General features: G+C 44.1%; 3 protein-coding genes across 4 annotated transcripts; 1 reads left to right on the top strand and 2 right to left on the bottom strand.

The window, feature by feature from the left end:
- Nucleotides 1-26877: 26877 nt before the first annotated feature.
- On the bottom strand, nucleotides 26878-28863 carry LOC112883197. Its single transcript, XM_025948459.1, has 4 exons — nucleotides 28530-28863; nucleotides 28347-28434; nucleotides 27044-27673; nucleotides 26878-26945 (listed from the first exon to the last, which is right to left on the bottom strand). Exons 1-3 carry the CDS (start codon nucleotides 28838-28840, stop codon nucleotides 27296-27298), a joined length of 777 nt encoding a protein of 258 aa, XP_025804244.1. The 5' UTR covers nucleotides 28841-28863; the 3' UTR covers nucleotides 26878-26945; nucleotides 27044-27295.
- A 358-nt stretch (nucleotides 28864-29221) lies between these two features.
- On the bottom strand, nucleotides 29222-38204 carry LOC112879949. 2 transcript variants are annotated; one of them, XM_025944392.1, is made up of 13 exons: nucleotides 37663-38204; nucleotides 36425-36491; nucleotides 35784-36325; nucleotides 35524-35589; nucleotides 35282-35367; nucleotides 34509-34987; nucleotides 34008-34373; nucleotides 33085-33820; nucleotides 32552-32782; nucleotides 32323-32447; nucleotides 31856-32229; nucleotides 30338-30446; nucleotides 29222-30250 (listed from the first exon to the last, which is right to left on the bottom strand). In XM_025944392.1, the coding sequence occupies exons 2-13, from the start codon at nucleotides 36429-36431 to the stop codon at nucleotides 29679-29681; spliced, it is 3693 nt and encodes a 1230-aa protein (XP_025800177.1). In that variant the 5' UTR covers nucleotides 36432-36491; nucleotides 37663-38204; the 3' UTR covers nucleotides 29222-29678. The 2 variants fall into 2 exon arrangements, with proteins under 2 accessions (XP_025800177.1, XP_025800178.1); XM_025944393.1 differs by having other exon boundaries at nucleotides 35524-35586.
- A 27694-nt stretch (nucleotides 38205-65898) lies between these two features.
- Nucleotides 65899-66617, top strand: LOC112880930. Its single transcript, XM_025945655.1, has 2 exons — nucleotides 65899-66031; nucleotides 66325-66617. Exons 1-2 carry the CDS (start codon nucleotides 65899-65901, stop codon nucleotides 66615-66617), a joined length of 426 nt encoding a protein of 141 aa, XP_025801440.1.
- Nucleotides 66618-72089: the final 5472 nt, after the last annotated feature.

Below are 72089 nucleotides of genomic sequence, written 5' to 3'. Positions count from 1 at the left end.
AGCCCCCGACGTGCGGTGGCTTCGGGCTTTCCAAGTTGGAGCAGAGAACCCAAGTCCTTCTCCAATGTGGAGAGGGACTCGGAGATGTCGGCATCCTGGAGATCAGTGGCCAAATTGCGTAGACCGAGTCGTGATCAACTACGCGAATCCTTAGATTGGAACAAGTCCAACCCAAGGAAAGTAGTTGCAGCGTCGAATGAAGTCGCGCCAGAAGCAGACTCCACCTCGGTCCTTGTAGCGGATGCATGGATTGACAAGTCATCGAGATCATCAATGAACTTGTCAAGGTCGCTACGAGGACCCGCCGCGGGAGTTTTCGGCTTCGTGTCGATGAGGAATCGACGGAAACTGCCCGCACCATCTGTGATGCAGACCCACGAGCCAAAAACAAATGTCGTGCCCTGAGAGGGAACTGGCCTGGTGAACTGGAAAGATGCCATCGAGTTTGCTAGTGGATCTTCGATGCGCTCCCCTACCTGGCGCGCCAGCTATCGGTGTTTTACCGGCTGCCCACCAAGGAATATACCCGTGGTGGTAAGTTTAGGTGAGGAGACGCCAAGATCAGGAACTCAAAGGTGCAAGGAATACAAGACTTTAGACAGGTTCGGGCCGCGAGGCGCGTAATACCCTACTTCCTGTATGGTGGTTTGTATTCCCTTGGGTGTAGAAGTTGTGTTTTGAAAGGGTCCCTGCCCCCCCTTATATATCCGGGAGGTCAGGGTTACACGGATCTAGTCAATACTAGCCAAGGAATCGTACCCGGGTATAACTCGAGTAGTTTCCTTCTGTACCGACTAGCTTTATCTCCTACCCAAACGAGTAGAAAACAACATAAATAAGAGATAAGACGGGCTTTATCTCCTAACCCTGTTTAAACTACGTTATGTACACAACCCCGTAGCCCCATGTCTGACAGTGGGGTTAGAATGCAGCATCGTTAGAACTGAACTCATGGGTGCACGCCTCAAATAGCTATCATACACATCATTAGGAATCGGTCCGTGAGGAATGCCCGATCCTTGTGGAGGGAAAGGTGGCACATTGTACACTACTATAGCGTAAGGCGGCATGAAATTAGGCACCTCATTTGTTTGGCTAGCGGCCGCCGAACAAGGTACAGAACAGAGAGGTTCGATTGCTGCTAGGCTGACCACCAGCGCACCGGTCTGACCGGTCCAGCCGTAGTAAGCTGCAACACTTGTGGTGGTGGCGTTTGTCCTGCAAAATAACCCGTTGGCATGCCGTATAATGGTTCCTGAGGAGCAGCTAGCGTAGCTGATGGACTAGGTTTAACAGTTTTGACTCTTTTTTAAGATATCTAACTCATCCATTCTGTTAATAAGCAAATCACTTGTGGACTTATGTGAATCAGCAACCTTTTGGTCCATGATAGATGATAATTGACTAAGCAAATCGGAGGATGAAGTGATTACATTGTCGAATACCTCAACTAGCTTGTTCTTGGGTGTAAAGGAGGACATCACGAAGGCTTGAACCCTCATGACTTTGCCTTGCCGATTCTTCTTAAATGCCTTCAAGAATTGTGCCTTAAAATGCTCCTCGGCCACCAAGTAGTCCTGGCGCTCCTCCTTGCTAAGCTCCTCAAGAGATGTGGATATGATATTGTCTTTGTTGAGCTTGCTAGTGGCGCCCATCTAGCTTGAGTAGATTAGATCGTTTTTTCCTGAACCAAGATCTTCCTCCCCAGCGGAGTCGCCGAAAAGTATTTTGACGCAAATCCGGTCAACACACCAAGTGCGCTAGAACGCGCGGATCGCAAATGATAATCACCTGATGTGCTCCTGTGCAGGCCGGTCAGACCGGTTCTGCTGACCGGTCAAACCGGTTCGTCCAGAGGCGCGACAAAGACGTGATCCACAAGCCCGTGAGGGACCCCGTCTGGGCTAATGGAGCTAGGGTTATTCTGAGGTTGGCAGGCCACTCAGAATACCCTCAAACGTTGTAGACATGCAAGAAGAATAGAATTAGGGTTTGGGGCGTAAAAAGTAGGTGCAATATTGATTGAATCAATGGGATTACCCTCAATCGGTCTTAACCTTCATATATATAGGGAGGGGAAGTCATACCCCTTGACGAGTAGGTTTACAAAAGATCCCGAACTACCAAATCTAAACCTACTCGGATGACACAGGCTAGATCGGTCTGATCAGTTGGGTAGACCGTTCGGACCGGCCAGCCTTGGTCTTTGCCAAATTTGGCTATCAACATATGCCCCGCTAACTTTTTGGTGAGCTTTGCATGCCAAAAAGCAATAACCAGAACTAGAACTATTCTAAAGATGATGCCTAACCCAAAATACATCAGCCAAAAATAATTCTAAGCCGATACTCATATGTCGGCCATCTCCTTCTTCAAGGGTCTTGCCACACGCTAGGATGGTATTTCTTCAAGTAACCTCCATTAAGAGCCTTGGGTAAACGCTCTTCTTGCAGCGTCTCTACCATATATGAACTCCCGAAGATTACCTTGATGATCTTGTACAGTCATTCCCAACTTGGCAACCACTTGCTGAACTTGTTGTTCTTCATCCCAAGAGGCAAAATTGTCTTCCAAACCAGCTCACCCACCTGAAAAGATTTATTCTTTACCTTTTTATTGTAAGCTCTAGCCACCCTAAGCTTGTCCTTCCCAATCTCCTTCAAAGCCTTTAAACACTTGTCAGTTACCTCACCAATATTATCCATCATTAAATCATGGTAATCAACAGCGGAGAGTTCATTTTGTTTAGCCAACCTATAAGCGTCCAGATTCACCTCAACAGGAAAAACGGCCTCTTGACCATACACAAGCTCAAAAGGAGTAACTAGTAGCACCATATCTAGAAATACGATGAGCCCACAAAGCTTCAAATAATACCTCATGCCACCTCCTAGGATTCTCTTCTATGTTCTTCTTGATAAGCTTGATTAAAATCTTGTTACTAGACTCAGCCTGACCATTGGCCTAAGCATAATATGGAGAAGAATTGAGCATTTTAATCTTATATGATTCGGTAAACTCACGTACTTCCTTTGACACAAATGAAGTACCCTAAACGGTCATTAAAGTCTGTGGGATACCGAATCTATGAATAATTATTGGCATTCCTTAACGTTGCCACTAGGATTGTTAGTCCTTAGCGACACGCCAAGGAACACTGTGTGGTATGTCTTACTGATTATAGAGTGAATCCGCAAATGCACGGATATACTGTTGTTGCATTTCATTAGGAAGTATTCATTGTATCGTTATTTATATTTTCGAAAAGGATGGCATGGTGTAAAAGAGTTTACTAGGTGCATAATTAGGACAATATGAATAAGCCATAGACTACATTTCATACAGGGGTAAGTCATGATAAATCGTAATAAGGGTAATGTGCACACACACTCGAGCCAATCTCATGAATAAAGAATAAATGAATAAACCTAAGGTTAGCGGGAGCCTAGGCATACAAACAAGGTCCCAAAGCATCTATTCATACCAGCGAGGGTCACACAAGATGCATGATTAAGGCTTAGAGCTAAGGCTCGGGATATCAGGGAGAATGTCCCGCGCTGGTGTACAACCAGTCCTATTACATATTTCAGAATTCCTACACCATACCCGAACGTGGGGGAGTGCACAAATCACGACAAAACTATGGCAGACAGACAGGGTTGTCACCTTCTGCGGCCTACCCCTACAACACCGTGGAGCATGGTCAGGATTTTTGTAAAAAAAGAAAAAAGGCTAGAAAAATTCCAGCATGCAAGAGAGGTTTGGAAAAATTTATATGCAATGAGAAAATTCAAATGTTGAGGAAAGCAGATATTTGGAAAAAATCAAATATGAGATAAGTGCCGATTTACCTTCAGCAAGGGCTCATCGTTTTGAGTCTGATGAGTGAGACCTTTCTCCTGCATGATTTACCATTTGGCGTCCCGTCCTGGAGAAGTGGATGAAGATGCACTTTCCACCTTCCGCCATACCTTCTTCGTCCTCCTTCTTTTTGTTGGTATGGTTGGAGGTTCTTCAGGTTGGGGCTCTTGTTCGCCCTAGATTCCGCTCCCATCGTGATCTTGATGGATCACGAAGCTTTGCTCATCCCTATTTTGAAATTTGAAGCGCATGTTGTCTACTCCGACGAGGAAACGGATTTCTCCGGTTCCGATGTCTATCCTCGCCTTGACATCCCTCAGGAATGGCCACCCAAGAATGAGCTGCACTCCCAAGTCACTCTCAATATCAAGGACTACAAAGTCGGCGAGGACAAAGGAGCTCGTGACTCGCACTAGTAGGTTTTCGACTATCCCCTCGGGATATTGAATCGTCGAGTTGGCGAGCTGCAGAGACATTCTTGTTGGGGATAGAGCAGGATTACATTCAAAATTACTTTGGGCACGATGTTCACGCATAGAGGGCCTAATCATAGTAACAGTCGTAAATTGATCAGCTGATCATGGGCACCCCTGAATCTCCTTTCAGGGCTGCTGTCAGTCCTCCCCACATGTTCATCCTTTGGTGCATGGGTCTACCTGCATGGTTAGTGCATGATGTTCTCCGAGATGAGTTGCCCCATCTGGTGGGCACCATACTTACATTTTCAACGGGAGCTTTGGGTTGCCCCGGAATCTTCTTGGACTCAGTGGTAGAAACAGCAGCAACAATATGCGCAAGTTGTGTTTCAATCATTTTATTAAAGCCTAACTGATTTTTGAGTGCAGAAGAAGATTTTCAATTTATATATTAATACTTTCCAAAGTTTTATTATTGGCCAAAAGCTTTTTGCTCAAAGATTCATTAATTTTTTCTTGGCCAAGAACAAGATCTTTCAAGGAGGGTTGATTTGAATTGTAATTCAAGTTATGGTTGTTAGCTCCTCCTTGGTACTGGGGGCGCGACTGATTCCACCCCTGGCCTCCTTGTGGACGGTACCCGTTTTTGTTGTTCATGTACGCCACATCTTCACGGGTCTCGGGACAGTCGTTCCCCGAATGTCAAACATTAGCACAGACCTCGCATGCTGGGTGTGAGTCAATGGTTATTGCTCCCTTCGTCTAGCTTCTTCAGTAGGAGGTCCATCATGGCGGCGATCATATTCATCTCCTTGACAGTATGCATGCCCTTGGTTTGGGGTTGGAGACGTTATTCTCTCCACCCTTGGTTGGAGACCATTTTCTCGATCAAGGCCGTGGCCTTGGTGATCGTGAGGTCGAGAAAAGCTCCACCCCCAGCAGCATCTATGTGGGCTCTGGATTTTGGTGTCAGCCCATTGTAGAAGTTTTGTAGGACAAGCCAGTTGTCCATTCCATGATGGGGACAGGCCAAGATGTATTCCATCCCCGTCTGCTAGAAACTTGAAATTTTCCCATGTAGGGCATTTGTTTTGCCTAGCGGGAAGAATTTTGTCATGCCGATGGCTTCCTTGTCCTTGTAGAACCACTCTTTTGCCTTTCTTAGGAGGGATAAAGGAAATAGACGGAGCCTGATAGCATCAGTTGTGACGCCCCATATTACTACGGTTTTGCACCGCTCATTGAAGTTCTGTAGATGAGCGTTGGAGTCCTCGATCGGCTTGCCACAGAAAGGGCTAGCCTGCATCATGTTGATAAGATTCGACTTGAGTTTGAAGTTCACATCCCCAACATTGACGTTGGGTCTGATTGCCACATTGGCAGTGGAGGGGATGGAGAAATCATGGAGAGTCTTCTCAGCCATAACGGTTGATGGTGCTTGGATGATTGGTTCTTCTGCCAAGAGAATGATTTGAGAAGGGATGATGATGTGAACTAGGGTTCCGGATCTTCTGAAAGGTTCTGTTAACTCTCAATTTGGTGGAGTCGTGACACAATTTGATCCGGCTTCTGAACAACAAATCCCGAGCCCCGCAATCGCAGCACCACGTCTCCTCAGGTTATCGACCGGTGTTGCACGGCCGACCTCACCACGAAGGCTAATCCTTGCCTGCGAATCGAAGAACACAAGCAAGATCAATGAAGAATGCAACCAAAATTGCAGATGTATGATTAACTCACCAAGTTGGGATCTCACAAACCGACGAACGGCGAAACTGTTTTTAACAGAATAATCTAAGCAAAACCTCAATCCTAACTTGGGAGACTCTACTGAATAGAAAGTGTTTAGGGGCGTGCAAGACCTCTGGACGCACCCCTAATGGGCTCCAATATGATATACGGGCCAACGGCCCAAAAGACAACGGCGCAACACCAAGACAGATTCTGGGCGTCCACTTGATTCGACGATTCCTGTTGACTCAAGCATCATTTGGTCGTGGGCTTTGTGCCATTGAAAGCTCTATGAAAATATCTTTCCAACCATATGTGAAACATCGAAATCGGACTCCGTATGTGGCCTGGGCGTCCAAACTAAAGCAGACTGCTCCTGGACTCCGAGGTGGACTCAAAGCTAAGTTGTATTGGGCCTCCAAGTGTCTTGGACGTCCCTTGCTGGCCTTGTCCGACTCCAAGCTCTTCTCCACGCATCCGCTGGTCCTCTCCTTCATTCCTAATCCTAATATAATCATTAGATAGTAATCTATTCTTAAAATCATAAAAGGAAGTGCTTAGGAACGAGCTCTCCTCTAAATTCAATTATCGCGCGCGAACTCTAGTGATTGGACCTTGAATGTCTAGCGAAGTTTTGCGTGCATCCGAAGAAGTGATGTCCTCATCAGACGATGCAAGGTTGGACCCTTCTCACGAGCTTCTTTGGATTTTCAACAAAGTTTATCGGTAAGGAGAAACCGGTCATACACTACCCCTATCTTCATCCAATCAGGAGAAAACAAAAGCAACATTAGCCTATATAAGCAGTAACTATTTCTTAAACACATAGCCAAGATTATGTATTAATAAAACTTTTATCCAATATCATCCCCATCAACAGCGCCAGAAATGCTTGTTGGCATTCCTTAATGTCGCCACTAGGATTGTTAGTCCTTAGAGACAGCGCCAAGGAACGCCGTGTGGTATGTCTTAACGATTACATAATGAATCCGCAGGCGCACGGATATACCATTGTAGCATTTCATCCGGAAGTATTTAGGGTATCGTTATTTGTATTTTCCAAAAGGATGGCATGGTGTAAGAGAGTTTACTAGGTACATAATCAGGACAATATGAATAAGCCATAGACTACATTTCATACACGGGTAAGTCATGATAAATGATAATAAGGGTAATGTGACACACACACTTGAGCCAATCTCATGAATAAAGAATAAACGAATAAACCTACGGTTAGCGGGAGCATAGGCATACAAACAAGATCCTAAAGCATCTATTCATACCTGCGAGGGTTACACAAGATACATGATTAGGGCTTAGAGCTAAGACTCCAGATATCAGGGAGAATGTCCCGCACCAGTGTACAACCAGTCCCATTACATCTTTCGGACCTCCAACACCATATCCGAACGTGGGGGAGTGCATAAACCATGGCATAACTGTGGCAGACGGACAGGACTGCCACCACCTATCGCCTACCCCTACAACACCATGGAGCATGGTCATATCCGAAGGACCCCGCATACCCGGGCACCATGCCCGTGTATGAGGTCACTACCCTAGCGCCCCCGGGTCTCCCACCCTTCGCTGGACAAGTAAAGTGCTAAGGCAAGGCCAAAGGCACAACACACCGATATCCTTACTTAGAACATCTAGCCTAATCACGTACATTGGATAACTCATGATAAAGCAAGGCATGGTATGATAAACTATCAAGATAGCATAACAACCATGGATAAACTCTTTATGAATAGAGTACAGACAAGTAGAATACAAAGCCATACCAGAGGTTGATGATTGCTCAACGACTCACAGGACGACTTGGATTTACTAAAGGGAAGAACTAGCCTAGCTCCACTAGCCTAAGGATTACAAGTCACAAAGTGAGAGAGGGAGAGAGGCTTCAGTTGTGGTGTGTGTATGGGGGGGAGGCCTCCTTTTATAGCTTGAGAGGTCGATTCTCGATATCTTTATGTATGGAAACATTAGCCACTGCCTCCAAGGTTATAAGGGTGATCTTCCCACTGAAGATTGGGCAGCTAGAAAGGCGTCCAGGTTCGGCCGAACCTAGGGTTCGACGACCCCAGGTGGAGCCTCCCTGGCTCCACCTTCCTCTAGCTGACTGACATGTGCGTCGTTGATCCCTGGTGATTTGTGCCTTGACGCGCCCATTTGGTCTGCCAGGTGGGATCTCTTTGTAAGTGTGACGCAGGATAGAATCTTCTGCGTATTTCTGTTGCATCTCCTGCGTGTTTTCTTCTTATTTCGGACTTGTATCCTTCCAATCAAATATCTTCCAATACATGTGGAACTAGGTTATTGTAAATGAAATATGTGAGTAAGGTGCACAGTTTCCTTTTATTTATGAGTAAGGTTGATGGTCGGATTTCACATTCAAGGACCGTCAACAATAATATGCTCTATAATAAACTCAATTACCTCCCTATGTGTCATATTCTTAAGGGGAACTGCTTCGGTCCACTTAGTAAAATAATCCGTAGCAACCAACACGAAGCGATGTCCCTTTGATGAAGGAGGATTAATCTGCCCAATGAAATCCAATCCCCAACCTCGAAAAGGCCATGGCTTTATAATAGGATGCATCAATGCAGCATGCACCAACTGCAAATTACCAAACTGTTGACATTCTTCTCACCCTTTATAATATCAAAAACAATCGGCAAGCATGCTAGGCCAATAGAAACCAACCCTCCTAAGCAACCACTTCATCTTAGGAGCTGATTGATGCGTTCCACAGATGCCCTCATGAAATTCTCCCATAGAAACTTTGGCCTGATTCGAATCTAAACATTTGAGAAGCAAATCTTCGGCAGTTCGACGATAAAGCTCATCATTAATCAAAACATACTGAAAGGCCAAACACTGAATATTTCTATCTGCACCATGACCAGGATCCTTTAGATATGTTACAATAGGCATCCTCCAGTCTCCAACTTCGGCCTTGACAATTTTATCAACTTTCGTGGCCGAATCGCTGATTTCAGCAGACGAGGCGGTCAAACCGGTCTCTTGACCGGTCAGACCAGTTGCGCCAACTAGTCGGACCGGTTCATCTAGAAGCTACAGCTTAGGATTTACATGCATCGGTTTTCTAACATGAAAATACTTCTTCACAACCTTGTAAACAGTTGCTAGTTGTGCCAAAGTATTAGCCCTTCCATTCTCTTCTCGTGGTATGTGACGTATCATAAATTCATCAAAGCAAGAGATGATACACTTTCGCCGCCTTGCACGATAAGGATTCGGACCCCTAATCCTCACGGGATCTCTTCCCTCCCCATGGCATATTCAAGTGAAATGTGACGAGATGTTTCTCGCGCATGCCCTCGGGGCTCACGGTGGGAGCGAATTTGGCAAGTTGACTACCGATCTGGAGCACGCAGTAAGCTAGCGGCGGGCCTTAGGGTTCTCGCAGGAGTGGATCTCTGGTGGCAAAGACAAAGAGCGAAAGTAGTAGGGAGTGCTGCGAGTAAACCAACCCTAGGATTACCCTAGGATTAAATAGCCAGCAGGTGCTACAGTGGAGGCCCAATAGTCCCGGAAGCATAACCATTTTCATGGGATATGATTTGTTTTGAGCGGTAATTAAGGACTCTGTTTTGGGGAGTTATTTGTTTAACCACTTTTTCAGGGAAATAAACCTGAAAAAGAAGGGTTTTCAAATCTTGAACCAAATATCCTTTTACCATCAATTCAAGTTTTTACAATTAAATTCCTGATACCATGATTTTTTGGATCCTTTTTCCAAAACTTGGGATTTGGATTCAAGGCTCGGGGGCTGCGGGACATGTGTCAGCATCGACTTGTTTTTCAAATCAATTTGGAAGACAAAAGAAAGAAGGTTCAAGACAAATTTGACCCTCAGCCTGATTCTTCGATGCAACCTGAGGCTTGGCGGCTACTCCATATGGAGTGCGATTTTCATCACACCCTATATAAAAGATTACTTTTAAAAACTTATTCAGAACATGAGCACCTCATAGCCTTGATATAGCGAAGGAAGTACTCGGAAGACACCTTCAAGATGGAGTTTTCAGAAGAACTCAAAGACGCCTTTAGAAGTACTCAGAAGCCTACAGTACTCGACTACGAAGAGCTCGGGGGCTTGTCAGACCCAGAGCAGCAGGACTGCACATAAGGCATAGAATATCTAGAATAAGGGATGGGGCATATCCCATACCTTACACCTGTTGTAATGTACTCGGGCATGAGTATAACTAGTCGGTACAGAAGAAAACTACCCAAAACCTACTCGGGTAGGACTCCTAAGCTAGTATCAATCTAGGATTCCATGTAACCCAACCTCCCCAGACTATATAAGGGCGGGCAGGGACCCCCTCTAAAGTAGAAGCATCTAATGCAATACAAACCACCACACATGATGTAGGGTATTACGCTCTCCGTGGCATGAACCTATCTAAGTCTTTGTGTTCCTTGCACCTTCGAGTTCGAGATCTCGGCGACACCCTACCTACAACCTACCACATCGGGGGTATCTCTCGGTGGGCTTGGCAGTAAAACACCGACAGTGTCGGCACTGTCCTCCCAGCTTGTACCTCTACGGATGCTGCTACATTCTTTGGAGTTAAGTAAGCATTCGTGATTCATTCTTATAGTGTTATACTTGTTTCTTATATGCCTTAGTTGTCTATGACCCTTGGCAAATAGTATAGGCTTGTATGCTCTCATGTATGCCAATAAACCTTGATACAGTATACACTAGCAGTACTTATATCTAAGTGAGATTAGGTCTCTTTACTTGCAAGTTAGTCATGTCAGACCTGGGCCCACGGGACTGCGCACATGGCCTACATCTTACGGGATAAGGGGTGCGACATGGCCAACGTCCTACACCAGTCGTAACTACTCGTAGCCTAGTAGAACTACTCATATAGTAGTGAAACTAGTCAGATACAGTAGAAAACAACCCGGAAAGTACTCGGGTAGGACTCTAGGGCTCGTATCCGACTAGGACATCCATGTAACCCTATCCCCCAGACTATATAAGGGCAGACAGGGACCCCCTCCAAGCAGGAGATCACCTGATTACCACCTAAGGCAATACAAATCACACAGGACATAGGGTATTACGCTCTCGGTGGCCCGAACCAGTCTAAACTTTGTGTTCCTTGCACCTTCGAGTTCCTGATCTCGGCGACACCCCACTTACAAACTCACCACCTCAGGGGTATCCCTCGGTGGGCGTGGCAGTAAAACACCGACAGCTGGCGTGCCAGGTAGGAGTGTTCATCGAACATCCACCAGAGAACACAATGGCATCTTTCAACTTCACCAGTGCTGTGCTCGATGAGGGCATGGTGTTGACCTTCGGCTCCTGGTTCTGCATCGCCAACGATCGTGGGGGCTTCAACAGCTACTTGCTGAAACCAGGGAGCCGACGGCATCTGCTCCAGCATTCTACCACGACATTGACGACTTCGCCGATGATCTCGGCGGATTTTGATTTTCCGATCTAATCGGAAACCGTGAGGACGAGTCTGGATCCAACCCGGCTCCTACTCGTGATCAACTCGAATTCAGCCCGTGCCACAACAACAACGCACCATCGTTGCCGACCCTGATGATGCGGCTCGACTACAGCTAGCGCCGCAGTGCCGACGCGCTGCTTCCACCGGCTATGACTACTTCAACAAATCTACATCGCCAACGATTACTTCAACTACTCGTCTCGACTAGAAACTAGTCGGGGATGAGCCTTAAACTACTTGGTGACTAACTCTGCACGGTCAACAACTAGTCGGGATCAACTCCGACTAGTTGGCTTCATCAACAAACCGTCACGGCACTATCGATGACTGCTGCGGTTTCATCGACAATCGTCCACGAGTGGGCTTGTTTCGACTACTCTGACTACTTGTTTCGAGAAGAAAACTAGTTGGGAGTGGGCTTCAACAACTATTCGGAATCGACTCCGACTAGTCAGCTTCATCAACAAACCATCACGGCTCCATCGACGGTCGCTGCGGCTCGTTGACAATCGTCCACGAATCAAGCTAAATCATTTATACCTTTTCCGACTTGTTCTTCACAGGATCGGATATTTTTTGTGCAACGCACATTCTTTTCACAAGCCATGACATGCCTGTTCCTGATGGCCAGCACGGTCCGCCCTGCAACAAAGGTGATCAGGTTACTCCCTATAAGTACGCTCCACGAGCATTCTCTTTTTTTCCGCAGCGCCGACTGCTCTAGTTTCCTCTCAACTGCTGCTACAATACTCGGGTAGCGTACGCTTTAATTCATGAAACATCGACTCTTCTGTATGCCTATACAACTACGCATGCATGCGGCCACGCTGTAGGATCAAGAACACCGACTAGAGGGGGGGTGAATAGGCGGTTTAAAAACTAAAACCAACAACACTAGAGAAATTTAATTAGTAACAAAAGAAAGCCCTATGTCATGCTACTACTATGTCTAGAAAGGTTTGCAACCTAGGGTGACAAAATACAATTCAAGCTCTAGTAAAGTAAATTTCTCAAAATAACAACAATTAAAGAGAGCTAGAGAAATAACCAAGCTTGACACACAAATTTATCCCGTGGTGTCGATGACTTGCCGGTCACCCCTAATCCACGTTGAGGTGGATTCCAAGAATCAACCGCTCCTCTATCAAGAACCTCTTGATCTTGAGCCGGCTAGAAACAAGGAACCACTCCACACCTCGATTTCACTAGAGTTGCTCTTCACCACTCCGGTGAGGTGAGCACAAAACCTCTCACAACCGAAATCGGGGCTTCTCAACAATCTCCTTCAAGAAGCTCCACGAAATCACCTTCTCCAAGCCGTCTAGGGAGCGGCAACTCCCAAGAGTAACAAGCCAATAAACCTTGCTTGAAGATTCCCTAGTGCCACAAAGCTCAACCTCTTGATGCAATGCACTAGGAAGCACTCTCACTCTCAAAAATGCAAATCCTTAGCAAGTGTGTGAGAGAGAGGGATGTCTTAGCTCTAGAGGATCAAGAATGCAGTCCAAATGGCCAAGAGAGTGACCCAAGGGCCGGGCAATGGGTATATATAGACATCCCATCAAAAACTAGCCGTTACAGTCTTTTCTGCGAGATGCGGACCGTCCGGTTTCAAAAACCGGACCGTCCGCCGTTATAAACCAGAGAGTCAGAGAGCATTTAATGCGTGTCAGAACTAGCCGTTACAGCCCTGGCGGACCGTCCGCACCCAACCAGCGGACCGTCCGCAGTTAAGTGTTCCACAACTCCAGAGACATGAGGGTCTCTGGAACAATCCTGGAATTAGCCAGTGGACCGTCCGCCACCAAGGGGCGGACCGTCCGCCGTTCAACCTAGAGGAACAAGCAGAGACAACAATGTTTCTGGATCAATTTATCAGAGTGCCTGCGGACCGTCCGCTCCACAGAAGCGGACCGTCCGCTCCACAGAATTTAGACAGACCAGAGAACATCCTTTCTGGAACGAAAAAGAGTTACAGTGGCGGACCGTCCGCCCAAGAGAGCCGGACCGTCCGCCAGCCACCAGATAAACCCTCTAAGCCTTTCTGGAACGGTAGCGGACCGTCCTCACCCAAGGGGCGGACCGTCCGCGCTAGAGCAGTCAGTAGTCAAACATGTTCTTTTTCAAAACCCGGCAAAGCGTAGTTAGCCCTCATGCATGCATTTAGATATTTTGAGCAAAATGGCACTAGAGACCTGTCAAGCACGAGTACATGACCCCTCTTGATAGAACGGCTATCTATCCAACAAATCCGGTCACTTATCATCCACTAAGCACCTTGTGACCGGTAAAATTCAAAAGACCCTATTTTATACCTTTGCCTTGAGCCTAAACTTTTCTCATCGTCTCCAAAAATCCACACGTTCGCAAATAACTCTCATTCATCCGTGGATCAACCTATACTCATTTTCTCAAAAAGAATTGTTAATCCACAAACCGTTGTCATTAATTACCAAAACACGAATTAGGGGCCTAGATGCTTTCAATCTCCCCCTTTTTGGTAATTGATGACAACACTAAGTTTTGGAGTGATAAAAGTGTTCAAGTCAACTTCATACGCTAGGCATAACGAGAACTTGAAATTGAACTTTGCAAAAACTTACTCATTTTCCTTGAAAATTTCAGAATATGTATGAATAAGTTCACCAAGTTCAATGAGTAGAGAGAACTCCCCCTTGATGTGTGCATATAAATTTGAATGAATATCCAGAGCACACATATTTATATATGAGCATTTTGACGGAGTTTTCCCTACAAATGGAAATCGAGGCATACAAGATACACAATATATATGACATGAATTTTAGCTTGATTACCATAGCCTCACAACCACAAGATGAACATAAGTAAATAGAAGTAGTGTACATCAACATAGTTCATCACAAATAACAAGCCAAATCCATGCAAGATATAAAACATAAGTCCATCCAATAAAGTTCAACACAAAATAAAATATCAGTGGCTAGCGGAAGCAAAAAGCGAATGAGTTCCATGAGAAATCCATGAGCTCCCCCTAGATCAAGGCACTCCAAAGTTCCTTCTCCCCCTTTGGCATCAATTTCCAAAAGGATCAATCCATCGGCGGTGGAGGAGGAGGCGGTGGATAGAACGGCTGATGCGGGTAGAACTCCGGAGGCGGCACTGGAGCCGGGAACACTGAGTAGAAGTGGTCAGAAAACCCGGTGAAGGCAGTGCTGAAGGTGTCAAAGCGCTGCTCTAAATGCTGCTGCCTATGCTCGAGCTGCTCAACCTGCTCAGACGAAGGCAAATCCTCAAAACGGGAGTCAAGAGCTGCAATATCTGAGTGTAAACTCTCCTGAACACCCTGCATCTGAGCCATCATGGGCTGGAACATCTGCTGCTGCATGTTCTGGAAGTTGAGATCCATCTGACTCTGCATCTGACTAGTCAACCCGGCAATCTGAGAAGAGAGATCTGCCTGCATGGATGTAAAATACTGATCAAAATAGCCAGCTGGAGGAGCCCACTGCTGCTGTGCGGGAGGAGGTGGTGGTGGCACGCCATGCTGAGCTGCAGCCGCTCCTATGTGAGCATCATCATCACTATCGTCATCACCATCATGCCCCTGTGCTTCAGCATCTCCAGGGAACGGAGTCAACGGCCTCATAAGAAAAGCATGATCGTTCTTGTAGGGCCTGAAAGGAGTATGCTTGCACTCACAAATGCCTCGGAAAGAGATCGTTTCCTTGATGATGGACATAATGTATGGAGCAAAATATAAGTTCATCTCCATATTGAGCTTTAAATCTGCAAGCTGATCCATGATGAGGGCAATGACATCAATTCTATTCCCATTCATGACATGAGAGATCACATTCCAATAGAGCCCTCTAACCTTGTCCTTGTTGCCACTCTTAGGCATGAATGTGACTCTTGCAATTTTATTGATCACTGCAGGATGATGCCTCATACCCTGAGTTCCCCCAAAGCTTCTGGCAATACCAAGATGTGCAGGCTCATAGTACATGGGGTAGTCATTCTCATCTAGAGGATTTTCCAAGACTACATTCATGCTTTGCTCACTGGTGATAAAATCATAGTCCAACTGATTAGCTGCAGCAAACTGGGCAAAAGTGGCAAAATATGTTCTTTTCCCAGTGGTCCACCAAAACTTGCCAGCTACCATATCAATTTCTACGGTGGCATAGAACTGGCGTATGACTGTTTCATTCCAATCACATCTATGTTGCAGAAAATTTGCTAACCCCATTTCCTCAAATCTGTCTACTAGATCAGTCATGACAGGATGTGATCTCATATACCCTAGGTCAATGGTTTGATGTTTGAACATAGTCTTTTTAACCAAATGACCGAAGTAAGCATCTTGTTGTACCTTGGTTCTGAAAAAGAGGATGTTGGTGTCACAAGGCATTTCGAACTGATTCACTGCTCTAGCATTAGCATAGCTCTCAGCAGTCCACTGTCGGCTAGGAAGATCTAGCCCCATCACGACAGTAACATCATCTTCAAAATCCTCAAGATCCTCCTCTGAAGAATCATCACCAACACCACCCACGGAGGATGCAGCAGCCATGTCACTAGGGTTAGGAGCATAGTCCGAATCATCGGAATTATCACCATCCCTTTGCCTCTTTGATGTTCCAACCTTCTTGATTTTTGAAACGAAAGCTTTGAAGATTTTCCGAGGTGGCCTGAGATCAAGAATTGACCATCAGAATAATTACAAAATAAGATATCCAATCCATAAGCATACAAGTCAGTTCTGATTCTTGCTAAAAAAATTTGCCACCGGCGGACCGTCCGCGTGACACCAGCGGACCGTCCGCCTACTGACAGCGGACCGTCCGCCTACTGACAGCGGACCGTCCGCCTACTGACAGCGGACCGTTCGCGACGCATCTGTTCAGCGCATGAACACAGCAGTCGCCCCAACCTTTGATCCATCCATAATTTGAGTTTAGATTCAAATCCACCAACCAAATTAATACTACACCATCTCCTCATCACTAGAAACAAAATGCCCCAACTATTTGCAAGAATCCATGGCCCAAAAATAGATCGGAGCCACTAACCCTAACTCTTTCCAATGAGTAAATCCAAGAACAAGAGTTAGGGATTAATTGAAATACCGAGAGGACATGATGAAGAATGTTGATAAGAGTCCGGGGATGTGCTCGGACTGTCCGCGAATCACGCCAAAAATCCTTGATCTTGAAGTCTTCCCCACGTGCTTGAGAGAGAAAGAGAGAGGGCTTTTGGAGAGTATGTCTCGGGTTGGTGAGAGGAGAGAAAGAGACAGCCCAATATAAGGCAACCCTGGTCGGCCCCATCTTTCTGTCAAGTGGCGGACCGTCCGCGGTTTCCAGGCGGACCGTCCGCTTCCAAATTTTGCTGCTGTCATCAGTTCTGCAGAGCGTCTGGTGACCAATCCAGATGGCTCGCGGACCGTCCGCATATTACACGCGGACCGTCCGCTTAGTAACACTGCGCCCCAAAATTAACACTGCAGTCCCTCTGGTGATCAGTTCACATGACCGGCGGACCGTCCGCATCTGACAAGCGGACCGTCCGCTTCATAACTTCTGCGGCCCAAAACAAGTTGCAGTGTCTCTGTTGAACAAACCTCATACACGGCGGACCGTCCGCCTCTTACCCGCGGATCGTCCGCTGAACCAAATTTCAATCTGTTCAGAATACAGCCAATTTTCACAATTCCAACTTCAATATGGGATCATTGCTCATATAAAAATCAAAAAATCTCAAATTTTGCATGAAAACCTTCCAAACTCTCATATGAGCAAGTTATAACAAGAATTCAAAAATAAATTGAGTAAAATCATGAAAAGTCATAAACGGCTCAAAAAATCCCTCAAAAATTCAGAAAATTGAAACAAGGAAAACATGGAAGAACCATATGTCACATGTGCTAGCTTTCAAGCCACATTTGAGAAGTCAATGATGTTTAACTCATTTCTTAACTTGCAAAACCGAGATTCATCCAAGGGCTTAGTAAATATATCGGCTAATTGATCATCCGTGCCAATACCATCAATCTTGATATCACCCTTGTTTACATGATCTCTAAGAAAATGATGACGGATATCAATATGCTTGGTTCTTGAATGTTGAACCGGGTTAGTAGCAATCTTCACGGCACTTTCGTTATCACACAACAAGAGAATTTCATCAAAATTCACACCATAGTCAAGAAGAGTTTGCTTCATCCATAACAATTGTGCACAACAACTTCCGGCCGAAATATATTCCGCTTCCGCGGTTGAAAGAGCCACGGAATTTTGTTTCTTTGAAGACCAAGAGACAAGAGACCTTCCAAGAAATTGACAACCACCAGAAGTGCTCTTCCTATCAACCTTGCACCCCGCATAGTCCGAATCCGAGAATCCAACCAAATCAAAGTGAGCACCCTTGGGATACCATAAACCAATATTAGGAGTATATTTCAAGTATCTCAAAATCCTTTTGACGGCGGTCAAATGACATTCTCTAGGTGCGGCTTGAAATCGTGCACACATGCAAACACTAAACATGATGTCGGGCCTAGATGCGGTCAAATAAAGTAAACTACCAATCATAGAACGGTAAAGCTTTTGATCAACCGGATTACCTCCCTCATCTAGGTCAAGATGCCCATTTGTGGCCATAGGGGTCTTGATTGGTTTTGCATCTTTCATACCAAATTTCTTCAAGATATCTTTCACATATTTTGATTGACACACAAAGGTGCCTTCCTTGAGTTGCTTGATTTGAAGTCCAAGAAAGAAACTCAATTCACCGATCATGGACATCTCAAATTCCCTAGACATCATTTCACCAAATTCTTCACAAAAACTTGGGTTAGTTGAACCAAAGATAATGTCATCAACATAAATTTGACAAACAAACAAATCCTTACGAATGGTTTTAGTGAACAAGGTAGTGTCAACCTTACCAATTTTGAATCCCTTGGAAATAAGAAAGTCTCTCAATCTTTCATACCAAGCTCGTGGAGCTTGCTTCAAACCATAAAGAGCTTTAGAGAGCTTATATACATTATTTGGCTTCTTGGAATCTTCAAAACCGGGAGGTTGCTCAACAAAAACAAGTTCACTAATTTTGCCATTTAAGAAAGCACTTTTCACATCCATTTGAAAAAGTTTTATGTTGTGAGAGCAAACATAAGCTAACAAGATTCTTATAGCTTCTAGTCTAGCAACGGGAGCAAAAGTTTCACCAAAATCCAAACCTTCGACTTGAGTGAAGCCTTGAGCCACCAATCTTGCTTTGTTTCTCACAACCACTCCATCTTCATTTTGCTTGTTTCTAAAAACCCATTTAGTGCCAATGACATTATAATTTCTAGGCCTCTCAACTAGGTCCCAAACTTGATTCCGGGTGAAGTTATTCAATTCTTCATGCATAGCATTCACTCAATCCGGATCTCTCAATGCATCATCTACACGGTTAGGTTCAAGAAAAGATACAAAAGAATAATGTTCACAAAATGAAGCAATGCGAGATCGAGTTTGGACACCCTTACTAATATCACCCATAATTTGATCCACGGGGTGATCCTTTGCAAGAATATGATGAGTTCTTTGAAGAGCGAAGGGTTCTTGAGTTGATGAAGAAGGTACACTTGATGAACCAACTTGATCTTGTACTTGAGAATTATCGTTACTAGAATCTTGAACTATTTGTTGTGCTTGATCATTTGAGATAGACATAGAAGGATTAACTCTAATAGAGATAGAATGACCATCATCACTTTCATCTTCTTCTCTTGGTCTAACGTCACCAATTGACATATTTTTCATTGCATTTCTTAAACCATCACTTCTCACATCATCAAGATTTTCTTGTTCATTATGAGACCCATTTGTTTCATCAAATTCAACATCATATGCTTCTTCAACAATACCATGTGTTTTGTTGTAGACCCGATAAGCCTTGCTACAAGATGAATACCCGAGAAGAAAACCCTCATCACATTTGCTTTGGAACTTTGATAACCGAGTTCCCTTCTTGAGAATGTAGCATTTGCAACCAAATACTCTAAAATATGAAATATTTGGTTTCCTTCCAATGAGCAACTCATATGGGGTCTTGTTATGGAATCTATGGCAATACAATCTATTGGACGCATGACAAGCCGTGTTGATTGCTTCGGCCCAAAAACTATCAGAAACATTGTACTCGGAAAGCATTGATCTTGCCATGTCAATCAAGGTTCTATTTTTCCGCTCAACAAGACCATTTTGTTCCGAAGTGTACTTGGTTGAAAATTCATGCTTGATTCCTTTCTCATCACACCATTCTTCAACTCTTGTGTTTTTAAATTCACTTCCATTGTCACTCCTCACTCTCTTCACCTTGAGTTCAAATTCATTTTCGGCCCTTGTCAAGAATTTTTTGAATATGTCATAAGTATCGGCTTTGTCATGAAGAAAGAAAACCCAAGTATACCTTGAGTAATCATCCACTACCACAAGACAATAACAATTTCCACCAATACTTCTATAAGTAGTAGGACCAAATAAATCAATATGCAATAATTCCAATGGTCTCTCGGTTGACATGACACTTTTAGTTGGATGAGCATTTGCAACTTGCTTCCCGGCTTGACATGCACTACATAACTTATCTTTTTCAAACTTCACATTCTTCAAGCCAACTACTAAATCATGCTTTATGAGACGGTTGAGTTGTTTCATGCCAACATGACGAAGTCTTCTATGCCATAACCAACCCAAAGATGATTGAGTGAACAAACATGTAGACAAGTTGGCCTCTTTAGTAGCAAAATCCACAAGATATACATCCTCATATCTAAATCCCGTAAAGATGTGATTTTTTCCATCCAAGCTAGTCACTACTACATCATCTTTAGTGAAACTACATTTATATCCAAAATCACAAAGTTGAGTGACCGCTAAGAGATTGAACTTGAGAGAATCAACCAACAATACTTTTGAAAGAGAATGATCACTTGAGATTGAAATTGTACCAACTCCTTTGACTTTGCCTCGGCTATTGTCACCAAAGATAATATCACTATAGCCATCCACATTTTCATCTAGAGAGGAAAACATCATCGGATCTCCGGTCATGTGTTGAGTGCATCCACTATCAAGTACCCAATGTCTTCCTCCGGACTTGTAGTTTACCTACAATAAAGAAATAACTCTTTTAGGTACCCAAACTTTCTTGGGTCCTTCAACGTTAGCAACCAAGACTTTTGGTACCCAAATGGCATTCTTTTTAGCACCATCTATAGGTATTCCAACAAATTTTGCACTAACATTGCCATTTGAATTTCTCATAAGAATGTAACTTGAATCAAAGGATATGACTTTCATGTTGGTGCAATTCTTCTCAACATGACCAACCTTCTTGCATTTTTCACAATATGACTTACCACTACTCTTCACAAAGGTAGTTTTGGTTTGCACAAAAGCCTTCTTCCCTTTCTTAGGAATATATCCAAACCCTTGCTTGTTCAAGGTGAACTTTTGACTTGCCCAACAATGATTAAACATGGATCTACTATCATAGCACTTTCTCAAATCATTAGTCAAGCAAGTAACCTCCTTTTTTAACAAATCATTTTCCATAATGAGAGATTCATTGCAAGATGAGTCATTAATTTTGGTGCAAAAAGAGCTAGTAGGACTAGAACCACAAGGTTTATCATCAATTAAATCACAACTCACACCAATGCTCAATGTTGCTTTTCTTTCATGATTAAGTAGGGCATTGTGAGCTTCCTCAAGCTTCTCATGAGTTTCTTTGAGATTCTCATGTGAAGTCTTTAGCTTCTCATAGGAATCTTGAAGAGAAGAAAACTTCAACCTCAATTCCTTTAACTTGGCCTTTTCTTTAGTCATGAATTCATCGGCATCATTGAGCATTTCAACAAGATCATCATATGAAAGTTCATCAAGTTCATCATCTTGTTGTACCTTTGCACCACTCTTTGCCATAAGACAATGTAGTGTGGAGAAGAGAGATGGCGCCTCCTTGATGGCGATCCCGGCAACTCCCTTGGATGGCTTGTCATCATCATCATCATCATCATCATCGGAGCTTGCATCGGAATCCCACTCAACAAAATAAGCTTGACCATTCTTCTTCTTCTTGATGAACTTCTTCTTCTTCTTCTCATCATTTTTCTTGTCTTTCTTGTTCTTGTCATCTTTCTTGTTTGGACAATTGACACTAATATGACCCATTTCACCGCATTGGAAACAAGTCTTGTCCATAAAAGGATTTTTTCTTGATGATTGACCTTTCTTGCCAAAATTCTTCTTGCTCATCATTCTATTGAATCTCTTGACAAAGAGAGCCATCTCTTCATCCGATTCTTCATCTTGGCACTCACTTTCTTCTTCCTTTTTGCTATCTTGAGCTTTGAATGCCACACTTCTCTTTTTCATATCAATTTCTCCCCCATGAGCTTCATCTTGAGATTTCTTGAACATGTCATGAGTGAGAACTTCTCCCAATATTTGTGTGTGAGTTGCGGTCTTCACATTTGACCTTACAAGCAAGGTCACAATTGTATCATATCTTTCCGGAAGGCATCTAAGAAATTTGTGGTTGAAATCCGCATCCGGTACCTCAAATCCAAGTCCCTTGAGGTCATTCACAATGTCATTTAGCCGGTTGAACATCTCGGCTATACTCTCATCCTTTTTCATGGTAAATTCACTAAAATTTCCCTTAAGCAAATATAACTTGGCCTCTTTCACACTTGATGTGCCCTCATGAATTTCCATGAGCTTTTCCCATATGTCATGTGCATTTGTGAGACTCTTGACTCTATTAAATTCGGTCACACCAAGGGCACTAAAGAGCACATTGACCCCTTGATCATTTAGTATCTCATTTTCCTCTTCTAGGGGTGTCAAATTTTTTGAGTCCAAAATGATATATCCATCATTTACCACTCTCCATAGCTTTCTACTCATGGCTTTGATATGAGCCGACATCCTAGTCTTCCAATAATCATAATTGTTCCCATCAAAGAACGGTGGCTTCCCAACATGAATTCCATTATCACTAGTCATTGTTCTACTCCAAGATGGTTAAATCCGCAATTAATGGAGTACTTAGCTCTGATACCACTTGTAGGATCAAGAACACCGACTAGAGGGGGGGTGAATAGAGGGGGGGTGAATAGGCGGTTTAAAAACTAAAACCAACAACACTAGAGAAATTTAATTAGTAACAAAAGAAAGCCCTATGTCATGCTACTACTATGTCTAGAAAGGTTTGCAACCTAGGGTGACAAAATACAATTCAAGCTCTAGTAAAGTAAATTTCTCAAAATAACAACAATTAAAGAGAGCTAGAGAAATAACCAAGCTTGACACACAAATTTATCCCGTGGTGTCGATGACTTGCCGGTCACCCCTAATCCACGTTGAGGTGGATTCCAAGAATCAACCGCTCCTCTATCAAGAACCTCTTGATCTTGAGCCGGCTAGAAACAAGGAACCACTCCACACCTCGATTTCACTAGAGTTGCTCTTCACCACTCCGGTGAGGTGAGCACAAAACCTCTCACAACCGAAATCGGGGCTTCTCAACAATCTCCTTCAAGAAGCTCCACGAAATCACCTTCTCCAAGCCGTCTAGGGAGCGGCAACTCCCAAAAGTAACAAGCCAATAAACCTTGCTTGAAGATTCCCTAGTGCCACAAAGCTCAACCTCTTGATGCAATGCACTAGGAAGCACTCTCACTCTCAAAAATGCAAATCCTTAGCAAGTGTGTGAGAGAGAGGGATGTCTTAGCTCTAGAGGGTCAAGAATGCAGTCCAAATGGCCAAGAGAGTGACCCAAGGGCCGGGCAATGGGTATATATAGACATCCCATCAAAAACTAGCCGTTACAGTCTTTTCTGCGAGATCGCGGACCGTCCGGTTTCAAAAACCGGACCGTCCGCCATTATAAACCAGAGAGTCAGAGAGCATTTAATGCGTGTCAGAACTAGCCGTTACAGCCCTGGCGGACCGTCCGCACCCAACCAGCGGACCGTCCGCAGTTAAGTGTTCCACAACTCCAGAGACATGAGGGTCTCTGGAACAATCCTGGAATTAGCCAGCGGACCGTCCGCCACCAAGGGGCGGACCGTCCGCCGTTCAACCTAGAGGAACAAGCAGAGACAACAATGTTTCTGGATCAATTTATCAGAGTGCCTGCGGACCGTCCGCTCCACAGAAGCGGACCGTCCGCTCCACAGAATTTAGACAGACCAGAGAACATCCTTTCTGGAACGAAAAAGAGTTACAGTGGCGGACCGTCCGCCCAGGAGAGCCGGACCGTCCGCCAGCCACCAGATAAACCCTCTAAGCCTTTCTGGAACGGTAGCGGACCGTCCTCACCCAAGGGGCGGACCGTCCGCGCTAGAGCAGTCAGCAGTCAAACATGTTCTTTTTCAAAACCCGGCAAAGCGTAGTTAGCCCTCATGCATGCATTTAGATATTTTGAGCAAAATGGCACTAGAGACCTGTCAAGCACGAGTACATGACCCCTCTTGATAGAACGGCTATCTATCCAACAAATCCGGTCACTTATCATCCACTAAGCACCTTGTGACCGGTAAAATTCAAAAGACCCTATTTTATACCTTTGCCTTGAGCCTAAACTTTTCTCATCGTCTCCAAAAATCCACACGTTCGCAAATAACTCTCATTCATCCGTGGATCAACCTATACTCATTTTCTCAAAAAGAATTGTTAATCCACAAACTGTTGTCATTAATTACCAAAACACGAATTAGGGGCCTAGATGCTTTCACACGCTCCCTGTGCCATGGTTTATGGCAATCAGGGATTATGTGCCTAGCGTAATAGGCTACCTACTCGGGAAATTATGTGACCCAGCAAGAGTACAACGCGAAAAATTTTACATGCATTTTACAAATACTGGGATTTGCTCCCAACATGATATCATGTATATCAATTACAACATACTTTTATGTTTATCTTGTAGGGGACCTGACCTGGACCATGCTGCTTGGCGAGTTGGATTCAACTCCGACTAGTTGGCTTCATCAACAATCGCCCACAACTACTTCGACTTCGCGAGAACGCTCGACTACACATCGCAGACTACGACGACTACTTATCGGTGTTTTACTAGCTGCCCACCGAGGGATATGCCCAAAGTGGTAAGTTTTAGATGAGGAGACGCCGAGACCAGGAACTCGAAGGTGCAAGGAACACAAAACTTAGACAGGTTCGGGCCGCGAGGTGCGTAATACCCTACGTCCTGTATGGTGGTTTGTATTGCCTTGGGTGTAGAGGTCCTATTTTGAATGGGTCCCTGCCCCCCTTATATATCCGGGAGGTCAGGATTATAAAGATCCTAACCGATACTAGCCAAGGAATCGTACCAGAACAAATCTCAAGTAGATTCCCTCTGTATCGACTAGCTTTATCTCTTATTCATACGAAATAAATAAGAGATAAAGCAGATAAATAAGAGATAAAACGGACTTAATCTCTTAAGCCTGTTTAAACTACGTTACGTACCCAGTTCCGTGGCCCCGGGTCTGACACTACTCACCGGATTCGGCTCCAACTAGTTGGGCTCATCGACAACCGTCGGCAACTACTTGACTAGGAGCCTAGGAGCTAGATGAGTCGCATAGTATATGCCTAGTAGTCAGTGCAACTAGCCCCCGAGCCTAGGTATTGGCCAAGTTGCCGCTGAAATTTGAACTGTCGATGAAGCCGACTAGTCAGAGTCAATTCTAACTAGTTTTGTAGGTGAGACGAGTAGTCAAAGTAGTCGCCAGCGCATCACCGAGAAGAGTCGATTCCAACTAGCATGTAGGCGAAACGAGTAGTCTAAGTAGTCGCCAACGTGTCGCCGTGCATTCTTTATGAAGTCCAGTAGTTGCTGACGGTTGTTGATGAACCCAACTAGTCGAAGTCAAGTCCGACGAATAGTCGTTGTAGTCAGCGACATGTAGTCGATCGTTCTCGCGAAATCGGAGTAGTCGTTGGCAATTGTTCATGAAACCAACTAATCGGAGTTGAATCCGACTCGCCTAACAGTACGGTCCAGATCAGGTCCCCTGCAAGGTAAACATAAAAGTATGTTGTAACAGATAGATATGAAACTGTGTTGGGAGCAATACTCTTGCAGTAAACTCCATGTATAACTAGTTAAAAACTTAGTAAACGGAGAAATACTGAAAGTATGGGAGCGAAACCCCTTCAGTAACATAGAGTACTAGTCGGAGACTAGTAGTCTGAACATTACTGGAAGTATGGGATTAAAAACTCTTCAGTAACATAAAATACTAGTCGGTAACTAGTAATCTTAGCGTTACTGGAACTATAAGTGAGGTCCCTTCAGTAAACTTGCACGGACAACTACTCGGGGCATGAGCACCTCACAGCCTCGATGCAGCCAAGGAAGTACTCCGAAGATATCTTCAAGATGGAGTTAGGGAGAACTTGAAGATTCCTTTAGAAGTATTTGGAAGCCTGGAGTACTCAACTGCGAAGAGCTCGGGGGCTTGTCAGACCCGGGCCCACGGGACTGCGCACATGGCCTACATCTTACGGGATAAGGGGTGGGATATGGCCCACGCCCTACACTAGTCGTAACTACTCGTAGCCTAGTAGAACTACTCATATAGTAGTAAAACTAGTCGGATACAGTAGAAAACTATCCGGAAAGTACTCGGGTAGGACTCCAAGGCTCGTATCCGACTAGGACTTCCATATAAATTTTGTGATCAACCCTTCTGTGATCAGAGCTTGAACACTATACTTATCTTTGCTTCATACACATCTGCAATTTCAGATTACATGCTTATACTTTCTTGCTTGTGTTCTTCGATTGGCGAACAGGGAAAAGCTTTTTTGGCAAGGTCAATCGAGTTGTGCTTGGTTGATAACCAACGGAGCAGCGGTGTAATGGTTGCAGGGGTTCGAATCATGTCTGATTAGAAACCCAGATCGCCAACGTCAAGTTCTCCACCAATCGAATCTATCGTACCTATCAGAAGATCAGGCCAGTGCTACATCATCTGTGGTTGCTGTATTAAGGAGATCTTTGATAGATCTGAAGTTCAAATTTGATGCACTGTCATCCAGTTCTGAACAACATTGATGTTCCTTCTAGGCAAAAATCCATGGCCATGATACTCAAGAAATAAAGACTGCTCTTGCTTTCATCTTAGTGAAGGTGACTTGGTCGCAATTGCCTGATGGAAAACACATGCGGTGTAAATAAAACAAGGAAAGACTAGAACACTCACTGGAAGAGCACCGGAGCATAAATACCTACTCCTATTAATATCAACATCAACATCAGTAATAAAATTGAAATCTTCGGTGCTGACATGACAGAATCTAGGAACACCATAAACCAAATGGTATCCAGATTCATAATTCTGATGTAAATCTAGGAAATCCATGTACATAACCTGTATAAAAATAAATGACACATACAAGTCAACTAATATAAATGATAAAAATAATAGTAAGGAAAACAAATGAAACAGATGGAATTCCCAACACTTACAGCAAACATTGGAAGATAGGATGAATAAAAGTATAAACCGTGGCGCTTGCTAACATCAGAAGAACTGATAACATAAAGGAATCTCCTAACTTTAGATAGAGAATACTGAAGCACATGAGAAGCCCAATCATAGTTCTTTATCTCCTCAGATCTCATCAAGAATTGCAAGTACTTCAAATCAACAGAGTTCTGCATCCCGGGAGAAAGAACTGTAGCAAGAGCCACTAACATGAAGGAACGCATGAAAGCATCCTAGTTATGCTCAGCTAAACAAATACCAATGGCACAAGAAATAGCCGGCTTGTCCTTCCCATTCAAATAATCATCATAAACTGAGCTAACTTCTTCATCAACTTCAGAAGCAAACTCAATAGTGTCATTCCCAGATGGAATTCCTAACACCTTAGAAACCATTGATGGTATGAATCTTATAGACCTACCTTCAAACCGAAATTCAGACACACCAACAATAATTATAGACATAACCCATTCCAACAAAGGGACAGGAACCTTAAAATCCGATATATGAAGCAAGTGTCCAAAACCACTTTCTTCAACAAAACCTTTCTGATCATCAACAAATTCACCAACAAATTTCTTGAAACGACCAGGAGAAAACAGCATCTTAACCTGACATGAACAACCTGATGACTAACTCATTGCTAAAGAAAATTGTAGTTAAAAAAGTTTAAACCAGTACAAAACATTATCAATATAAGCACAATAAACTATAACTATACTAGGACAAAATATATATATAGAGAAGAACAAATTGTAAACACAACCGAACAAAATATATGTACAGGTAATTTAAAATACAGTCATCAGTCAATTGTAAACCAAAAATTCAGTCATGCTCACTAAAACACAAAATAATTAAAGCAACAATTATCTTCATTAAAACACAAAATCAACTTCATTAAACCTATATTTGCACAAAATAATTAAGTCCACCAACTACAGAGGTAAATTGACTACCTATATTCAAATGCATAAAAAATCTAGAAACAGGACACTATTTTAGCAGTCAATATTTCAACATCAGTAACTATTTCAGTAAGAACAAATTAACCACACAACTAGACCACTAACATGCAGAACAAATCTACAAACAGATCAGAATATCTAGCAAGAATGAATGAAACTAATTAACCAACCGCGCAAACCAAAATATTACACCTGAAATTTAAAGCACAGTAATCAAACAACAATATAAACATGGAAACCCTAAATTTAAAATAACAGAAAATGCCACACAAATCGCAACAGAAAATCAGTAGAATGGAGAAATAGAAGCGCTAACCTGAATGCGCAGAACGAAGCCGAAACCTGACCGATGAATCAACAAAAAGCAAACACCCGAGTCGCCAAACAAATCGCCGGAGAAACCGCTGACATATCGGAGAAAGATGGAAAGCGAAATGAAACACGAACTCAGGAGGATGAACGAAAGAGAAAAACTGCATTCAAGGATAGAAGAGCACACCTAAATGAGAAAGAGCAGGCCGGAATCTCAACGATGAACCGTCGAACTAGCTGAGGAAGATCGCCGGAGAAATCGCAACTGACTGAGCGAAGGAAGAGGAGAGAGCGAATGGGATGAGTAACTGCGTGGTCGGAGGAAGAAAACCGCATTAACACGTCGTCCAAACGGACCGCACCGCACCGAACCGTCCAGGCGCTATTGGACCGAATAGGCAAACAGACAGCCCAAGAGGGGCGCGCAGAAGCCTTCAGGCGATGGATTGCCTTTTCGCAGCACAAGCGACAGCTAGTATCCGGGACACCTCCCCGCATTGTCACTGCATGGTCCCGCCAAAACACCTTCCCCCAAGCGCGGGAGCACCGCTCGAGCATGGATGGAGCTCAGCTTGTACGGATGAAGATGGAGATAAAGGAAAAGAAAAAAATAAATTGGAAAAGTAAGACATTAATAGGTCCCACGTGTCATAAGTAAAAACATGGACCCAGAGCCCGGCGCTCACAAAGTAGGGACCCTAAATTGCTCTAATACACCACTAAGCATAGCAACGCTGCTTCAAAGATTTCAATCTACAAAGTTTCTTAACTTGTTGATTAAACTGCATATATGGTATATGGAAGAGTTAAGGTATTTGTCTAATACTTGCGCTATGCTGTTCGGGCTACACCCACAGCAAATTCATAGACAGAAAAAGAAGCAATGGACAAAAACGACCTTCATTTTGTGAACAGCAGTCAAACACCAGCATTTTTCTCGCGCTTGGTACCATTCAACTGCCGACCACTAAAAGCTAAGGGCAAAAATGGGCATGCGATTTACAATGCAGATCTTTAAAACATGGCATTTCATTTGATGCCCCAATCTCTAGCTCTAAATTCTGAAGAAAAAAAAACAGCTCGCTCTTTCTGCACTGAATCATCCCCCAGTCAAATCATTGGAGCTCATTGCAGCAAGTCCAGATGGACAGGACGCTGAGAATATGAGGTTATCAGCTAAAAAGGCACTTCTGACGAGGCGTCATTGCATGTGCTTCTGTTTTGGGATTTCAATGTTCTGGATTGCTTCAAAGAGCAAGACTGCTAGGGGAATTCACCATCACTGTTGGCCCCAAATGGATGATGTATTATTCCTGTTGCTCCTATCAGGAAACTGTCATTGTGGCTCCGATTGTGGTTTACTAGCTTGTTCCTTCCTTGATGGAAATGCAAGCGAGAGGGAGAGGGGACCTGTTACATCAGTTGACAGGTTTTCTTCCCCAGCCTGCTTCTCTCCAACCTTTGATGGATCAGGTTCCAGCGACTCTTCATCATCTGAAGATGGAATATTTACAATGTTCTCAGATACTGTGTCATCCACTGCATTTAGATCTAGTGGAAATAAGTACTTTGTATCACTGCTGGAGGCTCTGGTCATCGAATTATTGCTACTGACATCACCCACAGACGAAGCAGCAAAGGGATGCACCTTAGATGATAACCTTCCATTGTTGATATTCTCACTTACACCAGAGTTTGTAGACAGTACAGTGTCCAATTTGATTTTCTTATGCTCGAGTACTCCAACTTCAGCACCTCCATTGGCCATCTCAATATTTCTTTTGCGTGCACCACCTGATCCATGTGCATATAGTGCTTCTGTGCTAATCTCACTGGTATTTACATGGTCTATATCCATGGGGTCCTCTGCATCATTAAGGTTGATAATTGTGCCCTCCATGCCAGGTTCTTTAACAAGATAAAGTCAAAAAAAGTTACAAAAATGTGGGTGATAAATAATGAACTCCTACTATGAGGTGGAACAGTGTTAGTTACCTTTCTGATGGGTTAAGGAGACGGAACAAGGAACAGACACCATGTTCACATCAAAATCTCTTTCACTAGCACTGCCACCAACACTGTCCGATTTTTTAACATCAGGCTTCTGCACATGTATAAAAGAAAATGTTACTTTCAGATACTGATATGAGGGATCATCTAAATAATCATGTAAAACTGAATTGATACAATGCCAGTTGTCATAAAGGCATACGAAACTCCCAAGCAGTTCGCCAATAAAGTCATGACTGTTAAGGCTCTCTATATTCCTATGAGTCTCTCTATATTCCCATGAGACTCTTTATATTCCTAAATGGCTCTCTATAAATATATGGCCTTCTCTACAGATGCTAATTATCTTCCCAAATCTCCAAGGTTAGTAACATGGGATCAGAGCAGGAATTAGGGTTAGGATTAGACTATCTAATCCACCCAAGATCCAATTTTTTCCTCTCCACCTTCGATTTCTTTTTTTTCCCCGCTGCAGCCGCCCGTCGCGGCTCACTTGCGGGAGCGGCCGTCGCCCCATCTCATCTCCGTCGCGCGAGCGCTCGTCGCGGCCACCTTCCGCCGCCCGTCTGGGCTTCCCCGTCTAGCGCCTATCGCGGCACCCCCGTCCGACGCGGCTGCCGCCCATCTGCTATGGCTGCTGCCCGTCGTGGCTGTCCGCTTGCTGCTGTCCGTCGTGGTCGTCCGCTTGCTGCAGCCACCGCCCGTCTGTCTGCTGTGCTAAGATACTTAAGGGGGACCTCATCTCATTGTTTGTTCTACGCTCATGATAGTCCGCTTCAGCTTCATGCTTACTCGGACTCTACTTGGGCGAGTGACCCAACGGATCGTCGTTCCATCACAGGATGCTGCATTCTTCCTGGCTCATCTCCTCTTGCATGGAAGTCTAAGAAGCAAGCAGTTGTATCTCGGTCTAGTACAAAGGCAGAACTCCGAGCTTTGGCTGCTACTACTTCAGATATTGTATGGCTACGATGGTTGTTGGCTGATTTTGGTATCCCATGTGATGCCCCTACACCTCTTCTCTGTGATAATACAGGAGCCATACAAATTGACAATGATCCTGTGAAGCATGAACTTACAAAGCATATTGGAGTTGATGCCTTCTTTACTCGGTCTCATTGTCATCAGAAACTATTGATCTACAGTATGTGCCCTCTGAGCTGCAGTTAGCAGATTTCTTTACTAAAGCACAAACTCGAGAGTAGCATCGGCTTCACCTACTCAAACTCAATGCTTCAGATCCTCCACTTCCACCTTGAGTTTGAGGGGGGTGTTAAGGCTCTCTATATTCCTATGAGTCTCTATTTTCCCATGATACTCTTTATATTCCTAAATAGCTCCCTATAAATATAAGGCCTTCTCTACAGATGCTAATTATCTTCCCAAATCTCCAAGGTTAGTAACAACGACTAGAGAACTTTCTAGAAGTTCATGAATGCAACTATGTAGAAAAACAGTTCAACAAGCATGAGCTATCAGACAGAACAAGATATAAGTATTCACCTGTTCTTTTATTTCTGTAGCCATGGCAGAGGGACCCATAGCACCATTGCTATTTGTTGAATCTAGATTATCATTAGCTCTTGCACTCACAGGCTGATTCATAGAGTTCTCGCCATTCAAACACACCTCATGATTGGCTTCCAAACTCGGTAGACAATTAGCAGACTTTACCAAACTGGTGTGCTGTTCGGCAAAACTATTCCTGTCTTTTGAGAATGGACTAGATGACAAAACAGAGGTACTGGGAACCACAGCCTGGGGATCCTCATTAAAATTAGGTTCAAGCCTAGTTGTCGGTACATCAGATGGAAGGGTTGAGCAATCTTTTCTGCTAACTCTGAATACACCCCATAGAAAATAGAACATATTCCACCCTTAGACAGAATAAGAATATGATCAATAAACCAATCACAGTAAAACCTATCACGAGATAAAAATAAAACTTCAAGTTGTCAAAGAATTCTTACTTTGGAAGTTCTTTGACAGGATATTGGAAGGGAATATAAGCAACTCAACAGCGTCAACACTTCCTCTGAGAACTAAATCATTCTTCAGCATATTTTCAACTAATTTACTGTAGTGGTTTTCATAGCTGCAAAAATATGAGCTATTTAGATTAGAGTTTCAAATTATACAAAACGAAGTATGAACGACTGAAATAAATATGAATAAGGAGAAAAACTGCAAGAAACACACCTCTGAACATCTCTAGCAAAGAAGAAAAGACCAACATTTTCATATGTTGGACCATTTTCCTGAAATTGTGTTGGCCATGAATTCTGCCGAGGTACTTCCTCAAGCTGGACATTAGAAGGGAATTTCTTTGCTACTTCCAGCACTGACTGTGAAGCAGAACATGATAAGTGGGCTTGGAAACCATCACATAGCTCAGGTGATTTTCCAGTCCTCCGCAGCTCAAAACCACCTCTGTTAAGACAAGAAAGAAGAGGTTAAAATGCATATGATGACAAATCTAGATAATATTATAACTCATAGCAAAAATGCACATCAGTGAGTGATAATCAGGTCTAAAAACAAAATGGAATGAACAATGAAGCACACTTGAGATCATTGAAACGAAACACAGAAAGCATGTGAAAGCATTATCCAATGAGGGATTCTTAGTTGATGGTAGATTGGCAATGGCATGTACAGGAACTTATTAATTTATTTAAAATGTTTAAGTTAATAATTCCACATATGGGATCGAACGGAAAGAATATCCATACTGCCATATCCAGTCCAGCTCTGGGACAGTTGAAGCCATTGATTCATCACCAGTTGAAAAGACTTGAGCAGATTCATCCCTTCGATCACTTGGCATAGTACAACCATTGTCAGCAGAGGTTCCTGTTGCGGCAGATAAAGTCGGATGATCATCTTTGAACTTCAGCTTGCTATAATCTACTGAAGCTGTGCTCCCTTGGGTGGACAAAAGATATTTCATATCCTGTTGTTCATTAGCTCGAGCTGACAATGTGGAGGGCTTTTTCACATGGCTGAATGACGCAGGTAAAACATCTTTAGGCCCATATAACTGATTCTGATAAGTACCACATTTCAGGATTTGCTCTGATTGATTCCCTGGTCTGTAGGCATCTTTTTCAGTAGCTGCTGATGTACTAGTTTCAGACATTCTATTTCTTTTGGCAGATGCATCCTTCAAGTTTCGCTCGCTCAAAGGTTTCACAGCAGACACACGAAGTTTGTCAACAGAACAAAATTGTGTTGAATGGCCTGCTTCATTACATCTTTGGCAACGGATTGTGCGATTACTGCTAGAAGCACCCTGTTTGAACCCAATGGCATCCTTTGTTTTAGTATCCCGATGTGAAGGATCTAAGTTTTGAGTTACTTTTCTCTGAGCACCTGGACCAAGAATACCACCCGAGGATCTTTCAGCATTAGGTAGCATTGTACTTCCAGCCAATTTTGCTAAAAGCGGCTTCTTTAGTTCACTGTTTCCTGAATGAACAAACTAATGTTACTCTACAATAAAATCAATGCAATTAGAAAAATAAATGATCTATGACACATTAAAAAAAATGAAGAGATGCATGGGAAAGAAGGGGAAAAGGAAATTTACCGATATAACTTTTACAACCATGTAAATGAGCAGTGCCTAAATTATTTGAGTCAGCCATGTTATTACCTGTAGCAAGGGGCTGAGCTGTGGTATCAGTTTTTGAAATAACAGGAGCAACCATTGAAGCAGTAGTGGAGGGAGTCCCCAATATAGAAGAACATTGATCATTTGTTACATTTTGGCTCATCAGCTGATTCGCCACCCTTGGCTCCTCAGCAAGTGTGATGGAAGACTTTGCCTTGTTTGCTGGCTCACAAGGTTTAGGCTTTTTGAAGGTTGCCGACTTAGTAGTCATGCTGATTGGCCCTTCCTTTTTAATGATAGAAGACCAAGATTCCTTCAAATTTTTGGACTTCTGAGGAACTTCATTCAATAGCTGTTTCACTTTGGGAACCTTTGAGTTGTTGAAAGAAGTGGATTTGGTTAGTTGACCTGCATTAAACCTTGATTAGTACAGTTTCATCTAGTGGCATGTCTTTAGGGCAAACCCCAGAAGTACCATAAATTGAACATTCAGGAATTTATGTAAAGAGTCTACATCTGAAAATAATGATATTAACAATTTACCACGAGCTTGTGGTGCTTGATTCCTTGGAGCATTAGACGCCAACAAGGTTCCAACTAGATTAGGTTGCTTTCCTTTGTCAGCATCATACCCAAATGAGCTCTCACGTGAAGATGGCATTCTTTTTCTGGAGTCAGCCCCCATGTAAACGCCACCGGTTTCAGAAATAGCGTCTCGAATTGAGGATGTAATTGCAGCATCTTCTTCCATCCTGTTTTTGACCGTATCATTCCCCTTATTTGCAGTATCTGACTCTTTGTTGCCTACATTTTCAGCCTCCAATTCAGTGTCGGAAGAACTTCTGCTCTTTGCAGCAATGGCAGGTTTGTTCATTTCCCCTTCAAAGGACTGCCTTTTTGAAGTGCCAACCTTCACCTCAGATTTTTCTAGTTTCTTCTTTTCAGATTCTACCACAGTTTGGCAGTCTTCACACAACCACTCACTCTCTGGAACATCTTCCATCATTACCCGCATACAATACCTGAAGTAAAGAAGGGACATGAAAAAAAAACTCATAGCAGATTTGCAATTCTTTATGTAAACAAAAGCTGAAAAAGTGCAATTTCTTCCTGCCCGGAGGTATATGAGCACAGGTTATAATCGTGTAAACTTATTATAAGTGCATTGGCATGCCTAATTTTGCTTTTAGCCTTCCAGTTAGCAACTCAGAATCAAAAAACAGCAAATGAGCAACTTTAACCATTATCATACACAATCCCCAAATGCAATTGAACAGTTGTATAGAAAAGAAAGCAATGCAGCAAAGAAACATTACGTATGCTCTGCGCCGTCATTGCATCTGCTACACACAGCAAGCTTCTCCTCCTCACCAACATCTCCACAAATGTCACACACCTTCACCTATTGTTTTTAAACAAGTTACACAGTTCAGGCGATTCAAAACTAAGGCCATTATTCAATCACAGAAAGAGGAAAAGGAGAAAGTAACCCAATCATGCAACCAATTGAGGTCTAGCGCCATAAATAACATACAGAAGTTTAAGGTTCTCAACTCACATCTTCAACTTCTTCTGAACTTTTATCATCAGAGGATGTGGTATTCACTTGTGTATCAGATACCTGCTGGATATTGAACATTTACAACAAACTTAGTTGCTAATACAAATTGAAGGTGTAATTTTAGATACATTATAATGTTTGGATATGAAGCAAACAAATCACTTCATGATGCATGATAACTTTGTGATAATAAGGTTGTAACCATAAATAAAATGAAAACGCTGGAGCAGATAAATCTATAAGACCAAGGAACTCACATCATCCTTGATTTCGTGAGAGCTTCTTTCGTCATCAACATCCTTATTCACAACAGCCGCTTGTCCATGAGAATCATCTTCATCTGCACCTTCCTGTTCCAAATGAGATGCACCTTGCCTGCTTCTTGTTGCGCTTTGAGAAACCTTCTTTGTGGGTTGAGAGCTACTCTTTTGGAGGATGTCTTTAGAGTTTGTTGAATGGTCTTGTTCTTCTGAAGCCAAGGTTGGACCATCAGAATTACCTGACTGGCCTGTCTTCTGTAAGCCATCACTAGTTCTCCCATCCACACACTCCTCGCTGTGCACAACAGACTGATTTTTACCAACCTGTCCTTCATCTGTACCATCAATGTCATTGTCTGCATCATCACTGTCAAGCTCCTTATCCAGCTTTTTATCACGTAATCTTTTAGAAGATGGAGGTGCTCTTTTCCCCCTTTTCTTCCTTACAGCCACATTAGATGTGTCCTTAATCTCAGAGATCCATGAAACAACATTATTGCGATGGTCTGAGCTACGTGCCGCCCGATCTGCATTCCTTACTGAACAGAAATAACCATTAGTGGTGTTGTCGATTCTGATTCTGTTTAGAGTGAAAGACGTCTAAGATACATATGGGATGAGAAGGGAAGAAAGCATACATCGCATGTCCTTTATTAAGATGTTCCGGCTCACAAGTGTCCTTCCTTTCCAGTGAAGAAAATTGCCCTATTAATTCCAACACAAAGTCAGATTCTTGGCTAATAAACATGGGAAGACAGAAGAGAAAAATGAAAGAAAAACTTGACAAACTAAAGCGTAAACATGTTAGCTAATAGTAATGATAAATATGCAAATCGTGGGTAAACCCAGACATAGTTTTGATGCAAATACAGATTCGATATATTCTGTATTTGCAGCAAACCTTGTGCCTGTACCGATTTGCCTCGTTTTCTGCGAGATGTGAAAATTGCAGCTGTTCTAATTATGCAACAATGTGCAGGCAGAGCAACAAGTCCTCCAGAACTATTGACTATTATGATCACAGCTGAATAGATAAATATATACAGAAACTTTTGTGCCTGTATCTATGATCACAGTTTTGTGAAAATAGCTGCAACCTAGGTAGTTCTTGTGCCTATATGCTGGGTTTCCCCAAATATGTATTCCATCCCTTCTGCATTGCCTATGTATGTTTGGCCTGGCCGCCTACTCTGTGATCAATCTCATTCAAACTAAATAACATGAATATAATGGTCACAGAATCTTGTTCCTGTAGATTAAAACGGAAATACCAGAGAGCACTAACTCTAGCTAATACCTGCATGCACCACATAGCTACCCATGTAGAGGTGCCATACCAATGATGAAAGCCCAGCTAACTTTTCATGTAGCTTGACCATTTGCAATTATGAACATCAGATATTAGAATATGGGTGCTGGTGTAACCGTATAAGCAACAATTTTATAAGAAAGATGTGTGGATACACATAAGTGGTGTGTAGCGGACATTGATCTATATGTGTCAAGAAATTGATGGGCTAACCGCAGGTCTGAAGCTTAAGTAGTAATCCTATACTTTGACTGCCAAATTTACATACCTGCAATTCTTAATTCTTATTTTGACTGTTCATAGAAGTGTACATGACTGAAGATACATTCACTAATAACTTCGGATCCTAAGAAGTTTAATTCGGCTAATGAGTTGGGATGTTTTTAATAAATTCAAGCATAATGATAGAACACCTCTCAACACCTCATTGAAATGAGGGATACATCAAGCAACCACCCACATGTGCCATAGTCATCCATCTTAGTGCACCGTATATCCACGGATCAGTTGATTTTTACGAAAATTTGCGACAAGCACATAGAACTGGGGAATGGAGGGCGGCCTGACCTCGTGAACTGGGAACGCCTCGTCAGAGTAGCGAGATGAGGAGGCAGCTGTCGATCCTTGTGGCTTGGATGAGAGGTAGTGACCGGTACTAGCGGCTGCCAGGCAGGAAGGAGACCGGAACGGACGGGGGGAGACCGGACTTCGTTCGGAGGAGATAGCCAACGACGACGGGGAGCAGAGGTCGCCGACCTGAAGACTAGCGGAGCGGAGGAACGAGGTTCCGGTCGTCCGGATCGGAAAATCGAAGGCGTCAGGTGGCTGAGGAAGGCGGCGGAATCCCGTTTTCCTCCGTAGAACCCACCGGTGGCGGCAACCAGGGCCAGCGGCGGACCTAGCAGCCGGCGGTTAGGGTTATAGTGGGAGAAGAGCGTTGAGGGAGAAGAGGGACGAACGGGGCTGGGAATCGAAGGGATACGGGCTGGGGGAGGAGGGGGCGATGGAGGGGGCGGCGCTAGCGAACCCTAGTCGACATGCCGTCGAGGAGGCGCTCGGGAAGACGGGGACAGAGGTGAAGTCGGGAGAGACGAGGCACGGATGGGAACGGTTTCTGTTTTTTCATTATTAATTTGTCGGAAACAATCCTTTTTTACCACCCGGTCTCAATTTTACAAACCTGTTATTTTTTAAAATTTATACTACGTCTGTACGTGCATTGCTATACGGTAGAAACAAATTCATTTTAGATCTTGCTTGCCTAGATGGATAAAAGAATTTAGACACGTGGACTTCATCAAAAATTTGGCTTCCATAGCTCCGGCTTCTTTGGTACTACTGTCTTTTTTCTTAAACCATAAAACATTATTTTTATCTTAATGGAAGCACAGAGCTTCTCCTTTTTCTATCCTTTCTCGAATAAGAGCCAGCCCAATATAATTCTTTGGACTGCTATGACTTGGCGAGGAGTACAAGTGGTTTCCAATTGGATAGGTTCCTTGCGGCAGAGAACCTATCCAATTGGAAACCACTTGTACTTTCAATTTCTCTTGTTCACTACGTTAGTGAGGTTGAGGTTGAGATAAAATGCAGCTATAACGAGTCTTACAACTTAACTAGTGAAGATGTAGGTACCATATGTACGTGTTTAAAATTAAATTATTTAAAAGTGATTAGATCACATTGAACTACTACTAAAATAATATCATAAATAGATATTTTTTTTCTTTTTATTATTTCTACGTTGTTTTAACATAGGATATATGTATACTCTTTTGCTGCATTAATCAGTGGACCTCACATGATACAGGTCTATGTTCCAATTAATTTGGATCTTGATTGTTAGGGAGGTCGGATGAAATGAAATAAATTCTTTTTTTCACTAAACATATAACTACTCTAATTTGCATCTCCCCATATCTATTTATGTATTATTTCAATTTGCACTAATAAAAGTTGTTTCAATATTTGTTCTTTAGAATCACAAGAATTTTAATTCATTATTAACTTAGCAATATGATCTAATATGATCTTGTTGCCGCAAAAATCACACGATTAATCTTGCGGAGCACGATACGCTAAGATCTGGGAGCTCTGCTTATCACCAGTGCAGATACCGCTATTGAGGTTCGGGGCGTGCTAGTCAATTTGATTATACAATTGATAGGGGAAAAGAAATTTAATCAGTAAACAACGAGGAATGCATCGGCTGGGATTTCGAAAAGTTCCAAAAATGCATCGGCTATGGAATCTGATACTAATATTCCGACATCGGCTGTATAGCCGATTCATGATATGTAAAAGATTAAGATTAAACTTATCATAATTAGGTGCATTCAACCAATTAAACTAAATCTACTATTACTATTAGTCGGATCGGATTTAATCGAGACAGCGCTAATTGCAGTGTAGTAAATCAAGCATAACTAGCTGAAGAATCTAATTATATCAAAGAGTAAACTTATCCTTAAGTTCAAGAATCGTTCAAAAGGGCCGATTGGAGCTACTAAGTTATCACAGCCATGTCACCGTTATTTCATAATCAAAACCAACCAATAAGACTTGGCCTAACATCACTACTCAAAGATCGAGACAGTTTGAGATAACAAGATTAGATCAAACAAACCAGCCGATGGGATTATCCACAACGATATCAAGACTGAAACAACCTAATAGTTTAGTGAAGAATCAAAGAAGAAATTGGCTATCTAATTACTGCATGTAAAGGGTTAATCAAAGCAGATGGATTCAAGATTGTTACTGGATGAATTGTAAAATCTATCAAAAATTATTAAGAGATCGAACAATACAGCCACATCAGTACTTAAAAGAAGTCGATAACTGGGTGAGATCCGATAAAACCAATAAGAGATCGAAACGATGCAGCCTCGTAAGCTCTAAAACAACTCGATAAATTAGTAGATAAACTAGACAAAACTACAGCGATGTGCCGGTAATTAAAGCCTAGAAGATCTGATAAAAGATGATACTTAGGAGCAAACCGGAGGTCGAATCGATGCAGCTCTGTCTACTGAAAAAGTCGTCGAGACAAAGTACACTACTTCTACTCCTAGGATTTTGGCAATGTGCCGAGAAAAGTATTGTATTGATTGATGATTATTCTTTACCAACCCTGAGATCTACTATTTATACCCTAAAACTAAAATTTCTAACTTATCACGACGCAACAAACTTGTTCCGAAAGAAAACAAACACTACCATATTTCTAAGATTTATTATAAGAAAAAGGGGCTCTTCTAGGATCTTCTCAAGACGTTATCTCCCAGCCCGATTCAAATTGCACCTAGCCATCTCCTTGACCAAGTTCTTTTTGCCTTTGACCGCTACCACGTCACCTTCAAGTGACAGTTCTGACATCTTTGATGCAGACGCGCCATCAGCTTCTTCCAGGACTCTCCATCGGCCCTCTTTATCTTTCCATATTTATATTTGCAAAATTTTAGTATCAACACATCTATTTTATATTTCATAAATCTTAAATCTTGAATCTTAAATCTTAAATTTTTCAAATAAAATAATTATATAAAATATTGTATTATCGCGTAGCAGTTATTACATTAGAGTACTAATATTTTGTTTAGCTATCTTGAAATCACTGCGGGTCTTCCATTATGTTGTCGGTCAAAACCCACCGGCGAGCAACAACAGGCAACACGAGGAGCCGGGAGCCTTCCGGGACTGCTGGTGGGCCCCGGTCCCACGGTCAACGGCCCAGAAATCCGGCGCACACCCTGACTTGAGGTCGCTAGGCGTGCCACCTGATCCTACACCTGATCAGAAAGGTGTGATGTATCAAATTCCTATACGCACAGACACGTGTAAAGGTCAGTCCGAGCCGTGATCGGCTCATCACTTCCTCCCCTGTATCGGCTATGAAGAGCCGATTGCGGCAATACCGGATCGGATCTTTGGAACAGGCAATATACATATATGCTTATCAACAAAATAAATCTTGTTTCATAAATATCAATCTAACCCAATCCACAATAACCAAGCCCTCATTGCATGATCGGAACATCCTACACGTAATTGAGCCTAACGAATACGCAAAAGCATCGGAACAAACAACCTAAATAGAGATCCTAAAACCAGCCGAAGAGCCGATTCCTAGAGCAACCTCTATTCAAGCTACGACCCGATACTAAACATACTGCCGGAACTTTCAACTCGTTTGCAAGGCCTAATCATGATCGGGATACACAGAAGATAACGTTACTCTATGCGCGCTAAGATAACTAGTGCTACTCGCCATCTACAAGGCTTCAGAACGAGCAACACATAAAACAAACGAGCAAGGGTGATGCTACCCGATCACATAGAGCGTGATCGGAGTCGCATGGCACTTACCCGATGAAAACCCTAGAATAGGGGAGGCGATGCGCCGAGAGTTGTTGATGAATGATTATTCTCTTTCTTGTTTATTCATAGTACATATTTATAGTCCGTAGACTCCTCCTTCTTAACTAACTCTAACCAAACACGATACGACTCTTAACGGCCTATATCTATATTTACACGGCCTTTCTGGCCCCAATCATCCGCACAAGGTCCGATTCGCAAGCTTATTATAATTATCTTCTAGGCCCATCTTGCTCCATGGCCCACTTCTGGCCCGTCCAGAATATGGCGATAACACATGCCCCCCTGGTTTCGGCAATGGTAATTCCGAAATCAACCATTTTAAAATCATCTCGACCCTTCGGCTTCCGACCCGTACAGCCACGCCCTTTCAACTTCCAACGGATGTGACTGCTCTGTATCAGTCTCCTAGGGAACCGTCACGGTGCCGATTCACTTCACCTCTCTGTTTACCTTTATAAACTTACCCCCCGCATCTTCCCCAATCATCTTTCTCTCACAGCCATTGACAATTGCGTTCCTTTCTTTCTTTTGCCATGGCTTCTTCTTCTTCTGCCTCCTCCGTCATTTCTTTTGAATCCAAATCTTCCTGAGAGCCTACTCTAGAATACGATCCGATAGCTGCTTATGAAGTCCGTGCCCCCCTGCATTGGGATGCAGAGGAATAGGATTTCCATTCCCAGTCAGAGGATGATAAATCCCTGACTGATGGCGAGGATCTCGCACTCCTCTTCAGAGCCGAGCTGGAGGAAGACGAAGATGATGTATCTTGGGAGGAAGACTTCTCCTCCTTGGAAGAAAGAGCCGATTCCTTCTCCTCCAAAGAAGATCCAATGGCAGGTACCTTCCTCTTTGGCAGGTCGTCAGACGAAACTTCCGATGACACCGAAGAAGCCGAAGACGATGACGGCTTCACCAGCAACAACAGCGGGAGTGACGACAGCGACAATAGCAATAGCGATGATAGTGGTGCTAGCGTTGCCCCGCCAACCAAGCGCCGCAAGACCACTGGCGTGTACTGGTGGTAGGCTATAGCACCACCACTAGGTTGTTTCAAGGAGCAGTTAGCTCCTCTTTTGTACTTGCTGCCTTGCTGTGAATAAAATCCTCTTTTGCATCAGTAAATTTCTTGCACATAACAACCTGCTCAAGAGCCGATGGCAACGCATCGGCCTTAGAATATACCAATCCGGATCCGAAATAACTTTCCAATTTGTTTTACCCTCTGCCGGACCTCAAATCCAAAATAGATCTCTGGAGATTCCGGGATCTAGGTTAACTCCCAAGCTTCTTTTGCTCATAAACCCTAGTCGCAAAATTCTCCTCTGAACCTTGAGACGCACATTCGATCCTGCGCCGCCAACCCTAGATCTATTCTCTAAGTTCTCGATTCGAGGCTCCCGATGGCGGAATCTTCGAGCACCACCGCCGCCGTCTTTGGTCTGAAGGTAAACTTCGACCCCCATTAATTTAATGCAGTAACCAGAAAATTTACTGCGTAGTTAAATGACTCCTTCTTCGACTATCTTGTTTCCTTGGGGTTTTTTCAGGCTTCCGATATCTTCTTACCGCACCCTTCTTCCCCAAATTCTTTCTGCCTCGGGCCTCGTTCTTACGAGAAGCCCATAGATCTGATTTCATTCGAAGCCAATCGAATCCCCTTCGTGAGCCAGGACATAGATCTAGAGTCTTGGTCGGATAGCCTTCGCGCTTGGCCAAATCCTCCTGAGGGTTGGATAGTTTGGTATAACAGAATGGCGGACGCCTATCAGCCTCTATGGGAATCCATCGGGATAGCCGATACTCTGTCTCTATCCCTTTCTCCTCTTGAAAAAGACGAGAACCTTCTGAAGACCATCGGCTACTTCTGGTCCGATGCCTTGAACTGTTTCCTTTTTGGGCACGGTCCGATGACACCAACGCTCCTGGATGTTATGATAATCACTGGCTTAGACATCTCATCGACTTGTCCCTCTGCTTACAGGCTTTCTGTAGTCCCCTTCAAACTGTCTTCCAAAGCCGAATGTACTAACTGGAGTGCATACTTGATCCAACACCAGAAAAGCAAGGGTCCTGTATCGGAGAAAGAGCATACGGCCTTTCTAAATTTGTGGCTTGAACACTTCCTCTTCTGTGGCCCTTCACTTGCTCCAACCAAAAATTACCTCCCTATGGCTTATGAGCTGGCCAAGGGTAACCCTGTTGGCCTTGGTAAATTATTCCTTGGGAAAATTTACAGATACCTTCATCTGATGACTTCGATCCTTCTTTCACAGAAAAAACTCAGAACTGGTGGTCTGTGGTGGTTCATCCAGTTATGGGCTCATCTTTACTTCCATAGCTTCATCCCCAACTTCCCTTCTCTAGTCGGCAATTCTTTCCCTGACCTGAGTGGGAGGCAAATTAGATGCGCTAGCTTCGGGTAGGCTTTGTACAGTCTTCCCGGTGGGAAATTGAACCCTCCAGACGCCTTACGTTGGTTTAGAATCTTTTACCGAGGCCTAGACAGCCCAAACTTTCTACCATATATCGATTCTGAACTCTTTAAGAACCCAGCCATGTTCCGGCTAGCCGATTTCGCTCATGACGCTGACACCAGGCGTCTGTACTCCATTATGGTTCGGCCGTGTCTTCTTTCCTGTTGGCATGAGTATTTCCAATCGGATCATAAAGCCAGGGTATGAGTTTTACCAGCCGGTTGTAGCAGCCCGGCAACTTGGTCTTGGACAAGTACCACCTCATTTCCTTCTTCACTTCCTGACGTCAAATAGAGTGGATCTCCCTGATGCTGTAACCACCCAAAGGTGTCACAGTCTTTTTTCAGACCTTCCCCTATCTGTCCGTGTCGATCTTGTCTTCACTTCTTCGGCTGTTGATTTTGATGGGTGGTGGTTGATGTGGAAAACTCACATTTTCCGAAGAGCTCTGGGTCCGATGCTGCAGCAAATCCACTCTGAATACGAGATTCCCGTTGGAGAGGTATTGCCTCTTGACTAACGTTTCTTTTTTGACTTTTATTGAACCCTTTTTGATTTCATTCTTTGTTTCTGCAGCAGGAAAATGGCATGAATGATGATGGGTCACCCTTTTGTTTCTTGCCAGTTGCCCCTGTGGTTCTCTTCGGCAAAAATGCACCTCCTCCTTCGAAGAGCATAATGCAAATCCAGCCGAGCACTGCCAAGCTGACCCCCAAGCGGAAGCGATCCACTGAAGCTGTTGCCCCCCGAGCTCGTGCTAAGACGAGGAAAGTCCTTGTCAAGAAGATCCGGAAGGAAGCTGCACCATCTTCTCCTAACCCAGAAGTCCCAGTTGCTAACCAGGTTTGGATCACCTTTCCCTTTTTTTATAAATGTAATCGGCCTTTTGTTCATGGCCGTCTTCTTTAATTACGCTCCTTCCCCCTGCAGCCTGTCGTTGTGGATGTCTCTAGTGGGGAAGAACCCCCACGCCAGCAGGGCTTGGCTTTGGAGATGCCGGAGGATGTGGGCGTGCCCATTAGAGCTCTGATCACTCTTCGTGATCCTGATGCGACGGTCCTGGAGGGCCCCTCTGCATCTGTCGACGTCTCGGCTGCTTCGCCAGGTTCGTAGGAGCCGGTCGTGACCGCATCACTTGTTAGCCCCCCTCTGGAAGGACCATCCACCGCCTTAACTACTGCTGACCTCCCTGCGCGAGAGACACATCTAGCCGAGCCGACCGCTATTTCATCGGCTGTTGCCCCTTCTTTTGGAGACGTGGCTCCTCTGGTCTCTACTGTCATCGTTCAACCTTCGGAAGGGATGCGCCCTCAAGAGCCGATTGCTTCTTCATCGGCTATCGCCACCTCTCTCTCAGGACAGGTACGCCTTATTCTTTTTTAATTACTTCAGTCTTCTTTCCACACTGCCTTGCTCACCCTCTTTTCCTCCAGAATCTGAATCTTTCAGAGCTCCTTGCGTTCGATCCTGCATCAATCGGGTCAGCCATACTGGAAGCCGATGACCCTCCCCTGGACTCGACCAGCACTGCCAATCGACTTCTCCACATGAAGAATCTTTTGTCGGGTGCGATCGACGCCTTGATCCAGGATTCTAGCACGGTGAAACAAATCCTTGATGAGGTCAACTCCCAGCTCCCTGTGAGCCTTCAGGTCAAGCTTCTGCCGGCCGGGTACCTCCCTTCTTTTTGAGCAAAGGTGGCAGAGGCTCGCCATAGGATTGAGACTCGGCGCTCTCAATCGCTCCTAAGGACTCTCATCGCCTAGATGTGCTAGTCGGTCAACAAGAAGAAAGCCGCACTCGACACCAAGGTTGACACATCTGCCTCCGCCCAGCGGCTTCATCTCCTGGAGAGAGAACTAGAAAATCTCGAGGCTAAAGTCCGGGCCACCAAGCAGCGCATTCAGGAAGAGAAGGATCTTATCACAGGCTCCAAGCAGGAGGCAGTGGTCTTGACCGCCGAACTGAAGGCGGACTTGGCCGAGCTGAGCGGCCTGAGCAAACAAGTGGTGCCGGGGGCGGATGAAGAGGATGAAGCGGTGATTGCTGAAGTTGACCGCATCCGTCTCGACGCCATTGCTGCCATCAATGATTTCCTCTAGAAAACCTGCCCAAGATGAACTCTGTATTTACATGTCGTGACCCTAAAGTCGATTTACATCGGCTGTTCTAATGCCTTTCGTTAACGTATGGGCCGATCATACTCATCGGCCTCCTTTTTCATTTTTTGTCTTGCCAAAACACCATCGGCTTTGCCCGTGTCACCCTGCTTAAGCTTACTGGTCGTATCGGCTTATTGCCTGATAGGTGCCATCGGCTTCACTGCTCGTCGGCCCACATACTTGGAAAGTATTTCTTAAGATGTTGACCATTGACTGCCAATGGAAACTTGACGCCATTCAATTCTTCAAGCATGTACGCATTCCCAGGTAGGACCTGGTCAACCTGTACGGCCCGTGCCAATTTGGGGACCACTTGCCATATGCCGCGTCTTTAGTTCCCAATGGTAATACTGCTTCCCAGACCAAGTCTCCTACTTGAAATTCCTTCGATTTGACCTTCTTATTATATGCACGGGCTACTTTAGCCTTATTCTCCTTAATCTTCTCTAGCGACCATAGCCTAAGTTCTGTGAGGTCCTCAACATTGTCACTCATCAGAGTGGCATACTCTTCAGCTGTTAAGTCATTCTGGAATTTTATGCGCCTTGACCCGGCCGTAATTTCCCACGGTAACACGGCTTCCTGCCCGTAGACCAAGTGATAAGGAGAAGTTTTTGTCACCCCATGACAAGATATATGGTATGCCCACAATGCTTCTGACAAGACCTCGTGCCAGCGTCTAGGGCATTCATCAATCTTCCTCTTAATCAACTTGATAAAGGCTCTGATTGGACACTTCGGTTTGTCCATTTGCCTGAGCATAATATGGAGATGATCTAATCAGCTTGATACCCATATCAGCGGCAAACTTCTTGAATTCTTCTGAAATAAAAATCGAACCACCATCTGTTGTAACGGTCTGAGGGATCCCAAATCTATGAATGACGTGTTCCTTGACGAACTGAATAACATCTCTAGATGCCACCGATTTCATTGGAACCGCTTCTACCCATTTGGTGAAATAATCTGTGACAGCCAAAATGAACTGATGACCTTTGCTAGATGGAGGATTAATTTTGCCGATCATATCCATGCCCCAGCCTCTGAACGGCCATGGTTTAATAATGGGGTTCATCACGGACGCTGGTACCATCTGGATCTTTCCGAACCTCTGACATGCTTGACAACCCTTATAATACTTAAAACAATCTTCCAGCATGGTGTGCCATAGTACCCTGATCGCCTAATTAGCCACTTCATCTTGTGAGCCGACTGATGAGTCCCACACGTTCCTTCGTGGACTTCATGCAGGAGCCAATTGGATTCGACCGGCCCCAAGCATTTAAGCAGTAACCACTCCAAGGTCCTGTAGAACATATCATCCCCTATCAGGACATACCTCATGGCTTTGTATCGTATCCTCTTGGGTGCCCCCCGAGTCGAATCCTTCAAGTAATTGAAGATATCAGCTCTCCAATCTCTCTAGTCCAGTAGGTACACCTGATGATTTGGTCCATCGGCTTTGTACCCTGAAGCCAGTTGCGCCAGATCATTGGCCTCTGCATTCTGAGTTCTAGGTATCCAATAGAAATTTATATACCTGAACTGGGCTATTAGTTCCTGGCATTGCACCCACAACGGAAATAGTAGTTCACTTTCACACCTGTATTCTTCTGTGAGTTGGGAGATTACCAATTTTGAGTCCCCGAAGACTTCTACTACTTCGGCTCTGGCCTCCAGAAGCAATTCCATGCCTTTATGCACCGCCTCGTACTCTGCAAGGTTGTTGGTATAGGTAGTAGGTAACCTGATTGAGAAAGAATACGTTGCCCCCCGAGGCGATACCAGCAGGATGCCGATGCCACATCCGTCTCCACAAACTGATCCGTCGAAGTACATAGCCCAAGCTCGTACAGAAAGCGCTGCTATGTTGGTATTAACCCTCTCAGCAATGAGGTCCGCTAACGCCTGCCCTTTGACTGCTTTTGCGGGTTGATATCGGATATCGAACTTTGATAATGCAAACATCCATTTTCCTAATTGGCCTTTCAACATGGGAGCCGATAGCATATGCTTTATAACATCTGATTTGCAAATGATGATTACCTCAGCCGATAATAGGATATGGCGAAGCTTGGTGCATGTAAAAAATAAGCAAAGGCAGAGTTTCTCCATATCGGGGTACCTTGTTTCTGCGTCCAACATCCTTCTGCTGAGATAAAATACCACCCTCTCCTTGCCATCATATAATTGTACTACCACTGAAGCAATAGAGGTGTCGCCCACTGACAAATATATGTAAAATGGCCTATCTTGTTGTGGTGGCACCAACACAGGTGGTCTCGACAAATATTCTTTAATTTCTTCGAATGCCTGTTGCTGTTCTGCCCCCCAGCGGAATTCTTCATTGGTTTTGATTTTCACTAACTCCATAAAGGGTTCAATCCGCCTAGATAGATTAGAAATAAACCTCCTGACGAAGTTAATCTTGCCAATAAGCTGCTGTAGCTCCTTCTTGGTAGTGGGTGGCACCATAGTGCGTACAGCTTCCTGACTTTTTAGGCCAATCTCTATTCCTCTTTCATGAACCAGAAAATCCAAAAACTGCCCGGCTGACATGTCAAAGGCGCACTTTTTTGGGTTCATCCTGAGCTCGAACTTTCTTGTTCGTTCCAGAACCTGCCGTAAATCATCCAGATGTCCCTCGACCGATGCTGACTTTACCACGACGTCATCGATGTAAATTTCTACCAGATTGCCGATCAAATCATGGAAGATGTGGTTCATGGCACGTTGATACGTAGCACCAGCATTTTTGAAGCTGAAGGTCATAACCACATACTCGAACAGGCCCACCGCTCCAGGCACCCTGAATGCAGTTTTGTGTATATCTTCAGGGGCCATGAAAATCTGATTGTAACCTACATTACCATCCATGAAACTTAAAATTTTATGGCCGGCAGCAGCATTGATTAAAGTCTCTGCAATAGGCATTGGGTATTCATCCTTCGGAGTGGCCCTATTGAGGTCCCTGAAATCTACGCACACCCACCATCGGCCATCCTTCTTCTGCACCGGCACAACGCTGGAGATCCATTCGGCGTATCTGCAAGTCCTGATAAATCCAGCTTCTAACATCTTCTCCACTTCTTTTTTCACTTCAATCAGGACATCGGCTTTCATTTGGCGTGCCCACTGTTGGAATGGTCAAAATCCACTCTTAAGAGGGAGCCGATACTCAACTATACTCCTATCCAGCCCAGGCATCTCTGTGTAATCCCAGGCGAAGCAATCGGCATACCCCTTCAGCAAAGTTATCATTGGCTCTCGTAGGGATGGATGCAATTTCTTACTTATGAACGTTGGTCATGGCTTATCCCCAGGACCAATATCTATCTCCTCAAGTTCGTCAGCCGATGTGAAAACATATCCTAACTTCCCATCCTCCGTTAGATCAATGCTGCAGATGGAAAAAGAAGATAGTAAAAAGAATTCCGGCCGATCGTTGAGATTGGCCGCTCCACGCATCCCATTATTTTCCAAGTTTTTACAAAAAGAATAAGGTCGGCTGCCAGCGCTGGCCATCCCATAACAACTATGTAAAACACTTGGCATTAAAAATTTAATTTTTTGGGGCCGATTGCAGGAATCGGCCTTCATAACTTCGCTGTAATGCCTCGTTTCATGCGGCTCCTTTATTCTATAAGGCCGGTAGATAAGACTAGTCTCACTCCGTTTTTTGTAGCCTCGATGCGATCCCACCCTTCTAAGCTCATCCCTGAAATTGGCTCTTGATCTTCCGCATCCCAGATGTTCATGGCAGCATGTGAAATTTCAATCGAGTTGTCTGCCTGGACCACTTCCACCTCGTCACCATCCCACTGGATCAAACACTGATGCATTGTGGAGGGGATGCAACAGTTAGTGTGAATCCAGTCCTTGCCAAGTAAAACATTATAGGTACTTTTGCTGTTAACGACGAAGAACGAGGTCGGGACAGTCTTGTTTCCGATGGTGAGATCTACACTGAGGACGCCTTGAGCTTCTGAAGTCTGCCCATTAAAGTCACTTAGCGTGACATTAGTCTTGATCAGGTCTCCGGTGGACCGCCCCAAACGGCGCAGAACTGAGTATGGCATGATGTTAACTGCCGCTCCCGTATCCACCAGCATCTTGTTAACAGGCTGACCGTTAATATACCCTTTAAGATACAAAGCCTTCAGGTGCTTGTAGTTCTTGGCTTGTGGCTTTTCGAATATCACCGGCCGTGGTCCCAAATCAAGCTGGGCTACCGACGGCTCCTCGCGGGTCCAAGCATGGAATTCTGCAGGAAGTACAAAAACCATATGTGTATCAGCCGATACCTTTTTATCGGCTTTTGTTGACTTGGGCCGCCATTCCTTTCTGGAAGAGCGTGACTCCTTCTCCTGCACATAACGGACTTGTTTTGCCAGATCCGGTCGCGCTTTTCTTAATGTCTCGATGTACTTGGCCTCGGCTTCTTCCAAGCTACGCAGCCGCTGAACCCTGCGCTTCTGGGAACGATTAAGTCCATCAGGGCACCAACGTGGACGATGATACCTATCTTCCTCTTCATCTTCCCTTCGTGGTGATCGAACCCACTCTTGCAAGGTTGGAGCAGGTCATAGCCGTTGGAAAACTGAGTCCCTTGCATCTGGCTTCACAGGTCCACACTCTGGGCAATCCCTGATAGTAGGCAGCCGGCTCATACCGGAATCCCAACAGTACCTGAAGAACGGGCAGTGCCAATGGTCACGGGCGTCTTCGCGCTTCCTCAAACGCTTTCCAGTGCGATGCTCATATTCTTCTTCCTCAGACTCCCACTGAAGGCGCTGCTGGTACTGGTATTCATATTTCCTGAGAAGATCAGAAGAAGTTGGTCGTTGATTCCTCACATACCTTACTTGTTCTTCTATGACATATTCTTTCCTTTCTTTTTGGGGCCGATCGCTGGGATCAGCCTCTTTGTTCTTGTCCTGGCGGCGTGATGCCACCCCTGCCATGTTGATGTCGAGCGCGAAGTCCAGCTGCCGCCTTGCAGACCGGTCGTCATTTTCTACCATGTTCACACCAGGGAAAGGCTGAGTGTCCACTTTCATGGCGGTCTGGCCTAGGATCAATCGGCCCTGCTCAATTGCCGATTGGATTTGTCGACGGAGCTCCTTGCAATCACTCGTGCTGTGGGTAAAGGAGTCATGCCATTTACAAAATGATCTTCCCTTCAACTCCTGCGCCGTGGGAGGCTTGTATCCTTCTGAAAACTTCAACTGTTTCTCTTTTAATAATAAGTCAAAAATTTGTTCGACTTTACCCACATCAAAGTCAAAACCCTTTGCCGACCCAGTTTGCTTCACCCACTTGCAAGGTACAGGATTTGCGCCGCGAGCCCATTCTGCAACTGATACTTCCAGTTCTTCCCCGGAGTCATCGGCTTCTTCTGTATCAGCTACCGCCACTTGACGCTTAAATTTTTCTTGGTACAGCTTAGGATGACGCTGCTCATGCATCGTCAGCTTTCTGGACTAGATGCACCAAAGAAGTGAATTCCAATTGAAAAGCCAGATCTCTGATCGGCTTTAATAATCCCAATGATGCCAATTCAACTGCTTCCTTTTCTGAAATCCTTGTTGAATAACATCTGTTCTTCATCTCCCTGAAGCGTCGAACGAACTCTGCCACGGTCTCTCCACGCTTCTGTCGTATCTGCGCCAGATCGGCAATTCCTACCTCTGCAGCTTCTGAATGATACTGAATATGGAATTGTTCTTCCAGCTGCTTCCAGGTACGGATAAAGTCAGGACCTAATGACGTGTACCATCCAAAGGCTGGTCCTGTTAGCAATTGTGAGAAGAACCTTACTCGCAACGGATCCGATACGGAGATCATACCCAATTGTGCCAAATATCGGCTCACATGTTCAATAGAACTAGAACCTTCTGCTCCACTGAATTTGGTGAACTCAGGGAGCCAATACTTGGGTGGCAATGGGATTAGATCATAATCACTTGGATACGGCTTAGTATAGCCGATCGCTCTCCTCTTTGGTAATATGCCAAACTGATCCCTCAGAATGGCGCTGATCTGCTCCGCTGTTTGTAATCCAGAGGCCGAGTGCATACTGTCGTGACTCGGCCCGGTAGCATAAGTTGCTAACCATGCTTGCTTGTCTGCGTCGGCTCCAAAAACCCCTCCAGCTGCTTTCTGTGCAGAATGTACCGGGTTATTGCTGTCCGGTATGTACGCACACATATAGCCATGTGGGATCTCCTTGGGTGGCTCGCTGAAGAACTGGTGATCCATGGGATCACCTCCCACTTTATAAACCACATAAGCTGGAGCACCATGTGATTCTGCAGCTGCGAGCGCATAAGGCAATGGAGGTCTGGTTTGGAACGGCAATTCTCCCTTATGACTTCCCAAGGTAGGCCCAGTTGGAGAATGCTGATGCTTCACAATTTTTTGGACCACACGCAAAGCTACACGCTCGAAAGTATTGACCAAACTTTCAGAATGTCGGTGCAATAAGTGAGCCACCGCATAATTTACCTCCTGCCGCAGAGCTCTGGTACGATCTTCAGATGGGGTAGACAGATCTACTCCGTCAAGAGCACCTTCGGGTGAAAACCCTTTCCACCTGACACCGTGGTTGCGAGTCCTTTCAAAAGAGCCGATGAGATTGGCTTCAAATTGAGTTTTGATTTCATCATATCTCTGCTTATGCTCAGCAGAGAGCTCCTCGTAAGTGATTGGATCGTCTCTTGCCATTCCGCCGTCCACGATTGACGAAATCAACGGCGATGATGAAGTCAATGAAGATGATGGTTATGATGATGACGAAGTCGATGAAGATGGTCCCACCGGGCGTGCCAGAATGTGTTGTCGGTCAAAACCCACCGGCGAGCAACGACAGGCAACACGAGGAGCTGAGAGGCTTCCAGGACTGCTGGTGGGCCCCGGTCCCTCAGTCAACGGCCCAGTAATCCGGCGCACACCCTGGCTTGAGGTCGCTAGGTGTGCCACCTGATCCTGCACCTAATCAGGAAGGTGTGATGTATCAAATTCCTATACGCACAGACACGTGTAAAGGTCAGTCTGAGCCATGATCGGCTCATCACTTCCTCCCCGGTATCGGCTATGAAGAGCCGATTGCGGCAATACCGGATCGGTTCTTTGGAACAGGCAATATACATATATGCTTATCAACAAAATAAATCTTGTTTCATAAATATCAATCTAACCCAATCCATGATGACCAAGCCCTCATTGCACGATCGGAACATCCTACACGTAATTGAGCCTAACGAATACGCAAAAGCATCGGAACAAACAACCTAAACAGAGATCCTAAAACCAGCCGAAGAGCTGATTCCTAGAGCAACCTCTATTCAAGCTACGACCTGATACTAAACATACTGCTGGAACTTTCAACTGGTTTGCAAGGCCTAATCATGCACATATTGAACCAAATCTCTAATAAATAGAAACTAGCCATAACAGATTGGATCTACTGATAAAGATGAAGCAAGATGCAACCATCGCATCCATGATCGAACACGACGATTACTAAGCACACGTGAGCAACGGACAAAGCATGATCGGGATACACAGAAGATAACGTTACTCTATGCGCGCTAAGATAACTAGTGCTACTCGCCATCTACAAGGCTTCAGAACGAGCAACACATAAAACAAACGAGCAAGGGTGATGCTACCCCGATCACGCAGAGTGTGATCAGAGTCGCATGGCACTTACCCGATGAAAACCCTAGAACAGGGGAGGCGATGCGCCGAGAGTTGTTGATGAATGATTATTCTCTTTCTTGTTTATTCATAGTGCATATTTATAGTCCGTAGACTCCTCCTTCTTAACTAACCCTAACCAAACATGGTACGACTCTTAACGGCCTGTATCTATATTTACACGGCCTTTCTGGCCCCAATCATCCGCACAAGGTCCGATTCGCAAGCTTATTATAATTATCTTCTAGGCCCATCTTGCTCCATGGCCCACTTCTGGCCCGTCCAGAATATGGCGATAACACATAATACATCTATTGGGTGTGGGTTTAGACTTGTTGGACTCGCCTTGGGTTGAGCCCCTGACTGGGCTCCTTGCGGGTCGAGTGTGGGTCGAGCCTGACATGCCCTTACCCCTAAAGGTCATTTTTTTACTTCTATTATTTTTATAGATCCAAACTAGTAGTTTTTTTCTGCATTCATTGGGACCTCACATGATACAGCCGAGTAAAAAAATTACAAATATACCATAATTTTAGATAAATAATATATATAGAACTAATCCAATAACAGATATGTCACGGATCAAAGCACATAAAGTATATTTAGACATATACACCGTACTACATTCAATCATTATTAACTCTAGCATCTTAAAACATTCTGATAAGCCATAATACTCACGATTCGTTGAGCGTGTGTTTATGTGATTAGAATAAGCATGTAAATACATGACTATATGAGTGCATAAATGTATAATATTACACATCATGATTATATAAAGCTGCAGCATACACGCCTCACGATTCCAAGATATTTCTGTACACAATATTTTTCGTACTCTTTCCAATAGGATCGATGATCATGTTTCTCTTTGCAACAACCCACGAACTCTCACGAGAAACACCTCTTGATAGCACCACATATATAGCTGTTCATGTGAAAATAAAGGCTCGGGGAGGTAGATACTTATATTAGGTATGGTCTGACCCAGCGATTTGTTAATTGTCATCATAAAACTCAACTGGATGAGGAATTGCTTCCTCTTAAAATTGAACGGAAGAGTAAGGTCATCAGAAGGAGACATTGGTATCCTCGATATGAACACCCTCTTACCTGCATGCTGCCCATTAACAATCTCAGCATGAACTGCATTATTCTGAAATCCCCGTACCACCAAACGAGTACCATTGCAGAGGCTATTATGAGGATCAAGATTACGAAGCAATATAACATGAAAATTTTTCTTAACCTTTAACTCATGAGGGGGGTAGCCCATTATGAGTAATCGGATTGAGAAAATCAAAAGGATAATTGTTACGCAAGTCATCATCAACAGAGTTAGAGCTGTAGAAAAACCTTCTGCTTCTCTGAAAATTTATCAATTATAAGTGCATTCACTATATTAACATGTCCATTCCTGGTGGAGAGTATCGCATGCTCGCGCATATTAGTGGTAGAAGTGCAGTTAGCAACAAGACTCAGGAAGGGAACACGTGGTGAATAAAAATGCTAATGGAATCATCCTCCGGCGGGTTCTGAATCAAAATGTAATAAGGCAGCCACACATAGTCACCATCAAATGCTTCTTCCATGCCGTTACCAATTCTTAACAGATAATCTGCAAACTATGTATCAGCCTAAGCTCGCATGTTCTGGGTCAACCTGAAACCTGATCCGCCGAACAATTTTCCAATGATGTTAAAAATGTTGGTAAATGAACAACACACAGGACACATAGGAGATCAAGACCCGCAGACCGCATGTTGTCACCATTCCGTGATGCTGAAAGGGATCCACACCGTCTGGGGGAAGCAGGCCGCCCTTGTGGCAGAACCGTCTGAATTAATCCGGCTTAAATGCACTAACCATCACCATAGAGGCAATCTGGGCTAACATGCACTTAAAACGGAGTAAAACGACAGTCTATCGGATTTTTGATCCTGATGTAACAACTGGATTTTTGATCGAAACAATGCATACATACAACCCACACGAAGGTGAGCCCAGAGATTACAACAATCCACAAATTTTACATTTCAGAGTTCAATAGAAATTATTATTACAAATCAAGTTTGAAAATATTCATAAACAAGTACTTTCAGAGTTTAATAGTGCAGCAGAACATAAGCGAAAGTTCTAACAATGATACAAGATATCATAATGAAGCCCGTACATGACATCATTCAACGTTATCATCATTGGCCGGGGGACGTATCCCATTCCATCGACCAACCAGAAGGAAGAGTACACGGCCAAGTGAAACTCGCAACCATGTTCTCAAAGGTCTCACCTGAAAGCAAAGCCACAAGTAAGGCTGAGTATACTAATACTCAACAAGACTTACCCGACTAGTGGGTATATACTTAGCCGACTTCAAGACATGCAATGCTTTTGGCTGAGGGTTGTTTTTGCAAAAAAAGCATCTAAGAGTGAGTCCTTGCTTTCAAGTTTCAGCATCAAGTTCTAGCTGATTAACCATTCTAGATAAGAAACTATCCAAATCATGCATGGTGGAAAAAATAATTAATTGAGCATCCAACCAGATTAATCATCATCATTGTTCCTCTTCTTACTCTATGTGGTAAAAGGGTTAAGCAATCTCAATGTCTCAATGGCCGCGAGAAACGAACAATTCGGATCGAATTTCTTAAGCTTACAAGGGGAAACCTAAATACACGTCACGTGGTTACTCACAGAGTCACACGTGCAACTTTCCCCTTTCTTCCGGGGTTGTGGATCAGGGCCACCCCCCTCCAGTACAGAGGTCTACGAACCACGGTATGGCGCCTGGCCGTGGCTGCTCTTGCACTCACCCTGTGCCCATGGGAACGACATCAAGAGGGTGAGGATAAAGTCCACTCGCCGGTCCGATCAGGTTCACCTTGTATATTCTCAGCATATAGTTAGTACGTTCAAAAACTTAACCACCACTGCCACACACCATGACCTTAGCATTTTTGCTAAACAGACGGGGACTCAATCATCAATAGAAATATCATAACATATCCCCGTTCGTCGACCTTATGATTCCAACATAAGTAAAACAAGCAACTCCTATATCTCGCGAGTGACAGGAAATCACTCGACTTTTACCAAAATCCTATTAGCATGGCAATCTAGCGACCGACACAAACTAGTATTCATATCATAAGTACTAGGATCATGCAAATAGGATTTTATCAGGGATAGATCCCCTGGGTACCGCAAGAAAGCTACCCGAGAGCTAAAAGAAGTCTGATTCCTACTAGGATTCCGCTGTAATCCTATTAGGACTCATATGCTGTAATCCAATTGGGACTCCTACCTTGTAATCCTACTAGAAATTCCGCCCCTGGGATATATAAAGGAGGGCAGGGGTACCTAGATAGGCAGAGCAACTAGAAGAGCAATTAGAGCCACCAAGAGGGAGAGATCCAACAGAGAGCCACCTACAGGCAGCTCAACACCCAAGCGCAGGGCGCAATATTCAACACCACCAAACAGGACTTAGGGTATTACGCTACTCTAGCGGCCCGAACCTGTCTAAATCTGTATCTTGTGTCCTTGCGTTCACCTTCAAGTTCCAGATCCGGCGATCCCTCACCAAATAAACACCTACCTTAGGGTATCCCTAGGTAGGCCGACGGTAAAAACACCGACAGCTGGTGCCCACCGTGGGGCCGATCGTCGTGATCATTGGGCAAATTTGAAGGACCTCTTCATCAACATTAATCCACTCAAGGCGGCGGATTGCTACTTCATGCATATGCATCGGCGGATCGATTCATCGAGTTCGAGTTCGGATCCTTCAGCAAACGGCTACATCGACCTTGACTACTCGGCTCGACTTCACCTCGCGCTGCAACGTTGATGATCCACGGCCGCCGACCTCGATGACTCGGTTCAACTTCGACTTGTGCCGCAATGTCCGCGTGCAGTAGCGACGAGTTTGACTACTTCGACCTCGCGAGAAGGCTCGGCGGCCCACCGACGACTACTTCGACTACTCGTCTTGACTTGAAAACTAGTCGAGAGCGAGCCTCACAGCAACGACTACATCAACTACTCGTTTCGACTTGAAAACTAGTCAGAATCGACTCTGACTAGTCGAGCTTCATCAACAAACCGTTGCAGCTCCATCCACGAGCTCCACGGCTTCGTCAACATTCGTCCACAAATCAAGCTAAGTAACTTATACCTTTTCGGACTTGTTCTTCACAAGATCGGCTACCTTTTGGGGTATGCCTCTCGACGGGTATGAAACCCTCGGGGGCTACACCATGATCGGCTACCTGTCTGTGTACGTCTCTCGATGGGCATTGAAACCCTCTAGAGCTACACTTCGTCGACTGCTTATCCGTGTACTACTCTCGATGGGCAATGAAACCCTCCAGAGCTACACTTTGTCGATTGCTTTTGCGCGCAGCGCATACTATTTGTCGCATGGCAACTACTTTCCGCTCGTTGTCTCCTCTTAACGGTCGCTAATCTACTCTAGTAGCAAATGCCTTAATCCGTGAAACCTCGAGTCCCTAGTCATGACCTAAGCGACCCGTCCTGTATGAGCGAAGGCAGGAGACCTAAGCGACTCGTACATGATATGAGCGAAGGCAAGAGACCTAAGCAACTCGTACATGATATGAGCGAAGGCCGTAAGACCAAAGCGACTCGTACATGCTATGGGCGAAGTCTAAACTGGGACCGAGTGAACGTAAAGGGTGGACTACTTGGGAGATTTAAATGGCCTAAGAAAAAAGAGCTCGACACAGCAAATTTCACACCGAAAAAATTTTGGTGTCTTTTTCACATTATTACTGAGTACTACTCGGTATCTTTGCATTATGCTACATAATGTATGCATTATCTTTTTTCAGATCGAGCTTCGGCAACAACCCTTCAGGCAGCAAGGCGTGCCATCACGGTTCCGCCATTTCCCAGGCTCGGGGGCTGGACGATGCACACTACTCGACATGGCTCCTTCGGCTCTCCTGGCTCGTAAGCTCGGGGGCTGGACGCTGCAAAACTACTCGAAGATGACTCATATGAAGACTGAGAGTGCAGAAGAAACCTTAAGTCACCACGCGGTTAAATAAACCAGCGAGAGGCGAAGAGTTTCACTGTGCAGAAGGCGAAGAGTAACACCAAAGCCATGATTCTTGGATCCTTTTTCCGAAGTTTAGATTTGGATTCAAGGCTCGGGGGCTATGGGATACGTGGCATCGACTACTTATTTTTTTGAAAGTACTCGAAGAGTAAGCAAAGAAGACTCAAGACTAATTTGACACTCAGCCTGATTCTTCGATTCAACCTAAGGCTCGGGGCTACTCCATATGGAGTGCGATTATTCATCGCACCCCATACAAAAGAAGGAATTCGGGGCGTGAGCACCTCATAGCTTCGATGCAGCTAAAAGAGTACTCGAAGAGGAATTTCAAGACGGAGCTTCGAAAGAAGTCGAAGACTGCTTCAGAAGTACTCGAAGAGCCTGCAGTACTCAGCTACGAAGAGCTCGGGGGCTTGTCAGGGATAGATCCCCTGGGTACCGCAAGAAAGCTACCCGAGAGCTAAAAGAAGTCTGATTCCTACTAGGATTCCGCTGTAATCCTATTAGGACTCATATGCTGTAATCCAATTGGGACTCCTACTTTGTAATCCTACTAGGAATCCCGCCCCCTGGGATATATAAAGGAGGGCAGGGGTACCTAGATAGGCAAAGCAACTAGAAGAGCAATTAGAGCCACCAAGAGGGAGAGATCCAACAGAGAGCCGCCTACAGGCAGCTCAACACCCAAGCGCAGGGCGCAATATTCAACACCACCAAATAGGACGTAGGTATTACGCTACTCTAGCGGCCCGAACCTGTCTAAATCTGTGTCTTGTGTCCTTGCGTTCACCTTCAAGTTCCAGATCCGGTGATCCCTCACCAAATAAACACCTACCTTAGGGTATCCCTAGGTAGGCCGATGGTAAAAACACCGACAGGTTTCAATCAACTCATACAAACTTAATGCACAATACCATATATAAATAAAAGTTGCATAAGTTTAAAAGTAGGGGTTCTGCTCTGGGCCTTGCCTTCCTGAGCAAAGCTAGCCGTGGAGTCTTCCGAACTCTGGTTTGGGTCTTCAGCAACTACAGTTAGATTAACTTGAGCTTCATGCTGCTCACTATCGGACTCCAGCACCAGCTTTGGTTCCATCGGCGAGAGTCGTCGATTCTATATGAATGCATATGTATGAGTTATTTTAATGGTACAAGATGAATAACTATTTCACTATAAAGTTGTAATTAAACAAAAATCAAGTTAAGTTGTAAAGCTCTTCATTTTCTTTTCCTTGGGCAGTCATTTATCGAGTAGTATCAGGATTAACTAACTTCATTAGGCATGTGAATGATTTTATCATTTCATAAACGGCTATTTTTTAAGAGTAAGCATGGATTAAAATAAAATAACTCATAGAGATAGTTTCTGGTGTTGAGATTTTTATTCAGAGCACATTACCTATGTAGAAACTCACTGTAAAAATTCCAGCCATTCTCATTCAGCAGATTAATCATGAAAAATTAAAAATTCCAGCCATTCTCATTCAACAGATTAATCATGAAAAATACATTAAACAGCTACTGCTAAGATCAAGATCTATTTATACATAACAAAGCATGCAAAAACCGGTGCTCAACATTTTACTGAGTAGTCCTAAATTTATGGTGAGTCTATTTTCAGGTTTTAGTGTGCAAGATACAGAGCATAAAAAATAAGTCAAGATACATCTACATTAATCAAGATTTATTTCTATAGACAGTTCCACAAAGTTATGTGTCTTAAAATTTTCCAACATGATAATCTACTCAAAGGTAGTCTCTGGTTAAATTTTTTTATTTTTCTAAGCACTAGAACTAGTTACTTTGATTTAATGTAGTTTTTCTTAATTAAAAATATATGAGCAAGTTAGATAGAAGTAAAAAGTTTCAAACTTTGTCCATAGCATTTATGCATCAAGGTTACTCTACTGTAAAAGTTTCAACCCTAATATATCAGTAGAATAGCATGAACAAGTAATTCTAGCAAAATAGCACATCAAACAAGATCCAACAAAAACTACTCATAGAGACTTGCTCTGGCCTTGAGATTTTTACAGAAGTCTTAACAAGTAGAGACTTGCTTACAGTCCAAAAATCATTCACAGTACTATCCTAAATCAAGAGATATATTTATAGGCAATTTAAAATAAGATTAATTTTAGATCAAGTTATAGTTTGTAATGGTCATCCTTCTATGCAAAAGTAGTCGGCTTCATCAAGAGTGTCACAACAAATTTTAGTTTGCATTTTTCTGATTTTTCTATAATTTTAGATTGATTTTATAAATGACAATCTCTTGAAAACAAAAGTACTCGAGTTCTCGCAGATAGGTCCCTAGATCTAGCAGAAAGGATCCTAAAAATAACTCGATGATTGCAATATAGTCCCTGGGTGGAACTAGGCTATTTTTCGGCCAAAATCCAGCGAGGGGAAAGGGGTGGGGGAGCACGAGGAGGTCGAGGGAAACCTGTTGGTGTGCACGTTGCCGGAGTTGGGCTGCCGGCTGTGAGCAGGAGCTCCGCGAGGTGCAGGCGGTGGGCAGCGGTGGTCCGGCGAGGGAGGGCGGCGTGGGGAAGTCGGGGAGTACTAGCAGATCGAGGGTGACCCATTTAGAGCCTAGGTTTGGGTGGAGGAGGAGCGGAAAGTGGGGCTCTACGGCGAGGCCGAGTGGTGGCGCTAATGGCGCGGTGTTGGTGGTACTCGGACGTGTGTGAGCAGGGGCTCGGTGCAGCCCTTTTATAGGCATATAGGGGAGGAGGGATTGGGCGTGAGCGGACCGGGGGAGGCGCGGCCGGCACAAGGCCGCGGCAAGGGCCCGGCGTTGCCGGCACGTTGTGGCTCTGCCGTCGGGAATCGACGGCTGCGTGGCGCGTGCGAGTTGGCAGAGGCGGGATACGGGGCGTGGCAAATCGCCGGCAGCAGGCCCAATCAGTGGCTGGTCACGGCCCGTTGCGGGTCGCGCCTGGCGCGGCTTGCCGGCGCAGGGATGCCCCACCGCGTGGTGGTGCTTCTCTACTGGCCGGGGCAAACCACGGGAGAGGAGAGAAGAAAGAGGGAGGGAGAGAGAAAAAGGTCGGAATTCAAATTAATTTTCTTAAAATTTCAAATATAAACTTGAAAACCTTTGAACACAAAAGTTGTAAGGAATTTGAAAATCTACAAATTTTGTTTTAGCCAAAAGTTCATTTGAGCCACAGTTTAAAAGTTATTTTATATTCAAGACTATTAGGATTTGAATTACTAGTTATTTCTTGTGTTAAACATTTGAATTTGCAAATGGTGTTTGCAGTACACTTTATAAAGTACTAAAATATGAGTGTGTTTTTGTGCTATAATTTTTTATGACAAGTTGAGCGTGTATGGTTATAAACACAAAAGAACAAATCTCACGTACACACATACATACACATTCATACACATGTATATGCACACACATAGTTAAATGCATAGTTTTAATGATTCTAGGTTATTATATATGATGCTATGTTTAGGTTTTTTTGCTTAGGATTATAAACACCTAGGGTGTTACAGCCCTCGCCGTGTCGCCGAAAAACCACAGTCAGTCGTCACCTCGTCGTGCTGCTCGTGGTCGTTCCCTAAATCTAAATCAATTTGGTTCTCTTTTCATGACAACTTCTGCACCTCTCAGTGTCTCTGGTTGGCCTATGATCCAACTCTGCCTTACTTTTATCACTACTGAATTACTTCACTTAATTTTTAACTAAACTTGGAGGCACCGCAAAAAAAGGCTTGATTTAGATAGTTCAATTGTTGATTTTATTACAGATTATATTTAGAATCGTAGAACTACTCATTTGCTTTGTGCTAAGATGCTGCTAATGCATTTTTACCATCTAAGTCTGGAGGATTTATGCTTGATTATATCATGATTGCATGCAAAACTTTTGATCCCTGAATTGGAATTCCTCAATGGGGAAGGAGTACAAGCCAGTACTACTGTTATTTTTTAGTGACTTTGTCTCGTGATTTTTTTTTCTCTTTCAGGATATTTGTTGAGTTATGGAAATTTTTGGTAGTAACATCTTTGGAGCGGTGGAGGATGAGCAAAAATCACTTTGCCTTTTATCTGGTCTGAGCCATTTCATTTCCTTGATTTTATTGTCATGGGAACATTGTAGTGCCCTGAAGAATTAATGTTATTGCGCTGTAGATGCTACAGGATATGGGAATGGAGGGTTTTATAATAAGATATTAGATGTTTTTCTGATGCCAAGATGGAGGACACCATTGTACTTGACAAGTATACTTTTGTGCATATGTATTTGCAATAATACTAAGTTGTACCACTCTGCTACTTGTGATTGAGAGTGACGATAATATTTTTTAGCTTGTGACCTCCTAAAGAAGGTTCCTTATGGTTTTAAATCTTAGCAGATTAACATTCTGAATGTATTTAGTCATCTCTCATGATTCTTTTGATCAGAAGCAAAAGATGCTTGCAACACTATAGTTATAGATTTCTTCGACGACAACAATTACATGCTTTGTGTCGAACTACGTGTCTTGAATCTTGAAATTTGTAGTGTGCCTGTGTAAGAAATAGGGTCTCGTTAGGTTATAATTGTGATTTTGGTGATTGTGCGACAACATGATCCATGTGAAGCGTCCCCTTGATTGCGCGACAACATGATCCATGTGAAGCGTCCCCTCATCAGAGGTGACTAAATGTGATACAAATATCAGTTCCAGCAGGCTGATAACACATTTATTACATCAGATGGTTCATTACCGTACAAACCGTCGAGGTAGCGGGCACTGAAGCGCCACTATCAAGAGGGACAACATAAGGACTACAAGCCAAACTAAAGTGCCAACAAAATCTAAGATAACATCAGAGTCTTGCGCCATGGTAAGCTTCCTATGGAGACCCACAGGCAAGGTTGGGTGCAGGGGTTGGGTGCAGGACGACGACCTACTCGACGTCTTCAGGAACGAAGTTCGGATCCTCCTCTGTAAAAACTAGGCAAGAGTGAGTACATACGTACTCAACAAGTCCAACCACACCCACAGAGGGGATAATAAAGATCACGCACAAGATATATCAAGGATAAGGCTAGGGTTCGTTTGCGATAAAGCAAGATTTTACACATGCAAGGTTTCATTTAATAAAAGAGTTTTCTCAAAATATTTCTGTAGTAATCGAATAATAAGTGGGGTTGATCCTACACAAAGGATCCAAGTTTTAATGCTACCGGACTCTACATCCACCGTAGCTCACGGCACAGCTGCCGGACACTTTCAAAACAATTCACGCCATGAAACCAACCATCCCAAAATGTCTTTTGAAGTGACCATGCCGTAACTCATCCAATACCGTGGACACGGCTATTTGAATAGATTTTATACTCTGCAGAGGTTGTACACTTTACCCATAAGTAGGGTACCGCACTACGAACACCTTAGTGTCGCTGCGGATCCTAACAAAGCCATTACCCACCTCAGCTGAATCTAACTAGCCAACACAGAAGCAACCATGGGGTTAATAACCTATCAACAAAGTTATATCCGGGACATAACTCACACAGATCGTATTCCTTCTCCATGATCTCCCGTTGCTCACCAGCTCTCCTTTTGGCTAGCAGAACAACTAGTGGGGTTTATGCTAAGCCGTTGCCCACACAACGGTCGAGTGGTTGTACGATAAGTGGGTTAGACAAGATGACACCTCAGTTCATCTTGAAAGTGCATCTAGGCCTAATGACCTATTTTTGGTGATTAATAACAACCTAAATGAATATCTAATATTTCAATTGAGTATAATGAGCAAGGGTCAAAGAAACCAAAAATGAGAAAAGAAAAGGAGTGAATCTTGACGACTATTCAAAATTGGAGAACGGTATCGGATCAAGAAAAGAGTTGCAACCGGAGAAATTTATTTGTTTTATATTTTCTTGAGTTTAGGTATACCATACTATTAAGGGGGATGTGGAAAGTGTGTGGAAGATAACCAATAAATCAAATCCGGAGAGTAAGCCCTATAGGAATTTATGCAAATCCGAGAGCTCTTGGCGGACAGTCCGCCAGGGCACTTAATCAGCCTAAGTCCGAGAGCTCCTGGCGGACAGTCCGCCAGGCCTGGCGAACAGTCCGTCAGGTCACTGGAAATCAGCCTAACGGCTAGTTTCCTGTGAGGTGATATTTATACCCCACGACCCCCAAACGCAAAATATACTTGCCCAACCAGTGAAATCGAGTCTCAAGCATATTCTAAGCACTCCAAAGCTCCTCAAAGTGAAACCCTAGCTTCTCCACTCCAAATCTTTGGTCTAGGGTTTGGTTTGAGCAAGATCCAAGCATGATTCAAGTTCTCCCCAAGAGATTCACCTCTCTTGGGCAACTCTTGGCACTCTCCATCGCTTTCCACATCTATTACTCTTGGAGCTTGGCTCCTAGACGGTTAGAGGTGCTCAAGAACAACCAACTCGTGGTGTGGTTGGATTGAGAAGTTTTTATTACCCTTGTTGCTAGTGAAAAGCTCAAGTTTGACCTTTGTGGTTGCTTGAGAGAGGAAAGGGTTGAGAGAAACCCGATCCTTTGTGGACTCCTCAACGGGGATGTAGAATCCTTGAGTGGATTCGAACCTCGGATGAAAATCTTGTGTCTCTTGTGCTTGATTATCTTACTTTATTCTAGTGTTTTTGTTACTTTGTTACTCCTACCTTCGTCTAGTATTCTTACCCGATCTACTTGTGTACTTACTTAGAGCTAGATTGCTTCCACATTTAGTGTTCCTCACTTGTTTTAGAGTCTTTCTATTCAAGTGGATTTTGGTATACAAGTTTTATTCTTCGAAAGATTGCATTTCATTCCCGAGACCTCCCAGCGGACGTTGGAAGTGCCCAGCGGACACTCCCAGCGGACAGTCCGCCAGGCAGCCTCGGGCTGAGTTTTTTGTGTGTAGGTTTTAAGTGACGAACGTCTATTCACCCCCCTCTAGGCGTACTTTCAATTGGTATCAGAGCAAGGTTGCTCAAATTTGAGTCTAACAACTCGAGGAGATCATGGCCGGAGAAGATTCACACAAGAGTCTTGAGAAGAATAAGGGCAAAGAAGATGAGATGCACAAGGAAGACGACAATGCCAAGTTTGATGTATTCGATTGCTCCAAGAAGAGTGGAGATCACAAGAAAAAGAGTAAGAGCAAGAGCAAGAGCAAGAGGATAGTGATTGAGTCATCCTCATCCTCAATATCAAGTAGTTATGAAGGGTCCATCTACATCAAGAGAAGAAAGAAGAAGAAATCGGTTACTTCTAACTACTCTCGCACTCCGTTTAACTATGATAACATGAGTTCCAACAACAATTTTCTTCCGTTTCTCTTGGAAAACCCCCACACTTTGATGGAACTAACTACTCTCAATGGATGACTAACATGAGATGGCATTTGTTTTCTCTTCACCCTAGTCTTTGGGAGATTGTTTGTGTAGGTATTGAGCAGCCGGATAGTGATGATGAAAGCTTTGGACCAACTATGCAACAATTGTTCCACCGCAATGCTCAAGCCGCAACCATCCTCCTTTCATCCTTGAGTAGAGAGGAATTTGATAAAGTGGATGGATTGCAATGTGCAAAGGAGATATGGGATACTCTCAAAGTGGCACATGAAGGCACCAAGACCATTCAAAAAGCAAGAATTGAGATGATTGAAGGAGAACTTGGGAGGTTTGCCATGTTGGATGATGAAACCCCCAAGAGATGTACACAAGGCTCAAGAAGATGATCAATCAAGTGAGGAGTCTTGGAAGTAAGAAGTGGACCGACCATGAAGTGGTCAAGAGGATGATAAGGGCTTTTTCGGTAAGGAACATAACCTTATGTACCTTGATAAGGGAGAGTCCCAACTACAAGAGATGACACCGGAAGAAGTACTTGGCAAGATCATCAACCATGAGATGATGGAAAGTGAAGCCAAGTATGTGAAGAGCTTGTCCAAGGGAACCTCAACCTCAAGAGGGCAAGACATTGCCCTCAAGGCAAACAAGAAGGAGAAGAGCAAGAAAGTAGTGCAAGAATCCTCATCAAGTGACAATGATAGCGATAGTTCAAGTCTTGATGATGATGACATGGCTCTTCTCATGAAGAAGTTCAGCAAATTGATGAGAAACCGCAACTACAAGGGCAACAAGAGGCATGAGAGTTCCAAAAGGAGGACAAAAAGAAATTGCTATAATTGTGGCAAGAGTGGGCACTTCATTGCAAATTGCCCATATGAGAAGAAAGAGGACAAGGAAGAGAAAAGGAAGGACAACAAGGAGAAGAAGTACTTCACCAAGGACAAAAAGTTCTTCAAGAAGAAACAAAGTGGTGAAGCACATCTTGGCAAGGAGTGGGACTCCGATGATGAGAGCTCCAACTCGGATGAAGAAGAAGTGGCCACACTTGCCTTCAACAAGACTTCTCTCTTCCCCAACCTCAAGGATGGGAAAAACATCACTCACACTTGTCTTATGGCAAGGGGAGATAAAAGAAAGGTAAAAACCATCCCATGTTCCTCTCCTAAGTACACCACTAGTGATGATGAAAGTTCATCTAGTAGCTCTAGTGGAAATGATAATGATATTGATATGATTGCCATGCTCAAGAATCTAGATAAAAATGCCATTGCTAAGTTTAACGAACTCATGGAAGAGTTAAATGAGAAAAATGACCTCCTTGAGAAACAAGAGGACTTGCTCATTCTTGAAAAGAAGAGAAATCTTGAACTCAAGGAGCTCATAACTAAGCAAGAAGAAAAATGTAAGGCCTTGGACAAGGAACTTGTGGAAAGCAAGGAGACTAACACTAGTCTCAAGAGTGCAAATGTTGCACTTCAAGATGAACTTATTTGCTTAAACAAAAGTCTTGAATTGCAATTTGACACTCTCTTGTCCAATGCCTCAACATCTCAACATGATCCATCAATTAGTCTCTCCATAGCACAATCATGCATTAGATGTAAGGATATTGATGTTGATGCTTGTGCTACTAATGTAAAGTTGATTGAAAGCTTGAAAGTTAAGATCACATTCTTAGAAGGTGAGGCACAACAAAAGAAGAAGGATCTTGAGGAGGAAAAACTCAAATATGCAAGAGGTGCATACTTGAACTCAAGACGCCCCAACATCAAGGATGGTATTGGTTTTCAACATTTTGAAAAACATAATGTAAGAGTCAAGATCAATGGGCATGAGTTCTCTAAGTTTGTGAGAGAAGCAACAAGCGGGAAAATTGCTTCCGGTATTGGGCACCCGAGAGTGCCTGGCGGACTGTCCGCCAGGCGGACAGTCCGCCAGGACCCAGCGGACAATCCGCCACAAACCCTCGGGTGGCAGATTTCTAGCCTCCCGTCCCACTTTCTCTACTGCATCAAAACTTCCTATTATGCATTTCCATGAGTTTAATGCATCATATGTGATTATGAGGAACAAGTTTGGTAGAATCTTTGCTAAATATGTTGGGACACACCGCAAGAGTCCAAAAACTTGTGTGTGGGTGCCCAAATCACTTGTGACTAATGTGAGAGGACCCAAGCAAATTTGGGTACCTAAAAACAAAGCCTAAATTTGTTTTGCAGGGCTATGCCTCCGGTGGATCGAAGTGGATCATTGATAGTGGATGCACTAACCACATGACCGGAGAGAGAAACATGTTCTCAACTTATGAAGAAAATGACGATCCGACCGACTTAATCTCCTTTGGCGACAACACCCAAGGAAGAGTATTGGGTGTCGGTAACATTGCTATATCTTCCGAACACTATATTTCAAAAGTTTTTCTTGTTGAAACCTTGGACTACAACTTATTATCCGTATCACAACTTTGCAACATGGGCTATAATTGTATTTTTAATGATGAAGGTGTGGTTGTCTCTAGGAGAAGTGACGGCTCAATTGCGTTTAAGGGTGTATTAAAGGGAAAGCTTTATGTAGTGGACTTCACTAAAGATAAAGCTCAACTTGATACATGCTTAATCACAAAGTCCAACATGGGTTGGTTGTGGCACCGCCGCCTAGCCCATGTTGGTATGAAAAATCTTCACAAGCTCCTAAAAGGTGATCATGTCATTGGACTAACCAATGTTGTATTTGAGAAAGATAGGCCTTGTGGAGCATGTCAAGCGGGAAAGCAAGTTGGATTATGCCATCCCGCCAAGAACATCATGACAACAAGTAGACCATTGGAACTACTTCACATGGACTTGTTTGGTCCTATTGCCTACATAAGCATCGGCGGTAACAAATATGGCTTAGTCATTGTTGATGATTATACACGTTTCACTTGGGTATTCTTTTTGCATGATAAAAGTGAAACTCAAGGGGTTCTCAAGAAATTCTTAAGGAGAGCTCAAAATGAGTTCAACTTAAGAATCAAGAAGATTAGAAGCGACAACGGGAGCGAGTTCAAGAACACTCAAGTAGATGACTACCTGGATGAAGAAGGAATCAAGCATGAGTTCTCCGCTCCCTATGCACCTCAACAAAATGGGGTGGCGGAGAGGAAGAACCGCACGCTCATTGAGATGGCAAGGACAATGCTTGATGAGTACAAGACTTCCGACCGGTTTTGGGTGGAAGCGGTCAACACCGCTTTTCACGCCATCAACCGACTATATCTTCACCGTCTACTAAAGAAAACTCCCTATGAGCTTCTCACCGGTAACAAACCTAATGTTTCATACTTTAGAGTTTTTGGCAGCAAATGTTATATTCTCAATAAGAAAGCTAAGAGTTCTAAGTTTGCTCCTAAAGCTATGGAAGGTTTTTTACTTGGTTATGATTCAAACTCACGTGCATATCGAGTGTTCAACAAAATCTCCGGATGTGTTGAAATCTCATGTGATGTGGTGTTTGATGAGACTAATGGCTCTCAAGGAGAGCAAGTTGATCTTGATGAATTAGATGATGAAGAAGCTCCAAGTGCAGCCTTAAGGAACATGTCAATTGGAGATGTACATCCTCAAGAATCAAGCAGTGATCAAGGTTAACAATCTTCAAACAAGGCATCTCCTCCAATTCAAGATAGCGATCATCAAGAAGATGGCAATGATCAAGGGGGAGGTATTGAACAAGATGAAGAAGAAAAAGATGACGAACAAGAGGAGTCAAGAAATCAAGTGCCACATCCAAGGGTGCACCAAAGTGTTCAACGGGATCACCCCATGGACAACATTCTTGGTGACATTGCAAAGGGAGTAACTACTCGTTCTCGTGTTGCTACTTTTTGTGAACATTACTCCTTTGTTTCTTTTCTTGAACCTCTTAAGGTGGAAGATGCTCTACAAGATGCGGATTGGGTAATGGCCATGCAAGAGGAACTCAACAACTTCAAAAGAAATGAGGTGTGGTCATTGGTGGAGCGACCCAAGCAAAATGTTGTTGGAACCAAGTGGGTGTTCCGCAACAAACAAGATGAACATGGTGTGGTGACAAGAAACAAAGCACGGCTTGTGGCAAAAGGTTATTCACAAGTCGAATGTTTGGATTTTGATCAAACTTTTACACCCGTAGCTAGGCTTGAGTCAATTCGCATTCTTGTTACTCATGCTACTCACCATAACTATAAGCTCTATCAAATGGGTGTCAAAAGTGCTTTTTTGAATGGCCCAATCAAGGAAGAGGTATATGTAGAGCAACCACCGGGGTTTGAGGAAGAAGCATATCCTAACCATGTTTACAAACTCCATAAGGCGCTCTATGGGCTCAAGCAAGCTCCTAGAGCATGGTATGAATGCCTTAGGGATTTTCTCATTGAAAATGGTTTTAAAATTGGAAAAGCCGACTCCACTTTATTCACTAGAAGAGCCGGTGATGATTTATTTGTTTGCCAAATATATGTCGATGATATTATATTTGGTTCTACTAACAAAGCTTGTTGTGATGAGTTTAGTCAAACAATGATCAAGCGATTTGAGATGTCTATGATGGGAGAGTTGAACTTCTTCCTAGGATTTTAAGTCAAGCAACTCAAGGAAGGGACATTCCTATCCAAACCAAGTACACACATGATATACTCAAGAAGTTTAACATGGAGCATGCAAAGCCAATCAAGACCCCCATGGGCACAAATGGACACCTTGATATTGACATTGGAGGTAAATCCGTGGATCAAAAGGTATATCGATCCATGATTGGCTCACTGCTTTACCTTTGTGCATCTAGGCCCGTGTAACACCCTAATGTAATTTTCCCTAATTTTAATGAATTCATTTGGGCTTAAATAAAATTTCCAGGGTTTTCTCTAATTTATCACGCATTTAAAGTAATTTTATAACGCAAGTAATTAAAATTTATCATGGGATCAACTTGCTTGTGCATTCATGCTGGAGCATTGTTTTAATTGTGTTGAGTTTATAGGTTTGAATTCAAAATTGTATTTTGAATTCAATTAGATTTGTTTGAATTAGTTGAGTATAGAAAAGAAAAGGAAAAGAAGAAGGAGAGAAAAACAACCCAAAGCCTTGGCCCAGCCCAGCTCTCGTGTCCCTCTCCTTCTCCCGAATGGGCCATGGCGGCCCAACTACCCCTCTTCCCCCTCGGGCCCCCTCCCTCCTCTCCCCTCCCCGCTTGGGCCGCGCCAGCCCAGCTTGCCCTGTTCCCCAGCCCGAGCCGCGCGCCCGCTCTCCCCTCCCTTCCTTTCTCTCTCTGACTCAGCGGCCCCACGCGTCAGCGCCTTTCTTCTCCCCCTCCTTCTTCCTCCCCAGCGCGCCACGGCCCCAAGATCGCCGGCGACCTTCTCTCCCCGGGCCCGCTCGCCAGTGTGGCTCCGCCGCCCTACAAAGAGCAGCCCCAACCATCTGAACCCTAACCCTAGCTCTTGCGTCGCCCGAGGACCTCCAGCGCCGCCGCCCCCTTTTCCTCCGCCGCACCACCTCCTCTGCGCCACCGTGGGCACGCCGTTCCACCGCGCCACGGTCCGCAAGAGCTTGCGCCTCAGCACCGCCTCACCACCCAGGAGCTCCAGCGCCCTTCACCCGCGACCTCGGCCCTTCACCCGAAATTGCTCGCCGCCGGTGAGCCCCACGCCTCCCTGACCCCTCTGCCAGCTTCACAGGTCAACCCCGAGCCGACCGTGGGATCCAGACGCCTGGGGTACCCCGGCATCACCTTCCTAAGCGAGAGCCGAGCCCTTCCGCCGCCGGTCGTCGTCGTTCTCCTCCGTCCGCCGCAGCTCGGGCCCCCACAACCCCTAGGTGAGCACCACGCGTCCCCCCTGG

The sequence above is a fragment of the Panicum hallii genome, chromosome 2 (assembly GCF_002211085.1).
Source record: "Panicum hallii strain FIL2 chromosome 2, PHallii_v3.1, whole genome shotgun sequence".
Taxonomy (NCBI): domain Eukaryota; kingdom Viridiplantae; phylum Streptophyta; class Magnoliopsida; order Poales; family Poaceae; genus Panicum; species Panicum hallii.
This window is presented reverse-complemented; position numbering and strand designations above follow the sequence as displayed.

Excerpts from the sequence above, each read along its gene's own strand:
- LOC112879949 (XM_025944392.1), bottom strand. Across the intron at positions 35,590-35,783 it reads CTCACGAAATCAAGGATGAT|CAGGTATCTGATACACAAGT; the intron begins GTGAGTTCCTTG and ends TTCAATATCCAG. Across the intron at positions 32,783-33,084 it reads GAGCTGGACTGGATATGGCA|AGGTGGTTTTGAGCTGCGGA; the intron begins GTATGGATATTC and ends TTGTCTTAACAG.
- LOC112880930 (XM_025945655.1), top strand. The coding sequence starts at position 65,899 with ATGGCCGGAGAAGATTCACACAAGAGTCTTGAGAAGAATAAGGGCAAA. Across the intron at positions 66,032-66,324 it reads TGGAGATCACAAGAAAAAGA|GTATTGAGCAGCCGGATAGT; the intron begins GTAAGAGCAAGA and ends TTGTTTGTGTAG.
- LOC112883197 (XM_025948459.1), bottom strand. The coding sequence starts at position 28,840 with ATGCGGGGAGGTGTCCCGGATACTAGCTGTCGCTTGTGCTGCGAAAAG. Across the intron at positions 28,435-28,529 it reads GCCTGCTCTTTCTCATTTAG|CGGTTTCTCCGGCGATTTGT; the intron begins GTGTGCTCTTCT and ends CCGATATGTCAG. Across the intron at positions 27,674-28,346 it reads GCTTCGTTCTGCGCATTCAG|GTTAAGATGCTGTTTTCTCC; the intron begins GTTAGCGCTTCT and ends TGTTCATGTCAG.